Genomic DNA, 72089 nt, shown 5'->3' on the forward strand with positions numbered 1-72089 from the left:
TATCCAACTAATATGGATACTGCACGATTCAACCGACAGGTAAAATGGAGGCCAGCAATGAAGTCCTTGTCAAATTATGTAAGGTGTTAATATAGCTATCTTACACGAGTACACAGCACTGCCACGTCCCTCGTAGTGATCACTCATCTGACGCTAACAACGCCCTTGTACACCCTGCCAGGCCTGGTGACAGTACTAAACACAAGCAATACTAATGCACTTTGGTGGCCTTCTACACGTCATAGATAAATGAACTTTATTCAGTTACCCTGGCACAATATGTTGTTTACGCGTGTTACGTTACATTAACATACGACCATGTCTTCGTAGTGCTTCCCTTTTTCCGTCAGGCAGTGTGTTGCTGAGTTACCAGTTTACTTGCGTTGGATGTTTTTGTCTTCCAACCAATACATGCTTCAGTCGCATCCAGTGGTTTAATAGATCTCTGTAGGCTCGGTTTCCCCTTTTTTGGGGAGTCATATACGGTTGCTTCTTTAAGTTGTTGGTGTGCTTCACTATTACTTTCTCAGACTGTAATCTACCTTTGCACACACATTTGGGTGACTATTCTTTCTCTTCTTTGATCTGAAAATAATTGCTTGAGTCCACACAGTCTTGATATTTTGTTTTCTTTGTTATCTCTCAGCATCGTCAATGGTCAGGATCGACTAATACCCGGTTTGGCTGATGGAACATGGTAAGGATCGTTTATTTTCCCATTTTTCTCCTCTTGTAGAAAAAACCTTGTGGGGTACGTGGATTGTTGTCTGGCTTCTTACCGGGTTACTTCGGTGGTTTTCATATTCATTTCATACTCCTTGTCTGTGGCCTCTCATTTTCACCTTGAACTGTGATCTCACTAGTTTATTTACATACCTTGTTTGCGTTCTTTGCGCCTTGTAAATCTGAGAAACTTGCGGGGGCTTTTTCGAGTTCACTTGGCTCGAGCCGAGAGTGGTATTTGATTTTCGACTCGTATCTGTTATGACGAGATTTTAGTTTGATCTCAGTTGAGTGGTATGTGTGGACAATTGTACCCGAGATGGTCTGTTGTATCGTACGTAGTACATGTACACGACTTGCCTTCCTGTATGATTAGTGTTTTGTGTCACTGTATCACAAGAAAGAGTGGGACATGCTTGCATAATATAACGTATGTAGCTCGAACATCACTGTCACGATGAAATCTCTATCATTTTGACACTATTGTTTCTAATTTAGGGCACTGTACCATAAGCTGTCAGGACTTGCTGAATTCGTTCTTACGAGATTTAGAACAAAGCTTTGTATGTGCTCACTGCACCCAGTTCTATGCACGCATAGGATTTGACCAAATCCACGAATCTGACGACATTATTAGAGAATACATGTTTGAGCATTCTACATTATCTTACGACAACAATCAAAATAGTATTTCACAACGAAATAACCTGTATTTGCTACCTGCTGGTCGTCATCAGACTAAAAACACATGCTGAGAATGGTGACATAATGCTTCCGTACCATTGAGAACATAAGCTGTGTCGACAGAGCAACAAGAATGTTACGTCATCTCTTGCAGCAGGTGCTTTTATTCGGGCGACGACCACTGAGTGTTCGGAACCGGTTACTACACTGTGAAATGCTATTGTGAATATAGGTTTGAGAAAATAAAGAACCTACTTTTTTTGTTGACTATTCGTAAACAAGTTTCGGCGATCGTCAATTTTAGACCCATAGCAGTAGTATAAAATGAAGAATATGACAACACAGCTTGAGCAGAGTAAAAGAGCTCTAACTACAATTTTTTTAAGTCACCAACAGAAAACGATATCTATGATGCCTTTTACTGAATAGGAAATCTGTATGTAACGCATTAATCAGAAATGAACTGACAATATTTGATGAAGGAAGCCACTTTATTGTAGTCTCTAGCAAATGCTCTTAAATTGTGTTTTATAAAAGCAAGTTCTGATGTTCCTACACGTCACCTTGATTATCGGTCATTTTCCTTCACGTGTAGAATTCTAACGCACCTATTTTTACAGCGAACCTATCATGATATACAAATACAATATTCAAATATACAGTGCGCACAGAAAGAATCACTTTTTCAAAATCTAGTAATTGTCTCCCGTTGCGACGCGTATGTTTGAAATTTGGTTCAAAGGCGGCTACAATCTTCCTCCGTAGCGTTAGAGAATAGTGGCGCCCTACGACGTCAACCTTTGGCTCGGCGACGCTTCAAACAGAAAGACAATGTCCCATGCCAGAAAAGGCCACAGCTCAGACAATCATGTGGGGTGCAAGATGGCTTAACCATGTCACATTGGCACCACATTTCACCACATATCATCCCAACGCCGTTTTGGACGTTTATTCGATGGGAAGGCTTTACACTCTCTCTTATCTACATCTCACCCCTTCTTTTGACGTCTCTACGATGAACATCAGAACCCCGGCGACCAGTGTTGAAATTACACGGTTTTCTTGTGGATGGTCGAGGAACACATTTCATACACACCGCCGCTCACAACTGACACAACAGGCCTCAGTAGATGGCATACCAGTGTCGTTATCCAGTGAGATTAGTAAGAAATTACAAGAAAGCTGCCACGAAGTGGGTAAAGAAGATGACTCGACTACTGCAGCGGTGCTATTTCTTTGACAAATGTTGGCGTGAGCTTTGCCAGGAGCTGAGTTGTACTGTTCAGTGTGTGACAGGTGAAAGCAAATGGTATTTTGAAGTAGTTGAAACACGATATTTTTTACATGGTTGATATGGGCAATATGAATGTCCTGACGAAGAGCTATGGATCGTTGTCTAGTTGTATATACACTACTGGCCATTAAAATTGCTACACCACGAAGATGACGTGCTACAGACGCGAAATTTAACCGACAGGAAGAAGATGCTGTGATATGCAAATGATTAGCTTTTCAGAGCATTCACACAAGGTTGGCGCCTGTGGTGGCACCTACAACGCGCTGACATGAGGAAGGTTTCCAACCGATCTCTCAAACACAGACAGCAGTTGACCGGCGTTGCCTGGTGAAACGTTTTTGTGATGCCTCGTGTAAGGCGGAGAAATGCGTACCATCATGTTTCCTACTTTGATAAAGGTCGGATTGCAGCCTATTGCGATTGCGCTTTATCGTATCGCGACATTGCTGCTCACGTTGGTCGATATCCAATGACTGTTAGCAGAATATGGAACCGGTGGGTTCAGGAGGGTAATACGGAACGCCGTGCTGGATCCCACCGGCCTCGTATCACTAGCAGTCGAGATGACAGGCATCTTACCGGCATGGCTGTAACGGATCGTGCAGCCACGTCTCGATCCCTGAGTCAACAGTTGGGGGCCTTTGCTAGACAACAACCGTCTGCACGAACAGTTCGACGACGTTTGCAGCAGCATGGACTATCAGCTCGGAGACCATGGCTGCGTTTACCCTTGACGCAGCATCATAGACAGGAGCGCTTGCGATGGTGTCCACAACGTCGAACATGGGTGCATGAATGGCAAAACGTCTTTTTTCAGATGAATCCAGGTTCTGTTTACAGCATCATGATGGTCGCATCCGTGTTTGGCCACATCGCGGTGAACGCACGTTGGAAGCGTGTATTCGTCATCGCCATACTGGCTATCACCCGGCGTGATGGTATAGGGTGCCACTAGTTACACGTCTCGGTCACCTCTTGTTCCCATTGACGACACTTTGAACAGTGGACGTTACATTTCAGATGTGTTACGACCCTTGGCTCTATCCTTCATTCGATCCCTACGAAACCCTAAATTTCAGCAGGATAATGCACGACCGCATGTTGCAGGTCCTGTACGGGCCTTTCTGGATATAGCAAATGCTTGACTGCTGCCCTGGCCAGCGCACTCTCCAGATCTCTCACCAATTGAAAACGTCTGGTCAATGGTGGCCGAGCAACTGACTCATCTCAATACGCCAGTCACTACCCTTGATGAACTGTGGTATCGTGCTGAAGCTGAATGGGCAGCTGTACCTTTACCGGCCACCCAAGCTCTGTTTCACTCAATGCCCAGTCGTATCAAGGCTGTTATTACGGCCAGAGGTGGTTGTTCTGGGTACTCATTTCTCAGGATCTATGCACCCAAATTGCGTGAAAATGTAATCACATGTCAGTTGTAGTATAAAATATTTGTCCAATGAATACCCGTTTATCATCTGCGTTTCTTCTTAGTGTAGCAATTCTAATGGCCAGTAGTGTAAGTTCTGAAACGAGAGTAGTGATTCAGGTAGTGAATCTAAGACCAGCTGTAGTTTCGATCTGTAGTAATAAGTATGAGCAGCCACTCAGCAAACGTAAATATGTTTTACAGTGTGGGGCAAATGAAAGTGGCCCAGACGAGTGGATAGTATTGGACTTGAACATATGCCAATAACGAGGAGGAAAAATCTTACAGTTCGTTCCAACCAGATGGAGCAGCTACCCATACAACCGGTCGAATCTTGGAGCAATTCTACACAGTCTTTATGCCTGACAGGGTTGTTAGCAGACGTCAGCCCGGTTGCGGCCCTGGCTGGCCATCCGTCACCTGACCAGTTAGTATGGGAGACCTTGCGTGGGGAGGCCTCAAGTCTAAGGTGTACCGCAACAACCCTCACAGTCTTTAGGAACAACAGCAGAATATTTCTGACGAGACTGCGCAATTCCAGAAGTCCAGCTTCTATCTGCCTTCATCAAATTGCTGACCAGGGCCGAAAAGTGCCAAGAGATGAATTTCAGAATCGGAATATGACTCCACATTTAAGAACGTAAAGTAAGGGGAGCGTTAGGATGATGCCATGTTTAAGTGTTTCTCCGATTTCTGTTTGTGTAATTGATAGGAGTTAAGCATGTCATGGTCAGCACCACAGAGAGAAGGTTTTTCAATACGAAGACAAAGCAGGTAATCCCTGAACAAACACATTAAGGCGTAATTCGCATGGTATAGTGCCACCAAGCACCAGGAAGTTGTTTTTGCTGAGCAGGATTCCTAGAAAACAAAACTGTTCTGCTTAACTCAGTCTCTAATGGTCGCTACGATGATAGAAATACGTGGAGCTACTCATCGAGATGTTGTGAATGGTAATGGTGTAAGTGGTTTTCTCGAGAGTATACTTCCGGGAGTATGCGGTCTAGAGAAGCATAGGAGGAATTGCGTCCCAAGGGTAAAGTTCTGAAAGTTATCCCAAAACAAAGAAATCAAAAACCAACTGATAAACAGATGAGATGCTAGACGTAAGACTTTAATAGAGCCAATATGTTAAGGATAATTAATTAAGAATGTAATAGTGTCATTTTAGTTTTTAATGAGGAATGGAGAGATGGAAGTTGTTTGTGCCTGAGCATGGCAAGAGGCTTAGCTGTTAAATGTGTTTCATAGTATTTGAGATAATGAACAGGGTAAGGGACCCTTGACAGATGTAGTGAGGTTAAGCAATACAAGGAGAGGTTACTAGGTGATGATAGCCATAGTAAATGTATGACCAATGTTTTAGTGTAAATAGCAGAGAAAAACGAAATTGTAGAGATTAAGGAAGAAGGGAAGTGACTAGAAATAGTAGTGCAGTAAGTGTATAACATTGAAGAATTCCAATTCTAGTAGCATGCAGTTATTTTATAGATCAGTGGTGGATGTAGTAATGGTGAAGAACCAACCCTGAGCAATACCTGAGGGGCTGGGGCTTCACCAATGCTGATGGGCAGGGGGGGGGGGGGGAGGGGGGGCGCAGGAGGAGGAGGAGGGAGGTAGCGGATCTGTAGTGTCGCTGGCCAGTTTCTGTTGAGATAACTAAGAAATTATAATAAACGAAAAGTATTTCCAGTTGCGTATAAGGACTACCGTCAGATGAATAAAGGAATAATAGCAATGAAAAATTGTGCCGAAGTGGGATTCGAACCCACATTCTGCTCTTATCGCGTTAACACGCGATCTAGTGTGTTCGCTTTCGTTGGTTGTATCTGCTTGGGGCGGACGTCTAAGACACCGGTTTTTTTTTAGTTCGTTGTTGATCGGTGAACTCGGTTTTTTTATTACAGAGGCCAACCAGCTCTCTGACCGGAAACGCTAAGCCACGGTGTCGGTGATTAGGCTATCTGTACATGTTTGGAAGATTTACTAGCAAATCACTGTCAGATGCTTGCAAGATACCAGAAGCGGACAAGCACCCCCTCTGGACCCTCTTTGCGGACGCTTATGGTCCACCCTTGTAGTACCACTGTCTTCTGAAGACTCGACCGCCCGTGTTCCGGTGTACCGACATGTAAGCCTACGCTGCCGAGCGGCTGCCTCGCAGAGGCTGCGTTCTGCCGTTGCCGCCAGTTCTCTCTTCAATGCGTTACTCCGTAACTGCAGAGTTCCTCTGCAGATTTCAGCTGCCTCTGTTTCCGAGAAAGTGTTCGTGGAGCGACTGGCAGAAATTTATAACCTCAAATTCGTTTAGTTGTAGCCTCTCCCTTCCTAATCGGCCCACTGGATTACTAATCGGCCCACTGGATTACGATCTAACTGACCGTGATCGCATATGTCTAATGAAATTTTGCATTGAGTAAGGCTATCGTTAACGAAGGAAAATAACACCGGTTAGTTGGAGGAAAGTGTACAACAGACCTTTCTAAAGGAAGAATCTATTCTAAACTTAAGCTAAATGCTGATGATAATTTTGAAATGAGTGGAATATAGTGCAGTCGCTCACGAGCCACACAGGGGTTAAACGTACCACGTAACATTTACTACAAAAATTACTAATAACACAAAAAACACTGATTAGCTAGAAAGGGATAATTAAACTGTTGCCAACCCGCTGGGGCAATGAATCTCCAGAAACTTAAGCAAGGTAATGGCAAAGAAATCCAGGCAATAATCACTGGGGTGACAAGAGAAGGTCGTCACGCCTTTCCATAGCACAACAGTTCACTAGAAAATAAATGAATCCGAAGACACTGAGTTTGCAGTTATTTATTATGAAATACTAAGTTTTGAATTCAAAGTTAAATAGAGTTATGGGTTAAATAAATTTAACTAAAACATTGTTATGTAAAAAAAATATATTTTCAGCAACCTCAAGGTAACGTAGTGCAAAATTCAGAAAGAAGCAAGCATTTTACTGTAGATTGAATTGAATTTTCTTGAGAAAATAGGCAACTGATTTTACTTTTAATATGACAATAATAAAATACATCCCACGCCATCAGAAATCACTCGCTAAGCTAAATACAGAATAAATGAAATTTCTTGCTCTTAATTTGTAGTATACCTTTAGTTATTAGTCTTGCCAGTCAAATTTTGCATCACTTTAAATGAATGAAGTTAATACTCAAAACTGGAAATTATTTAGGCCTCTGTGCGGACGACTGAGAATATAGCCAACGACAATGCTGAGCTGCCGCTGTTGTTGCTGCTACTATTTGAGAACTCGGTCTCCAGAGCCATTGACAATTACGGGACAGGCAGTACTTAGAACTGCAGCTCCCCCCCACTGTCCGCTCCTATCGTGCTCTCAATACTCGCGGGTTAACGAATCGGGCGCGTCTACACTGGATCGAGCATAGGTGCACACCGCGTCTGCGGGAGCGCCCAACACACACTTCCGCACTCTTTCATCACTCAAGCTGCTCTGCTTCTTCTCTGCTTGCAACACGGCACAGAAGCTCCATACGCAAAGATAAATAACGGCACAGCTACTGCCATTTCGTTTCCTTTCGATACATGTAAATCTCTTGGCTATTACCAAGCAATTTACAATATTTTCATTATAATTACAATCAGTTATTACAGTCAGAAATAAATATACTATTACATTGATTACTTATTAAATCTAGTTTCTGCAGTATAGCTTACAGATTGAGAATAAGAATTACAGTACACGTTATCAACCGATATCAAACGGCAAATTTTTGGCCGGTGTAGATGGTATTTTTATCTGAATTTTTGCTGTTTGCTGTTACAAAATACAATTGGCCGGTATCAAAATATCTGATGAACATAGGCTTACTTGATCATTTCCAGTTTTGGAGGACGTTCTAGACGGTTTCCTGCAGGCAAATGAACTCTGGTCTCTACTTCCACACTGATTAAATCATACGTATACTTCACTCAATAAAAGAAGAGAACTCAGTAGCAGAACACAGACGATCTTTGTTCAGGGCTCTCTACCTGCTTCTACACTATGGACGTAATTATCTCTTTTTTTGGCATCTGGTATTTAGAAAATGTAGTGATCCTTTGCTACATCCAGTATCACTAAATAGATCATTACACAACATAATTGAAGAGTGTGTACAACACATATGCACCGAAGGAAAAAAATCGCAACACCAAGAATAAGTTGTATGAGATAAACGAAAGTTTGTAGGCATGTTTGTACATGTGATAGATGATGTCTGTCCAGATTTCGTGCCAGTTACATAAAAGTGGCGCTAGCAGCACCAGTATGAGGACGCAAAAAATAGTTCAAATGGCTCTGAGCACTATGCGACTTAACTTCTGAGGGCATCAGTCGCCCAGAACTTAGAACTAATTAAACCTAACTAACCTAAGGACATCACACACATCCATGTCCGAGGCAGGATTCGAAACTGCGTCCTTAGCGGTAGCTCGGCTCCAGACTGTAGCGCCTAGAACCGCACGGTCACTCAGGCCGGCTATGAGGACGCAAATCAGGTTCGCTTTAAATACACGCTGTAACGGTCATGAGTGTTACTTACCTTTGAGATTATTTGTGGTGAGTTGATGTTAGTCAAGGATTGCTTTAAGACGACATAGACGCCTTTATCAACACCTCACCGAATTTTAACGAAGTCATGAACTAGAGCCCGCATCTCGTGGTCGTGCGGTAGCGTTCTCGCTTCCCACACCCGGGTTCGATTTCCGGCGGGGTCAGGGACTTTCTCTGCCTCGGCTGGGTGTTGTGTGATGTTCTTAGGTTGGTTAGGTTTAAGTAGTTCTAAGTTCCAGGGGACTGATGACCATAGATGTTAAGTTCCATAGTGCTCAGAACCGTTTGGACCATGAACTAGAGATGGATGTTGCTTCTGCGATACTGCAGGAAGTCTTGGCGGGACTGTAGCCACTGTGCATGGCTACTGGCAGCGGTGGTCACGATTATGTACGGTCGCAACAAGACCGGGCTACGGACGGCCACGTGGTGGCAACGAGAGGGACGTCCACTGTGTTTGTTGGAGCACCAATCTGAGCAGCATTCGCATCCCAGTGAAACTACCTGTTACAAATCGCTTATTTCATGGACAGCTCTGAGCCAGACGTCCTGTAGCGTGCTTTCCACTGACCACAAACTGAGCTATTTACGACTTCAGTGGTGTCAAGCAAGAGCTCATTGGACAGCAGGATGGAGGTCTACTGTGTTTGAAAGCTAATGCGGTCGGTGTCAGATATGGCCCTGTGTTGGTTAGAAGAGGGCCAGTTCAGGTCCTTCAACCTAATTGTCTGCGTACTAGACACACTGGACCTACAGCTGGAGTTTTGGTCTGGGGTGCCAATTTCGTATGATGGCAGGTGCACTATCGTGGTTATGCCACACACCCTGACTGCAAATTTGGACGTCAGTCTGGTGACGCACTTGTTTTGCTGCCATACACGAACAACATTTCAAGGATTGTTTTCCTACAGGACAACGTTCTCCCATAAAACGCAGTTATAACCGAACACTCTATACAAATTGTCGACATGCTTCCTAGGTCCGCTCGTTTACCAAATCTGTCTGCAATCGGGGACATATTGGACATCATCGGACGACAACTCCAGCGTCATCTACACACAGCATTTACTGTCCCTGTGTTGACCAACCAAGTGCAACAGGCACGGGCCTTCATCCCACAAACTGACATCTGGCTCCGGTACAACACAATTCATGCACGTTTGCATGCTTTCACATCTGCTGCGGCTTATCACGTGGTTACTTCAACCTGTGATCTTGCGACTTCTTTATAACATAATAAATAAAAACCAGGCGTTTTTCTTAGAGGCAATCATGAAGTTAATCACCCTACTTCTGCATAGCCTATGGTCTGTACGATGGTAACACCTGATTTCAGACTGGTTTGATGCGGCATGCCACGAATGCCTCTCCTGTGGCGACTTCTTCATTTCAGAGTAGCAATGGCGTCCTCAGTAATTTGCTGGATGTATATCAGTCTCTGTCTTCCTCAACAGTTTTTACCCTCTACAGCTCCCTCATGTACGAGTATTATGGAAGTCATTCCTTGTAGTCTTAACAGATTTCCTTTCATCCTGTCCCTTGTCCTTTTAAGTGTTTTCCACATATTCCTTTCCTCGCCGATTCAGCTCAGAACTTCCACATACATTATCAGTCCACCTAATTTTCAACATTCGTCTGTAGGATCACATCTGAAGAGCTTCGTTTCTCTTCTGTTCCAGTTTTTCTACAGTGCGTGTTTCATTGGCGTACAATGCTAAGCTTTAAACGTACATTCTCAGAAATTTATTTCTCAAATTAAGGCTTCTGTTTGATACCAGTAGGGTTCTCCTGGTCAGGAATGCTCTTTTTGCCATTGCAAGTCTGCTATTCTTGTCCTTGCTCCGTACGTCTTTGACTATTTTGCTGCCTAAGTAATAGTATTCCTTAACTTGACTTACTTCGTGACTATCAATTATGATCTGAAGTTTCTCGGTGTTATCATTCCTGCTACTACTTATCTCTTTCGTCTTTCTTCGATTTACTCTCAATCCATATTCTGAACTCACAAGACTATTCGTTCCGTTCAGGAGATCATTCTTCTCCACTTGCGCTCAGGATAGCAATATCATCAGCGAATGGTATCATCTACATCTACATCCATACTCCGCAAGCCACCTGACGGTGTGTGGCATAGGGTACCTTGAGTACCTCTATCGGTTCTCCCTTCTGTTCCACTCTCATATTGTTCGTGGAAAGAAGGATTGTCGGTATGCTTCTGTGTGGGCTCTAATCTCTCTGATTTTATCCTCATGGTCTCTTCGCGAGATATACGTAGGAGGGAGCAATATACTGCTTGACTCTTCGGTGAAGGTATGTTCTCGAAACTTTAACAAAAGCCCGTACCGAGCTACTGAGCGTCTCTCCTGCAGAGTCTCTCACTGGAGTTTATCTATCATCTCCGTAACTCTTTCGCGATTACTAAATGATCCTGTAACGAATGGCGGTGCTCTCCGTTGGATCTTCTCTATCTCTTCTATCAACACTATCTGGTACGGATCCCACACTGCTGAGCAGTATTCACGCAGTGGGCAAACAAGCGTACTGTAACCTACTTAGGATTCTTCCAATGAATCTCAGTCTGGTATCTGCTTTACCGACGATCAACTTTATAAGATCAGTCCATTTTAAATCACTCCTAATGCGTACTCCCAGATAATTTATGGAATTACCTGCTTCCAGTTGCTGACCTGCTATTTTGTAGCTAAATGATAAGGGATCTATCTTTCTATGTACTCGCAGCACATTACACTTGTCTACATTGAGATTCAATTGCCATTCCGTGCAACATGCGTCAATTCGCTGCAGATCCTCAAGCATTTCAGTACAATTTTCCATTGTTACAACCTCTCGATACACCACAGCATCATCTGCAAAAAGCCTCAGTGAACTTCAGATGTCATTCACAAGGTCATTTATATATATTGTGAATAACAACGGTCCTGTGACTCTCCCCTGCGGCACACCTGAAATCACTCTTACTTCGGAAGAGTTCTCTCCATTGAGAATGACATGCTGCGTTCTGTTATCTAGGAACTCTTCAATCCAATAACACAAATGGTCTGATAGTCCATATGCTCTAACTTTGTTCATTAAACGACTGTGGGGAACTGTATCGAACGCCTTGCGGAAGTCAAGAAACACGGCATCTACCTGTGGAACCCGTGTCTATGGCCCTCTGAGTCTCGTGGACGAATAGAGCGAGCTGGGTTTCACACGACCGTCTTTTTCGAAACCCTTGCTGATTCCTACAGAGTAGATTTCTAGTCTCCAGAAAAGTTATTATACTCGAACATAATACGTGTTCCAAAATTCTACAACTGATCGACGTTGGAGATATAGGTCTATAGTTCTGCACACCTGTTCGACGTCCCTTCTTGAAAACGGGGATGACCTGTGCCCTTTTACAATCCTTTGGAACGCTACGCTCTTCTAGAGACCTACGGTACACCACTGCAAGAAGGGGGGCAAATTCCTTCGCGTACTCTGTGTAAAGTCGAACTGGTATCCCATCAGGTCCAGCGGCCTTTCCTCTTTTGAGCGATTTTAATTGTTATTCTATCCTTCTGTCGTCTATTTTGATATCCACCATTTTGTCATCTGTGCAAAAATCTAGAGAAGGAAGTACAGTGCAGTCTTCTTCTGTGAAACAGCTTTGGAAAAAGACGTTTAGTATTTCGGCCTTTAGTCTGTCATCCATTTTGGTCACAGAGTGTCTGGACATGTTTTTTTATCCAACTACCGCTTTGACATAAGACCAAAATTTCTTACGATATTCTGCCAAGTCAGTACATAGAACTTTACTTTCGAATTCACTGAACGCCACTCGCGTAGCCCTCCTCACACTACATTTCGCTTCTCGTAATTTTTGTTTCTCTGCAAGGCTTTCCCTACGTTTATGTTTGTTGTGAAGTTCCCTTTGCCTCCGCAGCAGTTTTCTAACTCGGTTGTTGTACCACGGTGGCTCTTTTCCATCTCTTACGATCTTGCTTGGCACATACTCATCTAACGCATATTGTACGATGGTTTTGAACTTTGTCCACTGATCCTCAACACTATCTGTACTTGAGACAAAACTTTTGTGTTGAGCCGTCAGGTACTCTGTAATCTGCTTTTTGTCACTTTTGCTAAAAAGAAAAATGTTCCTACCTTTTTTAATATTTCTATTTACGGCTGAAATCATCGATGCAGTAACCGCTTTACGATCGCTGATTCCCTGTTCTGCGTTAACTGTTTATAATAGTTCGGGTTTGTTTGTCACCAGAAGGTCTAATATGTTATCACCATGAGTCGGTTCTCTGTTTAACTGCTCAAGGTAATTTTCAGATAAAGCACTTAAAAAAATTGCACTGGATTCAATGTACCTGCCACCCGTTATGAACGTTTGATTCTCCCAGTCTATATCAGGCAAATTAAAATCTCCACGCAGAACTATAACATGGTGGGGAAATCGACTCGAAATATTTTCCAAATTATCCTTCAGGTGCTCAGCCACAACAGAAGCTGAGCCAGGGGGTCTATAGAGACATCCAATTACCATGTCTGAGCCTGCTTTAAACGTGACCGTCACCCAAATTATTTCACATTTCGGATCTCCGTCAATTTCCTTCGATACTATTGATCTTCTTATCGCTATAAACACGCCTCCCCCTTCACTGTCTAGCCTGCCTCTGCGGTATACATTCCAATCTAAGTTTAGGATTTCATTACTGTTTACATCTGGTTTCAGCCAACTTTCTGTTCCTAGTACTATATGGGCGTTGTGACCGTTCATTAATGAGAGCAGTTCTGGGGCCTTTCTATAGACGCTCTTGCAGTTTACTATTAGCACATTAATATTGATTTCCCTGTTGCATTTTGCCTACTCCTACCTTGCCGCGTCTCAGGAGGCGTCTTGTCGGGTGTAGGGAGGGAATTCTCTAACCTAAAAAACCCACATGTGCACTCCACACGTACTCCGCTACCCTTGTAGCCGCTTCCGGCGTGTAGTGCACTATCTGTACCTGTGTACGCCAGACAATCTAGTATCTGATTTCGGAATATCTGTCTCACCATGAAGTAACTTAACAGAAATCTTCCTGCACTGCCGGGCTTTCCCAAGTATACCTCGTTCTCTTGTGATTCTTCTACAGAGTATTCGCTATTACGAGCTGAAATTTATTGCAGAACGCAGTTAGTCTTTCTCCTCTCTTATTCCTTGTCCCAAGACCATAATTTCCCGTAACCTTTCCTTCTACTTTTCCCCCCACAACTGCGCTCCAATCCCACGTGACTATTAGATTTCCTACTTCCTTTACGTATTCTATTACCCTTTCAATATCATAATACACTTTCTTTATCTCTTCATCTTCAGTTTGCGATGTCGGCAAGTATATCTGAACTATCACTGTCGGTGTTGTTTTGCTGTCGATTCTGATAAGGACAACCCTGTCACTGAAGTATTCGCAGTAACACACTCTCTGCCCTAGCTTCCCAGTCAAAACGAATCCGGCTCCCGTTATGGAAGTTTCTGGTGCTGTTGATATTACTCTATACTTATCTGACCAGAAATCTTTGTGTTCTTTCCATTTCACTTGACTGATCCCTACTATATCTAGATTGATCCCTTGCATTTCCCTCTCCAGATTTTCTAGCTTTCCTGTCACGTTCAAGCTTCTGACATTCCACGCTCCTACTCGTGGTGTTTTTCTCATGGTCACTTCCCTTTGGCTGTCCCCCTCCCTGAGATCCGAATAGATGACTATTCCGGGACCTTTTGCCAGCTGAGTGATCATCATGACACTTTAAATTCCAGGCCACATGTCCTATGGATACACGATATGTGTCTTTAATGTAGTGGCTTTCATTGCCTTCTGCATCCTCATGCGGTTGATAATTGCAGATTCTTCCACTTACAAGAGAGTGCCCTGAACATCTGTCCGCTCCTCCACCCTCCTTGGCAAGGCCATTGGCAGGATAAGGGTGACTTCTTATGGCGGAAGTCTGCTGCCGCCAACGATGATTGTTAACCAAAATTTGAGGGGTGGCAGCTTTCGAACCTGGGATCGAGAACGTTATGATTAATAACCAAGGACCCTACCCATATACTACATGTTAATCACTAAAACTTGCTGTCTAGACAAATGTATTTATGTAATTCCAGTACTCTATAATAACTATTTTGTGGTGTTGCAAAGATTTTTCCATCAGTGTATTGCACTTCATTATCCTATGGCAGTAGAAATATTTTTCGAAATATATTATCTGAAATGCGAATTCATTTAGCATTACTTGTGTTGGGTGTGCTCAAGTCTTCTCGCAAGGCGCCAGGGATAGGTCAATCGAATGGCGTTTCCTGGTTTTGCACTGGGGATTTACCGAATTGAGAAGGCCGTGAGCTGCCGAGAACGCGTATATAGTGGCTCGCAGGTGGATACTCGGAGAGGCGGTTGGCGTGCCGTGGCAGCGACCTTGAACAACCGTTTAAAACAGCTCAGACGGCGGCTGGGCGTTAATTTGCCGATCGTGTTACAGAAAGGACTTTATGGTAAACATCCCAGCGTCTGGTCATAAAGCAGATTTTGATATTTCTGTTGCCGTGGCACTTGTGTTCGCTATGTTCGTTTGGCTGAATGCATTTAGGCTGTTGACCGTAGCTATCAAATTTCCAAAAGCGTACTGAATTTTTATGCAGTGTGATCCGTATTAATGTGTCGGCAGGTCTCGCGTGCTGTAATCTTATCTGATTAGCGTTCGGATTTATATTTTATGGCCGCGCGGGACTAGCCGAGCGGTCTCGGCGCTGCAGTCTTGGACTGTGCGGCTGGTCCCGGCGGAGGTTCGAGTCTTCCCTCGGGCATGGGTGTGTGTGTGTTTGTTCTTAGGATAATTTAGGTTAAGTAGTGTAAGCTTAGGGACTGATGACCTTAGTAGTTAACTACCATAAAATTTCACACACATTTGAACTTTTGATACACAAATTTCCTGTTAACTGGAAAGAGTAGCTAACGCTTAAAGTTGACTTTACTGTGTGAGCTGATTTATGTACATGGTCGTTCACACAGAATTCCTTTTACGTGTGTATACGGTTAACGTTCTGCCTATTTCTGTTGTAGGCAGACTGTGTGCCGGCTATGGTTTTTACGTTATACTGTGTAACGGCGCCTGGGTCGCGCCATTCAAAAATGGTTCAAATGGCTCTGAACACTATGGGACTTAACATCTGAGGTCATCAGTCCCCTAGACTTAAAACTACTCAAACCTAACTAACCTAAGGACATCACACACGTCCATGCCCGAGGCAGGATTCGAACCAGCGACCGTAGCAGCAGCGCAGTTCAAGACTGAAACGCCTAGAGCCGCTCGGCCACAGCGGCCGGCGTCGCGCCAGTGAATTTATCAGCATTATGTCTGGTAGGCAAAGATTTTGGAAGAGATCATGATCAAACAATGTAGCAGGTTAAAGAGTTGTTAAGTTCTTGTACTTGAAACAATGCCTTAGGTGTTTTCAATAGTTCAGTAATTGCTGTATGTTTCAGTTACGGCCATATTATTTTAAATGTGCGAAGGTAGACCACTGCCATGGGGTTGACGCTTTTTAATCTAAGCGGCGTGACTGAGACAGCAGTGTATGACAGAAGCTATTTTTTTTTTTTTTTGTCCACTATTTCAACCTCTGTATCACCAAACTGTTTTCTTGTGTTCTGGGCACAAATATAACAACAGTTGAGCCATGCCTATTGGCATGCACATTTAATATGTTCTGTGGAGCCTTCCACTGGTTAAGCACGTTCCACTGTTAAATAAAAAATTGAGCCGTTAACCCGCCAGTTAGAATATTGTGGCATGTCGTGGTTTTGGGTTCTGAATTATAACCGAAGTAGTCTCCATGAACAGAGAACTGTAAAGTTTCAGTGATTTCAGATCATCTGAATAATTGTCTTGGCTAAGTTACCTGAAAGACCTATTGAGTACAAGCTTATGTTGTTAGGTGTTAGACCTGAAGGAGCTGTTGCGGCTAGAACGTACTTGTATAGTGTCTCCAAATCGTTCGTTAAGACAATATGATTTCGTTGCTTATTCAAGTGGTATATCTTCTGCTGTTGTTTGCTGTGTTACGAATTTCTTCGATTTAGGGAAATCACGGAAAACCCAAATCAGGATGGCAGGACGCGGGATTGAACTGTCGTCCTTCCGAATGCGAATCTAGTGTGCTAACCACTGCGCCACCTCGCTCATATTTTCACTGTTCCTAGTGCGGGAATACAAGTAAAGTTTCGGGCACTAAGGAATAGTTTAGACTTTGATACAGTGATGTAGACAGCGAGACATATGGAAGTTTGGGTCGGTGCAAGGAGCAAGCTCGGATAGTCTATGTGGCAAGGCGACCGCTCGCGATATGCGACAAACCAGGTTCGAGTCCTGTTCCGGCACAACTTTTCATGTCAACGATGGCTACTATGGCTATACCAAGGCAGTTTATTCTAAAACAATTCTCTGTTCATCAAAATATATATTGAAAAACGTATCGGCGGCTGTAGTATCGTCTGGCAAAATAAGTATTCTGGCGAGGTGTGTGGATTCAGTCATGGCATATAGCATTAATAGTAACTTCTCAGCTCATTTAGCTGTGTTGTACTACTTATAAAATATCAACTTTTACGTGAATGAAGTTTCATGTGTTGTCTTTATGCCACTGGTAACAGCACATTCGTACTTGAGCAAGGTATGTGAATCGTGGTAGGCACTAGCTTTGAATTTGTAACGTAATGACGAATTTACAAACACTGAATTTGATGACACTGGGCCTCCACAATATAGAGTAATTCTACCAGAATTAGTTTCCCTTTATTTATATTTTTTTCAAAGTCTTCAAATGTGGTTGTGTTGAAAGATTTAAAAGCCAGAGTTCAGATATTAGGGCACAGCGCGTCGATAACTACACTGGAGGTAAGGTCATTTGAATTTCACAGGTTCGAGCAGTGCAGTTGCCTGCAAGGACTCAGTACTGGCAGCTAGGTAAGTACTGACGTAGTGCCACGCAGCCCTGTAAACTGCTGCCAATCGTAACAGTGAGTTACGTCCGGCCGTACGTCTTGTAGTAGGGTTTGCCACTCCATATTCTCTCAAGGCTATTCCCTCTAAATTTGTTGTGTTTCATACCAATGCAACTATTCGATGAACAGAGTAAATAATCTGACTGCAAGGAACGTTACGTGCTGCCTCTCACCACTTTGGTCTTTTCCGGTTTACTCTCAATCCATATTCCGTAGGCAGTGGACTGTTCCATCCATTGAAAAGATCCTGCAGTTATTCTTCACTTTCACTTTCATCAACGAATCTTGTCATAGATACGCTTTTAGCCTGAATTTTAGTCCAACTTCTGCACCTATCTTTTATTCCCATCATTAATTCTTCGATGTACTGATTGAACAGTAGGGGCGAAAGACTACATACCTGTCTTACATCGTTTTTAATCCGAGCAGTTCAGGTGGCGCAGTGGTTAGCACACTGGACTCGCATTCGGGAGGACGACGGTTCAATCCCGTCTCTGGCCATCCTGATTTAGGTTTTCCGTGATTTCCCTAAATCGCTTCAGGCAAATGCCGGGATGGTTCCTTTGAAAGGGCACGGTCGATTTCCTTCCCAATCCTTCCCGAACCCGAGCTTGCGCTCCGTCTCTAATGACCTCGTTGTCGACGGGACGTTAAACACTAACCACCACCACCACCGAGCAGTTCCCCCTTAATCTCCAGTCTTGTTGTCACCTCTTGGTTCTTGTATTACTTTATATTACCCATCTTTCGCTACAGCTTTCTTCTTTTTTTTTCAGTGATTCAACAACTTGCACAATTTTACACTGTCGAACGGTATTTCCAGGTCCACAAATTCTATGAACTTGTTTTGATATTTCTTCAGTCTTGCTTCCACTTTCAAGCATAACGTCAGAACTGTCTCTCTGATGCCTTTATCTTTAGTAAAGCCAAATTGGTCGGCACATAAAAGACCCTGAGTTTTATTTTCAATTCTTCTGCTCGTTATTTCATTCTCGTCAGGAACTTGGGTGCCTGAGTATTTATGACGACTGTGGAGTGGTTATTGCAGTTGTTGGTTCTTGCTATCTTCGGAATTGTGTGGATGATGTTCTTCCAAAAGTCTGATGGCATGCTGGCAGACTCATAGGTTATAAATACCTACTTCAATGAAACTTCCTGGACGATTAAAACTGTGCCGGACCAAGACATGAACTCGGGACTTTTCCCTTTCTCGGGCAAGAGCTCTACCAACTCAGCTACCCAAGCACTGCTCACAATCCGCCCTCACAGCTTCAGTTCTGCCAGTACCTCGTGTCCCACCTTCCCAACTTCACAGAAGCTCTCCTGCATACCTTGCACTCCTGGACGAAAGGATACTACGGAGACATGCCTTAGCCACAGCTAGGGGCAGCGGAGGGTGCGCTGATATGATTTCATCTGCCAGGAAGTTTCATAACAGCGCACACTCCGCTGCAAAGTGAAAGTCTCATTCTGGAAACATCCCGCAGGCTATGGCTAAGCCATGTCTCCGAAATATCCTTTCATCTAGGAGTGTTAGTTCTGCAAGGTTCGCAGAAGAGCTTCTGTGAAGTTGGGAAGGTAGGAGACGAGGTACTGGCAGAACTGAAGCTGTGAGGGCGGTTTGTGAGTCGTGCTTGGGTAGCTCAGTTTGCCGGCACGGTATCTCTGTGTGCTCGGTCAGATGGTTAGCTACCCTCTGTAATTAAAAAGCTGAGTGAACGGATCCACAAAGAACCTGAAGTGGTGTCTTCGGACGCCCTCCACGAACAAATTCAACGAACAATATAGAACAAAAAGAGACTTGCATCTACATTGATACTGATTTTCAAGCCTCACTGGTCCTATGGAATAGTTTCACAGAAAGGAACGCAGCGTAGACTTATGAATGTTGATCAACTTCTGTAACCAGTGTGAACTGGCTGTCGCCGAGAAAAGACTGCATGGCGAGTAATTTATGAACCTTATACTCACTGTGTTGTTGAAGGCAGTTAATGAGGCCGATTCGCAGTGCTACAGTTCGGCTACTTTGACGGTATTGTTTCGTACTGGGTCGAGTTTATAATGGTTATATGTATGAACTTGATATATGTGCTTCCCCGGATTTGCCGTCTTAATTCTATAGGGTTTAATACTGTGTATTTTAAGGCTGTGTTTCATTGTGTATTTTATTTAACCTTGTTGATATAGGGCATATGACATTCAGTTTCCTCAAACTTGGTATTTCGCCACTGTGGTATTTCTGTTTGCTTCTTGTTTTCAGAAGTGTATTTCTTAACTCTGTATATCGGCCTTTCCCGAAATTCGAGTTATCTGATATGTCAGTGAAATTGTCTTGCATGCATACCATATTTCTTGTAAAATAGTGTTCCTTGCACAGTTGTAATTGAATAACAGTGCCTTTCATTTAAATAAGAACCTTCAGTTGATCGGTCCTTACGTTTCCTTTTAAATATGCTTGCGTGTTTCTCAAATTTCTTTGTTATTAATGATGCACTTTGACCAGAAATTTTACATGTGTATTATTCTTTAAATGAAATGAGTTGCCTTGTGTGCTGTCTTATTAAATTGTGAATGTATATAAATTACAGTGCTTTGTGGTTCCAGATCGCCTTCTACAGACTATGATATAGTGTTTCGAATTTTCTTTGATAATTTTAAAAAGATTTTTCTGATGATCTTTTGATTAAATTTTTTTTGTAACTGTGTTAGAGCGCCTCCACACTTCCCATTATCATTTTGAAAAATTATTCAATAATTTTAGAAAGGTTATCTGCTGATCGTTGTTACGAAATATCTAACTGTGTGTTAAAAAATTATCAATAAATCCTCAAGCGATATTCCTTGCAAATAAATGTATACCTAGCGGTTTCCACTCTGTTTCTCCCACTTCCCCCCTTATCATCGTCTCTTCATGTTTTACTTGCGACGTAGCCATATATACCTGAACTATCGTTGTTGGAATTGATTTTCTATCGATCCTGATGAGAGAAAGCCTATTACTCAACTGTTTTCCTGGCCAACCCTCTGCTCTATCTTGCTATTCGTTACTAATCATACTCCCGTTATACTAGTTTCAGCTGCTGTTGGTGTTACCCTACATTCGTCTGACTAGAAATAGCTATCTTCTTTCTTCTGAACTTCACTAATCTGCACTGTATCTCGACTGAGTCTCAAAATTTAACTTTTCATTTTTTCTAGCGCACATACCAAGTTCAGGGTTCTGTGGTTTCGCTCCGCAACTTGTAGAATGTTACCCTTTCGCTCATTATTGCATTTTTTGCTTAAGGTCATTGTCCACACTAAATGACGTAAACATTAATTTAGTATCAGTGGCACTAGTTCTGATATAGAGGGAGGGGAGGAAATACTTCTCACACGGGGCAGTGAGGCAACCAGAAAGGCCTGACCAGCTGTGTTCAGTAACTGGCTCGCGCGCAGGAAACCAAAACTTCAGACATATCAAAGTCCACTAGGGATCTAACCAGGACCAACAGCAAACACGACCGTAATAGAACTTACTGCAAAAGCACTGCTGGCTTTGGTAACAGTTTATTCCGGAGGAAACAAATCAAATGAAACGCTACCAGTCGCATGGAAAATATAAGGTGTGGGTTACCTATGTTGTACCACCTCCTAATCTGCACTGCTACCATTAAACTCGTACGTCTTGTACTATTCGACATTTTCTGAAGTCAACATGAACTAAGTGATTCTTAGAGCCATATTGGCAGCTATGAGTTCTGTGTGTTGAGGAACAGATTGTCTGAAGACAGTTTGGGTTTTGTTGTATTTTTCGACCAATTTTTGTATGAGGCGAAGACAGTTACGGTTGTGAGATATGTTTCATTTATGGACTGTTATACGTGTGATGACCTTAATTTTTGGACAGTAATGAATGTGTATTCGTTGTGGCTTGTTTGTATTGTACTGGTATAGTTTAAGAAACTTGCTCACATACTGCAACATAATGGTTATGAATGATGAGAAGTTTCTAATGCATTATGTATCCCAAGTTTTAATTAAATAAACGTTCCATATTGCAGTATGGCAACGAAAAGACATTACGGAAAGTTGAGCACAGATGAATTGCTTTTAGCTGTAACAATGTATCTAAGTGGAGACCATAAATTAATTGAAGGTGGATGCATATAAAATGAGCCTAAGCCAACAATTAAGACATATACTGAAACTAATAACAAAAACGTAAATGGAATATAAAAGCTTTTGGCAGCTGTAAAGGGTCTTCCAACGAATTTGAAAAAGAATAGGAAGAACATATTCTTATAGTTAAACAGATGATATTCCGTTTAAGCTCGTTTAAAGTGAGATATGGATTACTCATGATTTTAGTGTAGAAGAATTTATGCAACGCAAAAAATGGGCTGAGGCTGACCAGTCGAGCAGTATCATTGAATCCAAGGACCGTGAAGAGAGCTCAAAGCAGAGCTTCAAGTCTGACCAAGGAGCCGGTGAGCTGACAAAGGGCCTGTGGAAAATAGTTAACCTAACCAAATTTAGAAGAAATCTAGAATTACAGATCCATTTGTGAAAAGAAAGTGTTTTGGAGACTGCGTGTAAACCACCACAGAAACTCGTTCGTGAAACAAGGGAAATGTGGGCCGAGTTATATGAGGAAGGTCTTATGGAAGAAATGATCAGAGGCATGAAAAGCAAAATGTGGATTCAAGTAAAGTCCGAAGGGATTGCAGATATGAGGGAAAAATCTACTTTGCAATGATTGCAAAATCACATAAGAACTTGATGTAAGAACTAAGACTAGGACATATCTTTAAGCTAAGTGCCTAGTTTATAAGGGTGGTACAACTTATGCACGCACTAGTAGAGTTTAGGAAACCAAGTACTCGATTTGTACCACTTTCAGATCTTTAGGAAATTAAATACAGCGCGTTTATATTTCGAAGAACGCCTATTTAAGACAAGTGGCTGGCGCAGTTGCTAGATCAGTTGCAGCTGCTACGATGGCAAGTATCAAGATTTAAGTGTTTTAAAAGATGGTGTTATAGTTGGCGCACAAGCGAGGGACGCGGCATCTTCGCGGTGAGGGTGAAGTGGGGATTTTCCCGTACGACCGTTCACGAGTGTACCGTGATTATCAGGATTCCGGTAAAACATCAGATTTCCGACATCGATGCGGCCGGAAAAAGATCCTGCAAGAACAGAACCAACGACGACTGAAGAGAATCGTTCAGCGTGATAAAAGTGCAACTCCACCATAGATTGCTGCAGATTTCATTCCTGAGCCGTCTCCAAGTGTCAGCGTGCGAACCATTCAACGAAACATCAAAGATGTGGGCTCTCGGAGCCAAAGGCCCACTCTTGTACTCTTGATGACCGCACTACAAAAAGCTTTAAGCCTCACCTGGGCTCGTCGACACCGACGTTGGACTGCTGATGACTTGAAACATGTTGCCTGGACGGACGAGTCTCGTTTCAAATCGTATCGCGGGGATGGATGTATACGGGTGTGGAGACAACCTCATGAATGTATGGACCCTGCATACTGGTGTGGGGCGTGCGCAGCTGGGATGATATGAAACGTCTAGATACAACTCTGACAGGTTACACGTACGTAAGCAACCTGTATGATCGCCTGCATCCATTCATGTCCATTGTGCATTCCGACGGATTGGGCAATCCCAGCAGGACAATGTGACACCCTACACGTCCAGAATTGCTACAGAGTTGCTTCGGGAACATTCTTCTGAAATTAAACATTTCCGCTGGTCACCAAACTCCCCAGACATTAACATTATTGAGCATATCTGGGATGCCTTGCAAAGTGCTGTTCAGAAGAGATCTCCACTCCCTCGGACTTAAGGACAGCCCTGCAAGATTCATGGTGTCGATTCCCTCCAGCACTACTTCAAACATTAGTCGAGTCCATGCCACGTCATGTTACGGTGATTCTGGGTGCTCACTTCGGGCCCTATGTGATATTAGGCAGATGTACCAGTTTCTTTGGCTCTCCAGTGTAATTCTATTTGCATGAAAACTACACGTTACCACGTTTTTGATGTGCTGATCCCAAATCTGAAGTTAGATTTCCGAAATTCGAAATGGATAATCGATTTTTTTTTTTTTTTTTTTTTTTTTTTTTTTTTTTTTTTTTTTGATCATCAGTCTACTGACTGGTTTGATGCGGCCCGCCACGAATTCCTTTCCTGTGCTAACCTCTTCATCTCAGAGTAGCACTTGCAACCTACATCCTCAATTATTTGCTTGACGTATTCCAATCTCAGTCTTCCTCTACAGTTTTTGCCCTCTACAGCTCCCTCTAGTACTATGGAAGTCAGTCCCTCATGTCTTAGCAGATGTCCTACAATCCTGTCCCTTCTCCTTATCAGTGTCTTCCGATTCTGCGTAGAACCTCCTCATTCCCTACCTTATCAGTCCACCTAATTTTCAACATTCGTCTATAGCACCACATCTCAAATGCTTCGATTCTCTTCTGTTCCGGTTTTCCCACAGTCCATGTTTCACTGCCATACAATGCTGTACTCCAGACGTACATCCTCAGAAATTTCTTCCTCAAATTAATCGAATATAGCGTACCAAAAATTACGTTTTGAACTATTTTGACCAAAATTTGAGAAAAAAGTATTTTCGTTAGTTACTGCAATTCCAGTATCGTATATCAACCCTTCCTCTAGCTTGTATTGTTCCTGGATAGCAAATCCCCCGTTCTTCTTGGCGAGAGAAGCCGGTCTGTCTGAGTTGTACATGCTGTCTTCGGCAGCCTACACACACTGTTCCTCATCTTTTCCGGCGAATATGTTTGCGTGCATACTGCAATACATATCTTTTATGAACTTGCGTCAGGGCACAAGTTTTCTGCATGAGCCGGGCGTCTCCGACTGAGAGCGTCCCACGGCGGCTGTGTCACTACTTCGAACAATGAGCTGCTGGCCGGAGTGGCCGTGCGGTTCTAGGCGCTACAGTCTGGAGCCGAGAGACCGCTACGGTCGCAGGTTCGAATCCTTCCTCGGGCATGGATGTGTGTGGTGTCCTTAGGTTTGTGAGGTTTAATTAGTTCTAAGTTCTAGGCGACTGATGACCTTAGAAGTTAAGTCGCATAGTAGTCAGAGCCATTTGAACCATTTGAGCAATGGGTTGTAGAAAGTTTTGTAACGCATGGTTTAAGAAACCATTTCGTCCTTCTTGCTTATTTAAATCTTTATCACATGACCACTGTTATAGCTAATACAGTGTTTCAGCATGACAACCGTTCTTCAAAACTTGACATAAAATAATATGTCACACTGAGCGGTGGCGGCTCATTTCACTATTACTTTACTGGCGTTTCACCAGAGGGCTCGAATTACTCTCCCGTATGGTTATCGCTGCCTCGCCTACTCTTGAAAAACGGCCGCCAGAGTCACGTCGAGAGAGAGAGAAAGAGAGAGAGAGGGAGAGAGAGAGAGAGAGAGAGAGAGAGAGAGAGAGGGAGAGAGGCCTCCGAAGAGGGCAATGCCGGCAGTTGACGGGAGATTTCGCATAGCGTGGAGCTGGGGCAGCAGCAGTGCTTGGATCGACGCACACGGATTGTGGATCGGCACGATATCTTTTCCGGGTCGTCATTTCCGGGTCTTTGTTCGCTCTTGTTCGTCAAGACTGGATCGAAGGCAAGGTCTGGTTCGCGTATGTTGTGCGCAACTGGTTGTGCAGCTTTGTTCACCGATTTCCCGCTCCGACAGCTGTTTGAGCAGATGTTCACGTTTATGTTCACTGGGTCTTCATGCACGCCTTGTTACTTGCCTGTGTGATTTTGTGAATAGTGTATTACGCTGCTTGCTCTGTGCGATTTTTGAAGTAACTCGTCTTGATCTGCTTGCCAGCGTTCTCTCACAAAAACATTTGACATGGTTCAAGTTGTTATGGGTGTGTAATGTGCCCAGCTGTCACGCATAGCTATATCAGGGGCCTACGTGTTATCTAGTTCTTTTTTCTTTTTTTTATATAAATGTGTTTGCTTTAACATTGTTATGCCAGGGAACTAGTTGTTCTAAGTTTTAATGTTCTATTTCTTTCACGATGTTTTAGAAGCTTCTGGGATCTCTGGTGTTGTTACTATCCAGCTCTTTTAGGCATGTTGTGAGCTCCAGATAGTGGCAAGACCCTAGAGACTTGTTTATTATATTTCTTCTTGGAAAAAATTACAATTGCCCTTCTGTAGTTCTTTGTTAGCAAAGGTTCTTTCCAAGGGCGTATCAGCTTATTGTAAGCGCTCTATAAGTGCAATCATGTTTAATCAGTCAGAAGCTTATCTGTCTTGTTTGTTAACAGCATTTACTAATTTACTGGGAGAGTATTCCTGTCAGCGGCTTCTTGCCACTTGGGCCTGGCTTACTTGCGGCCGTATGCACGGCTCTTGTGCATTCCCTAGCGCGACTGGCTATTTTTTTGCACTCACGTGTCGTGGCTGTCTGTAGTTAAGCTGAGTGTCTTATGTCATATGCCAAGAGGCCTTTGATTAATTGTATTCGCACAGGAAGTTTCTCTTTAATGTTTAATACATATTGTATTCTTGTGCTATGTTTTATTGAAATTTTTTGTGCGAACCTTTGGGTAATTTCTGCGTTATCTTTGTTTATATTTATCTTTTGGGGTTCTATCTAATTCTCTTGGAGTTCAACTAACTTGAGACCATTTATCTAGAACTGTTTTAATTGTCATAACTGGTAGGTTTATTTTAAATTATCTAATGTAAATTTTAAGGAGGCCATTACTGTTAATTCTTGAATTTGTTTGAGTTTATTATTATTGTAATTAAACAGCTGCCTTATTCACTATTTCGAACGCCCATAACGGGAAATTAACTTTCGTTTTCTACCTGTTTTTCAAAGAGGACCTGTTACCGAAGAAGATATAAAAAATAAAAGTTGTTGTTGTTCGAGGATAAATTATGTAAGTTACTCTGGCGTACTCCTTCCATGTCATTTTCCTAATTCTGGTAATTTCCGGTTTCACGCATTTGATGCTATAGATGAAACACTCCTGTTTAATTTGCAGTCTCATATTTCAGTATCACTCTGAAATTTATCAGTAGCAAATGGCTTTATTAACTTTATTTGCCACATAAGCAGCTGCAATTAAACTAGTGAACACCTCAGTGTTGCAGTCCAGTGTTGGTCAAATGACTCCTTCTACCTTTCTCCCTCTCTCTTGTCTCCCATTCTCCCTCTCCCCACTCTTCCTCTCTGTCCCTGTCACCCTCATTCTCCCCCTCTCCCTCTCTCTCTCCCTCCCCCTCCTCCATTTTCTCTTTTCTCTATGCCTATCTCTCTCCCCCTTCTTCACCCACCCCCTCTATCCATCACTCACCCCCTCTCTCCCATGCCCCCTCTCTCTATCTACCCCTCTTTCACCCTCTCTCTCACTCACCCCCTCCCCCACTTCCACCTCTTTCTCCTCTCATTCTCTCTCCCCCTCCCACTTCTCTCCCCCTCCCCCTCCATATGTCCTCTCCTCTCTCCCTCCCTGTCTCACAGTCGTCCGCCTCTCCCCCTTTCCTCTCCTCCTCCCTCTCTCTCCCTATCCATCTTTCCCACTCCTAACTCTCCCCTCCTCCTCTCTATCTGTCGCCCGGTTCCCCTCTTACCCTCCCCCCTCTCACTCTCTCTCTCTCTCTCTCTCTCACTGTGCCCCTTGTCCTCTCGCCCTTCTGCTCTCTTCCTCCCACTCCCTCCCACTCTCCCACACCCCTCCCTCATTCCCCTCTTCTCCTCCTCCTCCCCTTTTCCTTCTCCTCTCCCTATTATTGCATTCTGGTCCAAATTGCCAGAATTGTTTGTTAGAGGTGTGCTTGACTATGTGAATGAATAGTGAGTTTCTGTTTCTTTTTCTGATGAGGGCTGTGGCTATAAGATTGTATGAAAATGTCTTTTAATTGTAACTGTCTGCAACTTCATGTGTCTCCTTTACAGCAAGTAGTAATCAAGCTTTACCTATGCTGTGATACTCCAAATTTGAGTTTCCATTTTTTTATTCTTAGAGTTTTGTCATTTAGTCAAATCGCCTGGATGAAGCCATATATTGTAGTTAATGCACAGAAACAGGGTCCAAGGAATGATTATGATATTTTGCAACTTGCAAATAATAGTATATTGATAATACTATATAAAATGTGTGTTAGCTGAGATATACAAAACTAGCAACGTCCTTGGAAGGTAGATATGGATTTGCTACATTGGTTGAAAAAGTAATTTCGAAAGAGTGTTACTTTCAATGAAAATTTAGTTGCTGTTAAACAGACTCAAAGTAGAGTTTGATAAGCCAGTATCAGCAGGTGTGGCTATTTTGGATATTTTTAGGGCCAATCCTATAGATGTCCATTATGGATATATACTAAACAAGTTTTCAGCAAAACATAAAAAAAGTTACACAGATAGCGATAACTTAATCTATGTTAATAAAATCTCAAATATTTATGAAAATATCAGCAAAGGTATACATGCAGGGCTTATTTCTTTTGATTTCCCAATAAGTAACAGATACAACACTCCACTTCTGAATACAAAGGAGGCTGGATTAATGAAAGACGAGTTGAGTGGCGGACCTATTACTAATCTGTCAGTCTACGTGCTGAAATGTATAAATTCGAGACCGAATGAGGATGCATAATGCACAGAGCAAAAGATGTGAAACAATCTTCTGTGAAGGTGTTAACCACGGATGATTAATTACAATGTGTGTTGAGTTCTGAAGTTAAAACAGGTGTACAGCGCGTTGTTCAGTGCGTCACCCAGTTTATACTACTGAACCGCACAAGCTAGGTTTGTTAGCATAAGATGATAAACCTAGGTTTGTTAGTATAATATAATAAACGTTTTATACTTCTAGATAAAGTGAATGTCTTGGTTTGGAATTACAGTCGCCTGAAGAATGATGATGACTGATATTACTCTGTATGCGTGGAAACGTAAAGTATGGCTTTTAACTAATTTTAATGTGTATGTCAAAATGTAAAAGATTATATGTGACTGTAACTGATATATTGTGCGAAAATATAGAAGACATTAAATACGATTTACATGTGGATCACTACCACGTGAAAGATTGCGACTATTTTCATTCTGTTTTAGGTGTGAAAATTTTTAAAAAATTCAATACGATTTGTAGCTGATGTTCGTGTATGTAATATTCAGTACTGAGTGCCGTGCGTAAACATACTTGATTAGCATACGAACGACACAAACTCCTACAACTACAACCAGCAACTGTTTCTAATATGCATTTCGGAGCAGCATAATTATAAAGGTATCTTTGGCTTGGTGCTAAACCTGGTAAGTTTTATGTACTCATACTTGTCACTTCACTTGCTACTGTTGACTGGTTTAAACTGTGCACAATCAATCAAGTGTTCATTTCTATTTTATTTAGACTAGAAATAACATAGACTTGCCTTTATGATGTTTCGAATATAATCATTTTTATGATAAAATTAATATCTTAAATATTTTTATTTGGTTTTTCGATTCCTCTGAATGAGTACAGTACCGCCCGACATTGAAAGTAGGTACAACATTCTTCGTTATTCTTGTCCGAACAACATATTTTTTGTAATAATAACTTAATTTCACTTAATACACCGAAGCCGGATACCAGTGTAGGAAAGGACAATTTATTTATTTAATTGATCACATGTGCGCTCCCACAAAATAAATTCGTATATCCAGTTTGGTCAGATCTGCGAAATGAATGAATGTATGGTCGTCTGCTAACAGCAGATAGTGAATGGGCAATAAATGATCATCTTTGGTCACCTCTGGTGGAACCAAAGAGATGAAATTTACCTGAGTTTTGAGCGCCTGAAATGTGGCTGACCAGTAGGATAATATGGTGCGCCCCCAACTCGATGGAGGTGCGAGCTGACCTGAAGAACGGCCATGTTTCAGCACTTTGGCGCTGGATCTTGTGTTGGTAAGACCTGTCTTAGGTGTGCTCCGTAAAGACAAAAGAGTGGAGAGAATGATATGCATGTGGAATACTTAAGAGTAGTTTGGAATAATAATTTCTCTATTTCAGGAACTTTTGTAGGGAGAATTAAAAGTCAGGCAGGTAATATTAAAGGAATCGTAGTAATCTTTGGAAGTGACCAACAGTCACAATGAAAACACGTTTGGCAATAAGTTGAAATACTTCCGAGTACTAAAGTTAAGCGAAATTACTGGCGTGTGTACTATAAGTTGGAAATATGTAAGAAATGGCGTGTTCAGGACTTGAAATTAGAGACGAGTACTTCCACGTGGTGAGTACTGTGCGAGTCTCAATCTGTGTATAAGACAAAGGGTAAAGAGAAGTACTCGTCCATGGTATCAGTTGAGGACTCGCGTGTGTGACGAATATGTTCTTAATATTACTCTGCGTGTTATGTTTCCGTGTGACGCTGGATTCAAACTCTAATACTCTGAGAGAGAAGCAAGGTGAGTCAGCCGTCTATCCAGCAACGGCCCTTGACATGCATAGCACAGGAAGACGTGCATATATCCTCCAGAGTTCGTAGTAGGAAATAAAAGTTATGAAGTGGGGCAGTGTGGTGTGAAACTGGGATGAATATTAATTGAAGTGGGAAAGCTGAAAGTGATGTGATTATAACGTTGTGACTATTCCTTGTGTTGTATTCCATGTTGCCAGGGTGGTGTATTTCATGTAATTTAAGTATGTGTGGTTTGCATGGGAGAGTAGCAAGATAGGTTCAGAGGCACTAGGTTATGCATGATCCTTTTTGTACCGTTCGGTCTGGAGGAAATTTTTGTGATGACGGGTGTGAGAGTCGAAGTGCAAGATATAGCAAAAAGATCCACAATCCTATCCAGAAAGTGCACTGTAGTGTTAGATAATTACGAGATCATGAGATAGAGAATCACCAATGTAAAGCCATACCCACTGGGCGGAGTTTCTCATGTGTAATTGTTGTAGAAAATGTAATGGTGTGTTTAGGTTATAGAATTTATCGGAATAAAAAACATAGTGAAAAGAAAAATATTGATGGCCTTTTCCTTCGATTAGTATGTTGTCATGATATACAGAATTTATAATGTGTGCGCCATTCGTATGCAGTACGACGGCCACGTGTTGATCAAAGCCGTTGGGTAAGAAAGAAAATGTGATATTGCCAGTGCGTAGTGAATAGTCAGAGTTGTGTAAATTACTAATAGTCAGATTTGCGTTATCCGTTTCCGTTACGTAATATTCAAAGAGGATAATAATTTGTAACTTAATTGTGAGTACTAGAGCTCATGTTACTCGATAAATAAGAATGAATCCACACGCTTGGCAGACCACTCATCTTGCAGGCCTGACTTCTTGATGCCACAGTATGAGCAAGGCATGTGGGTGCCTCTCAGCTCTTTGCAATATATTACGTGAAGGAATATTTTCTCGTTGATGCCTTATACCTAAGAGGTCTTTATGCTCACTTCATTAAAGTCAATATATTACAGAAAGTAATGGAAGAATAAAGCAATTTCTGACCAGCCGGTCAATGTCTAACTCTCACGAAAGAAACGGTAGATACATTGTTCTGATTTCATAAATTATAATAAAATACACACACACACACACACACACACACGCACACACACACACAGAGAGAGAGAGAGAGAGAGAGAGAGAGAGAGAGAGAGAGACATGACATTTATTGTTGAGACATTACTGCATTTGACTTAATGATATTTTTAGTGAAATATAAAACACAGAGATATGACCTTTACTGATGAGACAGTACAATACTCGTATCTGACAAACATTTCTTGGTTGAAGGATAAACAAAGAGGGAAAAAGACAGACAGAGAGGGAGAGAGACAGAGAGAGAAAGATGAAGCACAGATGTAGAATGTTATGTAATGTCTGTGCGTGTATGTGTGTGCGCGTGAATCTGCATGTGTGCATGCGTGCTTTCGTATTTTTGGTAAATAATCTGTTCTTTCGGATACTTCTGAACATGAAGTAAATTGTTTGGATACTTTTCTGAAAATTATGCCAATTTACTCCAAACGCAGGTGAAAAAAAAGCTGAAAACATATTGCCTGGTCGGACGAGTCTTGTTTCAAATTGTATCGATAGAGTGGACGTGTACGTGTGTGGAGACAACCCCATGAAAGTATGGACGCTGCTTGTCAGCAGGGGACTGCTCAAGCTGATGGAGAATTGCTACAGAATGGTTCCAGGACCACTCTCCTGGGTTTAAAGACTTCCGCTGGCCACCAAAGTCCACAGACATGAACACTATTGAGCATATCTGGGATGCCTTGCGACGTGCTGTTCAGAAGAGATCTCCACTGCCTTGTACTCTTACGGATTTATGGAAAGCCCGGCAAGATTCATGGTGTCAGTTCCTTCCAGCACTAGTTCACCCATTAGTGGAGTCCATGCCACGCCGTGTTGCGGCACTTCTGCGTGGTTGCGGGGACCCTACACGATGTAAAGTCGTACTCAAAAGTATCCGAACGACCTGAATTGCATTTCGCCTGATTCGCATACAGCCCTCATAACGCAGCTGTCTAACAGGTCCTCTAATCGCTCTATGATACAGTCGTTTGACTATTGAAAATGGTTCCAACAAGTCACCAGTAGATAACACTACTCTGTATCGCAATAACTCTAGATGTAAAATAATACTACGATACTACAAATATCAGGGAACACCTTATCACGGGTAAGACTGTCCTTAAGGCTTGTAAGCTCACATTTATTACAATAAATGACATACCTGAAATGTTACCACTCTCATTATTACGTCATGATTTCCTCTCCAGAGTAACATACCGTACTTATTATTTAACACAAAATGACATTAAAAATTTAAGTTATTCACGAGCAGCTAGTTGAGAATATGTATGAACTTCAATTGACACGACGAACCGTCTCGTTCTGCATATGGATTCAAACCCAGTTCATGCAGAGTAAGCAAAGATTTCGTGACTGACGGAAACTAACAGTCATTCCTGATTAGGCATACAGAGAGTGATGTACCTCGATTTTAGACAGTATCAATTAGCAAATAACAACTTTAAATTACATAACGCAAACATTTTTAACGGACCCGAATTCCTACCCAGCTCCTATTGTCTCTGTTAACGAACTACGAGAGATGTTCAATAGTGCTTCTTAACAAGTAACTTATTTGAAATGCCGTGAGCTAAAGCTTTGTGTTGGACAGGGATTCGAACCCAGAACCTAATCGGATAGATATCGAAGCACAATCAACTGTGACATATCGCATTTTCTCGGCAGTAGCTAGATGTTTTAACTGAAATGACGAGACGAAACATTAATTTTTTCCTTCTCAGGACTCCAACCCGGCACCTATCGCTGTTATATTCTAGAGAAAACGAACGTTAAATATGGGTTTGTTGCACCAGCAGCGACATGTGAGCATGTTTGAACTAGAAATAATATGACGAAGAGTTCAGTGATGACTGTGAATCGAGCCCCACACATATAGTTGTTGACTACACGCAAAGAGACGTCAGCTACCGAATTTTTCTCCACCAGCAGCTCGGAATAACATCTTGTTGAACTTACAGTGATCTCGCAAATAGTTCTGTGTCTCACTGGGAGTCGAAAACGTCAAATATCGTTAGTGTTGACAACGGATGAAAATACATTAAACATCGAAATTATTATCCACCAGCAGATAGGTGTTCTCATGCTGGATCTTGATAATACATAATGAAATATTTAGTGCCGGGCCAGGATTCGAACCCATTCACACGCAGTATGTGGAGATGTTGAGAAATCTGCAGTTTTGAACAAACAACAAATTGTAGCCGAGCTGTATTGTCACGAAGGGAACAAATTCCGCGTTAAGGGCGGTCTGAGTTGCATTCCCAGTTCAGAACCAATTTACAGACATACAGAAGCTCAGATAAAAGATGGAATAAGTGTCCTGTGAGTCTACATAACGTTTGTTTCGTCACTAGAAATAAATAACTAGTATAAAAAAGGTTACTGGTGATAGAGTTTCTACAGGGTGTTTCAAAAATGACCGTATATTTGAAACGGCAATAAAAAATAAACCAGCAACGATAGAAATACACCGTTTGTTGCAATATGCTTGGGACAACAGTACATTTTCAGGCGGTCAAACTTTCGAAATTACAGTAGTTACAATTTTCAACAACAGATGGCGCTGCAAGTGATGTGAAAGATATAGAAGACAACGCAGTCTGTGGGTGCGCCATTCTGTACGTCGTCTTTCTGCTGTAAGCATGTGCTGTTCACAACGTGCAAGTGTGCTGTGGACAACATGGTTTATTCCTTAGAACAGAGGATTGTTCTGGTATTGGAATTCCACCGCCTAGAACACAGTGTTGTTGCAACAAGACGAAGTTTTCAACGGAGGTTTAATGTAACCAAAGGACCGAAAAGCGATACAATAAAGGATCTGTTTGAAAAATTTCAACGGACTGGGAACGTGACTGTTGTCCCAAGCATATTGCAACAAACGGTGTATTTCTATCTATGCTCGTTTAGTTTGTATTGCCGTTTCAAATATACCGGTCATTTTTGAAACACCCTGTACATGTCGCCACTCCAAACTTTATTGTGGCTCAACCTAACGTCTACTTGGTAGAGAAGGAATATCATTTTTAATGTGAATTTCAGACCACAATGCCATTATATCTTCTTCACATGGTGTAGCCAGAAGAGAATGGAATCTGTCTCTCCCTATCTAAAATCACTGACCGAAGTTGGAATCGAACCCAGACCATTGATGTATGAACCTCTCAACACCCCAACAGACAACCAAACGTTCTTCTGAGTGGCTCATTTTTCTATCATAACACCGGCGTGCCACACTGGCAGAGAATTATGACACACAGGCTCCCTGTATCAATTTGCAGCATGTTCAGTAAATTCATTTACTTGGTATTCCGGTGAGAAAGAGCACTGGCAAACAGTCTTCGCTACATTAGGTTACTTAATCTGGTGTCACTCTGCGCTAGAATTGATGGTCAGCGACTAAGTGTAAGGCCAATGAGTCGGATGCGAGTTTTGCAATTCTGAAATACTTTCCTACATTATAGAAGCGAATATTAAATTTGAACTAATATTGCGAAAATTTTGTACTTGGATACTTAGACTGAAAATCTTTCTGTTTATTGCAATGGAAAAAATTGATTTTCTAAAACATTGTCTGTCATACACAACTTGAAACAGGTCATGCCGACCAAATCATATGGAAGAACTGACAGCGACGCATAAAGAAGGTAGTAAGATCTCTTGCTTTTGGGTTTGGCAGTACTCGATAGCCATTTCTTGGCGCAAATCCTCACATGTGTAAACGACTGTTGATATTCTGCACGTCAATCTGTTTAATGATCTCGAAAAGTTGTCTGGTTATGCTTTCTCGCGAGTCTCTTATTAAATTAACTTGCCTTTTGATAAAAAGTGCAGAGGCTTTATTCGTTATACCAGTTAATCCTAATCCACCATTTTTAGAATCTAAAGTGGCTGTTTTAGCAGATACTTTGAACACTTCACCTCTCCCCAAAAAGGTGGTGATTTCGGACATTATTCTCCTCGCTATCATTCTCGGTATTGGAAACAGCTGGGCAGTATAATAAGCTTTAGCAAGGATGCATGAGGTGACATACTTTGATGTTTAAACTTGGTTCATATATCGAGTTAAGTTCTATATAATGGCTCCTTGCACATTATCTGCTGCAACTTTCCAATTTAAAGCCGTCATTTTCATGGGGAATGTTGTCAGGGTGTTCCCAAGTGTATTACGCTGTCGGAGTAATTTTGCCCACTCGACGTTGTTATTATCAAAACCTCTGAGATATAACATCTTACTTTTTTTTCGTTTTCATTGGCTCCAGATGCTCTAGAGTAAGAATCAACCACTGTTGCTAGCGTGGTTTCCTCGTCATTATGACCCCTATATCTTCAGCATAGACTCTTATAACTGTGTTATGTCCTGATAACATTAAGCGTTTTAATCTAGCATGGATATGTCGGAGGAAAGGTTCCAGCGAAATGGCGATGAGCGACATGGACAGAGGACTTCCTTGAGGAACAACTCGTTGTGTTTGCATTGGCCTATATTGTTGACAGTTCACCGTTATTTTAGCATTTATTCCAGTTGCTATGTTCTTAATCAACTGTATGACCCTATTGTTGAAACCAATTTTCTTCAATGTCTGCAGAAGATATTCATGATTTATTACATCGAACGCTTTATAAAAATCTAAAAAAAGCACACTTTATGTTTGTTACAGGAGTTATTACAATGGTATCCCTGAATTCTGCTAGATTTCGAAAAAGGGTTCACCCTCGCGCGCAGTTCTGATGTTGACTAATAATTTTATCTGTAAGGCATGAAATTCTCTTTTTTACTATTCTAGCTATTAATTTATAATCAGAATTCAGCAGTGAAATTGGACGAAAATTATTTATTTACTATACAAAACAGTCTTGATCACGATTTATTTATCAAGGTGACCGGTTTCGACCACTACTGTGATCATCGTCAGACCATTGAGTAGAAACCTCTTTCTGTGGGAGAATCACAGAGTGAGTAGTGATTCTCCCATAGAAAGAGGTTGCTACTCAATGGTCTGAAGATGACCACAGTACTCGTCGAAACCGGTCACCTTGATAAATAAATCGTGATCAAGACTGTTTTTAATAGTAAATATTTGTAAGACATTGATCACTGCCTTTCCCGTAATGTATTTAAAAAAAAATTATTTAAATCTTTGTTTCCTTTTTTTTTGGCACCAGAACCATTTTATTCTCCTTAAACTCAGCCGGAATCATTTTACTCTGAACAACTTCATTTACAATGTCCGTGATTTTCGCACCTACTATTGGCCAGTAACGGATGTAAAACTCTGTTGTCAGACCATCCGGTCCTGGGGAGTATTTTTGTGGTGAGGAACACAGAGTCTCATACACGTCCTCTTCACCGACAACCTCGAGAAAATTTTCGTTGTCATCTTATGTCAGCTGTGGGGCTAGGATGTCAAGGAATTCTTCCAAGGAAGCATCACTACTTTGATGTGCAGAATATAGCTCACAATAATAGCGATAAATCTCGTCCATAAGAATCGTACCATGCTTTGTTCGAATTTCATGAATAAAAGTCCTTCTCCCGTTTTTCGTATGCTTCACTAAATGATACAGGGAAGTAGTTTCATCTTCTGACACCGAATTTGCCTTCGATTTTATTTTCAACCCTTCCATTTGATTTCTCTTGATACTAAGTAACTTGGCTTTGACTTTTTGGATGTCTGTTATCCGAAGTGAGTAACCTGCTGAGACTTGATCATATAGATCTCTCAAAACGAACAGTAATATTCTATAGTGCATTTTATTTCTCTTGCGCTCTGGGCACTGTATTGAATAAGAACCTTCCTCAACTCTGGCTTTGTCATTTTAACCCACCAGTCGATAGCAGTGGCATATCTACTACGAGCACTCAGGCAATCTGCCCATGTTTCTTTAATCAGGTCTTCTAAATCATGATTTACTAACAAGGAAGTTTTCAAATTCCACTGATTCTTGAATCGGCGAACTGGTGGTCATTGTTAAATTTATGCAAGCTATGGTCTGAAAAGTACGTAGGAATGGTTTCTACTTTTATCACGGGAGTTTCAAGATTTTTAGAAATATATACTCTATCAGTCCTACTACGTTATGTTGCCGTGACATAAGTGAACTCAACGATGGAGGGGTATTTAGATTAGATTATATTAGTTTTTCGTTCCATAGATCCGTGTTGAGGAGATCCTCGTGGATGTGGAACATGTCACCTTTGTTTTTTTTTTAAGCTGAAATAACAACAGTAATAGTATAAATATATACAACACATCATTTGTTTCTATTAAAGAATTCGTCAATGGAGTAGAAGGAGTTGGCCACTAGTAAGTCTTTCAGGCTCCTTTTAAACTGATCTCTATTTGTAACTAAATTTTTTATGTTTGCAGGCAAATTATTGAAGAGGAGTGTTCCTGAGTAGTGGACCCCTTTTTGAACTAAAGTAAGTGCTTTTAAGTCCTTGTGCAGATCATTTTTGTTCCTGGTATTGTATGTATGAACTGAGCTGTTTGTTGGAAAAAGACATATATTATTTAGGACAAATTTCATTAAGGAGTAAATATACTGAGAGGCAGTAGTTAGTATACCCAGTTCTTTGAAGAGGTTTCTACAAGACGTCCGTGAGTTTACTCCACAAATAATACGTATTACACGCTTTTGGACTCCGAAAACTTTTGTTTGACTTGAAGAGTTACCCCAAAATATTATACCATATGACCTTTAATTCTAAACCAATCACTAGTTGTTTTAGTTCTCTTGAGAAATTATAATTAGGTAACTGATCTTTTCGATTTAAAACACAATTAAAATCACCTCCAAGTAATAACTGTCTTGGAGTTTTCCGTAACAAGTCTATCATGTCATCTTTAAGAAACGTGCTCTGTCAGCTCGGTGAGAACTTCCTGAAGGGGCACAGAAGTTGATGATAGTCACTTCATAGATATTTAGTCCTATTTCCCTTCCGGATTCCAGTCGTTCCACTTCGTTTACTGTAATCCCTTCCCTCCCAAAACAGCTGTTCCAACACTTGTTTCGGGAGACACATTTATGTAACTGACAAAACCGGGAATTACTAAATTCGAAATTAGAACTTCTTGTAACAGGGTAATATCAGTCGCGGATTCGTACAATAATTCCTTAAGGGCCGATAGTTTCAAACCGGGCATAATTTTATTTATGTTCATAGTGGTGACAGAATAATACCGCGTCATTGCGCTGTCACTAAGAACTTCTTTTCATGAACTAATTTAGTTTCCTGTGGTTCAGGGTTCAGTTATGGTATAACAGCTTTCTCGGAAGGTTGAACATCGAATAACACTTCAGTCAGTTTATTAGTTACTGTCGGGTTTTTTTTTCTACTTCTGATGTTTTTTCGTGTACGGCAGGCAGACTGATTTCCTGGTATACTTCCTGATTTTTCCTCCAGTGACTCGCGTAGGACCGTTTCGGACCGAACATTCTTTGGGCTTGGGTCGCCTTTACCGGATTTTCCCCTCCCTTGGTCACGAGCTACATTCTCATTTGGTTGTGTTGTAGGTATTTTACTTGGCGGCGTATCTGGAGCAGCATCAGACGCTTTCGCAATTTCTGTTGCCGGCTCCTGCCCTGAGGTGTTGACCGTGATTTCAGTTTGGGCACCACTTCCTCGTTCTTTATTAATATCACTTACTTCCTGATCGAGGGAAACAAAAAATGGAGACTGCAGTTGTGCAACCTCTCCCTGAATTTGTTTATTAACAGATAGCTGCTGATTTTTGCAATCGGCTTCTGCACCAGTTGTTTCTTGCAAATTAATACTGATTATACCTCCTTCATTTTCTGGCACCGTATGTGTATTATCTCTCTGTTCATCAGTTTCCATTCGCATTTTACCTTCCGGTTCCTCTGCCTCCTCATCGCACTGTTTTTGCATGCGAAGTGAGCGAGTTGGTCAGGACAGCTCGTCCTCTGAACAACTATCAGTTGTCTCTAGAGGTCGTTTTTTCGGTTGAATTTCAGTTTCACAAGTAGTGGTAACAGAGTTTCCCTTTGTTGTTAAATGGGCAAATTGATTGTTATCGTGAAAGGAGACATCATCTTGGCCCGTTGCGTTAACATCCTCAACCAGTTGATCGGGGATACTCTTTGGCAACAGGTCATTTAAGGTAAGCTTCTGACGCTGTATCAAATTACTTTTAAGAACAACAGTTCGCCGCGGACATTCCTGTCTGACGTGGCCGGACTTGTAGCTTCGAGACCTGTACAAACAATTTGTGCCTTATACCACAAACAGTTATGTGAGACGGAATATTCGTCTTACGTCCATCTCTACACAGCGGAACCCGTTGAATAACTGCAGTTTAAAGCGAGGCGACCATCTTTCATTTGCAATTGATTTAACGTCTCCGTTGTTTGAAAGAGCTTCCTTAATACTATCGTCTACAATTTGAATGGGAAAATTCAAGACACGAACGATTTGTAATGAATGTCCGCTCTATAGATGGAAACCTTATTTTTATAACCATTTCTATGCACAAAATCTACTTCATAGCCACACTTTCGTAACATTTTATCAACAACTGATTAACTTGACAAAAACACAGTATTTTTCCTGATCCAGTTGCCAGGTACGGACGGTTTCAGAATTGAGACTAATTACCTGTGTAATCCAGTCATCTATTTCCAGGGATGTCGGCTGAACAGGACGGGATTCTCGGTCAAAAGCAAATACCATAGTATTCTTCTTGAGGTTTGTAGCCATAGTTAATCCAGCAACGCAGTTTCGGTTAAACAACCGAAATGCCAATTAGCAGCAGCAAGACCAGAAAGAGCGATCAGATCACAAGGAATATGAACGAACACGGAGATTAACGGACGGACAGCACTCGGTGAATCACGAGTACAGCAATGTATACACGGAAGTGTAGCGCAGCAGTTAGCAGCGGCCACTCGCTAGAGCGGCTGAAACAGAACTACAGTAGAACCCCTCAATCCGTCACTTTGGGGACCGGGACTAAAGTCGTAACGAAAAAATGGTCCGATTATCCGAAAAATCTAATATTTATTGCAAAAACTATAAAAAGACATGTAGCACAAAAAATTAAACATTTAAGAGCTAAAAGACGTCTACAGTAATATAAAAAGATGTTTTTTACACAGTGTTAAACATTACATTAACTAAAAAACGTCTACACACACTATAATATGTATTGGATTTAAAAGGAAAAACAACAAACAAATTACAGTACTGTATTGTACTTGATAACGTATAAACGATATATACTTGGCTCTGATCACTATGGGACTTAACATCTTAGGTCATCAGTCCTCTAGAACTTAGAACTACTTAAACTTAACTAACCTAAGGACATCACACACATCCATTCCCGAGGCAGGAGTCGAACCTGCGACCGTAGCAGTCGCGCGGTTCCTGACTGAAGCGCCTAGAACCGCTCGGCCACCGTGGCCGGCAAACGATATATACTGCAAATTAAAAAAATCTTTATAGCACTGTATATAAAAAAGAAATGTTCTACAAAGAAATAAAGTACTGTATGTATAAACTAAGAAATTATTATACTGTATGCATTGTTTTTACAGTAAAAACGAAAACTAATTACTTGGAAAAAAAGTCAGTGATGCATTTTTCTTTAGCAGATGTTATTCTAGATTTAGCTGCAGTGTCTCTCCTCCTTTTTTATGCACAAAACGTCCATTGGAGATGAAGTTGGATTCTGCTCGATGTATTGAAGGGCGATCTCAAAAGGGTTTTTTCCATCGTTGTGTGAAATCCGGGTTGGGGGGTTCGTCTTCACCGTACGAGTCCTCATTCACAGTTTCCTGGCTAACAGCGGCAACAGTCTGGTCGTCATTGAGCCCTTCAAAAGTGTCACTGTCTTTGTCACATTCGTTGATCCACTCTTCAACTTCATTGGTAACGACGTTCGGGTCCAGAGTTTGTAGATCTTTAACGATTTCCAGTGCGTCGTTGTTTTGTTCATCTTCGGTATGCTCATTTTCAGTCGTAACTTGCGTCCAAAGCTTACGCCACGATTTCCGCAGTGTGTCAGGTTTAAGTTCATCCCATCATCCCATGTTTCAGCGATTGTGTATATAGCACATTTGATGTTCAGGGATTTCATAACTTATTTTTATGACCTCCTTCAGATTTTTCCAAGATTGAGATGATATCCTTTCTGCGATATCGCCTTTTTAGCAATTCGATAACGCCCTGATCAATTCGTTGGATGAGTGAGGTCACATTAGGAGGCAGAAAGAGAGCTTTTATGTCCCCTTTCACCAAATCTTCCTCAGATGGATGTGACGGTGCGTTATCCAACAGCAGTAGATCACGAACAAGCAGATTGTGCCCTTTTTTCTTTCTTTTTTTTTTCAAGACTTTTTCGACCGATGGCACAAACTCGTCGAAAACCAGGATTTAAAAAGGTTGCATTCCGTCCAAGCAGATTTTTGATTGCGGTAAGAAACCGGCAGGGAAGATAAGTTTATATTTCTGAATTCCCTTGGCTTCTTAGATTTGCCAATGTTGAACAAGGGGAGCTTGTGGGTACCATCTGAGTTGCTACAAGGAATGGCTGTTATTCTATCTTTTACACTACTGGCCATTAAAATTACTACACCACGAAGATGATGTGCTACAGACGTGAAATTTAACCAATAGGAAGAAGATGCTTTGATATGCTAATGATTATCTTTTCAGAGCATTAACACAAGATTGGCGCCGGTGCCGACACCTACAAGGTGCTGACATAAGAAAAGTTTCCAACCGATTTTTCATACACAAACAGCAGTTGACCGGCGTTGCCTGGTGAAACGTTGTTGTGATGCCTCGTCTAAGGAGGAGAAATGCGTACCATCACGTTTCCGGCTTTGTTAAAGGTCGGATTGTAGCAAATCGCGACTGCGGTTTATCGTATTGCAACATTGCTGCTTGCGTTGGTCGTGATCCAATGAGTGTTAGCAGAATATGGAATCGGTGGGTTCAGGAGGGTAATACGGAACGCCCTGCTAGATCCCAACGGCCTCGTATCCCTAGCAGTCGAGATTACAGGCATCTTATCCACATGGCTGTAACGGATCGTGCAGCCACGTCTCGATCCCTGAGTCAACAGATGGGGAAGTTTGCAAGACAACAACCATCTACACGAACAGTTCGACGACATTTGCAGCAGCATGGACTGTCAGCTCGGAGACCATGGCTGCCGTTACCCTTGACGCTGCGTCACAGGCAGGAGCGCCAGCGATGGTGTACTCAACGACGAACCTGGGTGCACGAATGCCAAAAGTCATTTTTTTCGGATGAATCCAGGTTCTGTTTACAGCATCATGGCGGTGAAGCACATTGGAAGCGTGTACTCGTCATCGGCCATACTGGCGTATCACCCGGCGTGACGGCATGGGGTGCTATGTTCGCACTGACGGCGCTCTGAATAGTGGACGTTACATTTCAGATGTGTTACGACCCGTGCCACTACCCTTCATTCGATCCCTGCGAAACCCTAGGTTTCAGCAGGATAATGCACAACTGCATGTTGCAGATCCTGTACGGGTCTTTCAGGATACAGAAAATGTTCGACCGCTGCTCTGGCCAGCAGATTCTCCAGATCTCTCACCGGTTGAAAACGTCTGGTAAATGGTGGCCGAGCAACTGGCTCGTCACAATACGCCAGTCACTACTCTTGATGAACTGTGGTATCGTGTTCAAGCTGTATAGGCAGCTGTACCTGTACACGCCATCCAAGCTCTGTTTGACTCAATGCCGAGACGTATCGAGGCCGTTATTACTGCCAGCGGTGGTCGTTCTGGGTAGCGATTTCTCAGGATCTATGCACCCAAATTGCGTGATAAATGTAATCACGTGTTACTTCTAGTATAATATATTTGTCCAATGAATACCCGTTTATCATCTGCATTTCTTCCTGGTGTACCAGTTTTAATGGTCAGTATTGTATAAGTTTCGTTCCTACCACGGATTCATTGGAAGCTGTGAGCGTTTTTGTTGGCAACATTTCAAAGTTCAGCTCTGTGTCATCGATGTTATGCACTTGGCATGGTAACAGTTCATTTTCATCTACAATTTCTTGAAACTTAACAGAAAACTTCTTAGCAGCTGCGGCATCGGCAGACAGTTTTTCACCGGAAATAGCAACAAATCGAACACCATGACGAGTTTTCCAATGATCAATCCAGCCATCACTGCCAGCAAATTTACTTTCGGCTTCCAGCTTTTTTTGCAAAACTATAGCTTATTCTTTAAGAGTTGGCCCAGATATTGGAGTTCCTTTCCTTCTTTCTTGACAAAACCACACCCACAATGCGTTATCAAGCAATTCAAGTTAATACTTTTTTAATTTTTCGCGATTCTCCATAGTGTTTTCATCATCAATCGTAAATGTATAAGATTCAATGTCTTTCTGATTCTTGCCCGAATCCTTAATTGTCGTAACACCTACATTCAGCTCGTTTGCAATTTTTTGGAGCGATGCTCTTTCGTCTTGTCTTTGTAGCACTGCTAATTTTTCATCTAATGAAAGAGTTACGTGTTTACGTTTGATTCCAGACATGATGAAAAACAGACAACTGTACACACAATGAATCTACAGTAGTAAGTGCTGTGGAGAACACGGAATAACGCAAACAACGACGTTTTTTAATCCCAACAGAGGATAAACCTGCACATTAACGTACAGTAAAGCAATATACACAGCGATAGACACAGCAACAATGGCCCTACAGGTGTCCAGTCAGTTACAAGTCGCACAGGCTCGCCAGCCTGAGCATGGCCGGCTTAATCGGAGTGACGGACCATCCAAGGTCGGATTAGAGGGGTTCTACTGTATCTGAACAGAATGGTTAATATGTGCTGACAAATGTATTTACCACACATGTGGTTACAGTGTCGCCAGATTGCCGATTTTTAACGTCCTTTCTGTGCCGGATGTACTCGCCGAACGAAATTTTGTGAGAGACACTTTTTTATCGCTGACACGTGAGGTGATGTGCTGCGAAGCCCGAGTGCACGAATTCCGCTTCACCCTGTATTTTATGGTTGCAGTTAAACCAAGCGTTTGCTGTCATAGAGAAAAAAAGGTTTTTCTAAATTTACTGTTATTTTTGGATTCCAGCTTTTACCTAAGCCGACAATCAGTAAGCAAAATAAGAGTGCAGCTATAAACTAAAGCAAGTATTTTTTTATGACAACGTGGTGAAGAAGGTACTAAAGCATATCGCCACCACACTATCGAGCGGTATTTTTGGTCTGGGGTACACGTGCGATCTCAGTAACTCGGATGCATGACTCAAACCCCAGAGACTGCCTCGCTTGATAACAGCGTGTCCGAATGCTGCGTCGCTTATGGGAAATTATGTTCTCGAAGCGGGGATCATAGGAAATTGGAAAATCTTGACTTTAACAAAGAAAATATTTCAAAATCCATTTAACGGGTGAAACTGAATATTTACAAGGGGAGATAGCATGAAGAGGCATACACTTGACTCTAATGTAGCGAAAGCTAACACAAAAAGATTCAAAAACCAATATTAAGTGAAGAATCTAGAAACATACCCCCAATAACGCTCCCGTTGAGATTGTGAAGATAAGATTAGCCATATTACCGTGTGCACGTAGTTATTTAAGCTTCCATTCTTCAGGGGATACGTGCTTTATGTGAAACGGAAGAGACCTTAACACCTGGTACAGTGGACAGTGCCCTCTGCCATGTACACTCCTGTATATGGAAAAAAGAACACATTGACACCGGTGTGTCAGACCCACCATACTTGCTCCGGACACTGCGAGAGGGCTGTACAAGCAATGATCACACGCACGGCACAGCGGACACACCAGGAACCGCGGTGTTGGCCGTCGAATGGCGCTAGCTGCGCAGCATTTGTGCACCGCCGCCGTCAGTGTCAGCCAGTTTGCCGTGGCATACGGAGCTCCATCGCAGTCTTTAACACTGGTAGCATGCCGCGACAGCGTGGACGTGAACCGTATGTGCAGTTGACGGACTTTGAGCGAGGGCGTATAGTGGGCATGCGGGAGGCCGGGTGGACGTACCGCCGAATTGCTCAACACGTGGGGCGTGAGGTCTCCACAGTACATCGATGTTGTCACCAGTGGTCGGCGGAAGGTGCACGTGCCCGTCGACCAGGGACCGGACCGTAGCGACGCACGGATGCACGCCAAGACCGTAGGATCCTAAGCAGTGCCGTAGGGGACCGCACCGCCACTTCCCAGCAAATTAGGGACACTGTTGCTCCTGGGGTATCGGCGAGGACCATTCGCAACCGTCTCTATGAAGCTGGGCTACGGTCCCGCACACCGTTAGGCCGTCTTCCGCTCACGCCCCAACATCGTGCAGCCCGCCGCAAGTGGTGTCGCGACAGGCGTGAATGGAGGGACGAATGGAGACGTGTCGTCTTCAGCGATGAGAGTCGCTTCTGCCTTGGTGTCAATGATGGTCGTATGCGTGTTTGGCACCGTGCAGGTGAGCGCCACAATCAGGACTGCATACGACCGAGGCTCACAGGGCCAACACCCGGCATCATGGTGTGTGGAGCGATCTCCTACACTGGCCGTACACCTCTGGTGATCGTCGAGGGGACACTGAATAGTGCACGGTACATCCAAACCGTCATCGAACCCATCGTACTACCATTCCTAGACCGGAAAGGGAACTTGCTGTTCCAACAGGACAATGCACGTCAGCATGTATCCCGTGCCACCCAACGTGCTCTAGAAGCTGTAAGTCAACTACCCTGGCCAGCAAGATCTCCGGATCTGTCCCCCATTGAGCATGTTTGGGACTGGATGAAGCGTCATCTCACGCGGTCTGCACGTCCAGCACGAACGCTGGTCCAACTGAGGCGCCAAGTGGAAATGGCATGGCAAGCCGTTCCACAGGACTACATCCAGCATCTCTACGATCGTCTCCATGGGAGAATAGCAGCCTGCATTGCTGCGAAAGGTGGATATACACTGTACTAGTGCCGACTTTGTGCATGCTCTGTTGCCTGTGTCTATGTGCCTGTGGTTCTGTCAGTGTGATCATGTGATGTATCTGACCCCAGGAATGTGTCAATAAAGTTTCCCCTTCCTGGGACAATGAATTCACGGTGTTCTTATTTCAATTTCCAGGAGTGTAGTTCACCGTCGTGTTGCAGACTAACAAATGTAGAAGCTATTGTTACGTCGCGACACTCACTGCTGTGAAAGTAGCCCCTAGCGACCAGAAAGCTCGCCTTTCTCTGACGGCAGATGCGACGTAAAAATAATGATTGTTTTTAATTCGTTTTGTACGTGATTTACAAAATAGTTAGTATATTTTTGAGTCACAAGAGGAGAACAGTGAGAGACATAAATGATCGTGAAATATAAGTAAACAGAGCTCGAACTATTGAATGAAGTGACATAAGCTGCAACATATTCTTGATGAAATACTTAAGAAGTAGCATACAGTCGCACTTATTCCACTGTAAGTAAGAGAATACGCACTGTATATCCCACATATGAAGTATATAGATGCTCAAGAAGCAACACATCACTTTTCATTACGTTCTGCTTGCAGGAAGCCTGCTTCCAAAAATACAATTTCCATCTTATTCTTTGTGCTATCAGGTTATCTCAATAAAAAGCATGACTGTTTTAAAACTTTATTATATCCCATTGATACATTTACCGAAAATAAAATCAAACGATCTCTGTGAGTTTTTTGACAACTTCAAGGAATATGCGCGACAGATGGGTGGCTCCTACTGGTCCTTTGGAGAAATAATATACTAATGGCTGTTTAAAATTTGAGAAGATGCCGCTAATCATTATAACTAATGCAGTATTGGCAACCACAGATGTACGTATGAAACCCATGTTTTCAAATCCAATAACATGATCCCTAGAGCTGTCATATATCAAATTTTCTATTAGTGACATCTCATCCATAGACAAATTAACAATTACATCTGCTTCTGGTAACTGCTGCACTTTCTGCTTTAAAAGATGAAATATGTTATTACTTATCCCACAGTTTAATTGTATATCTTCTACATACCTTTGTAAGGTACGTACTGATGGAAGGCTACAGCAGTGTGATAAAAATACTGTATTCCTGAGTACTACAATACAACAAATTAAGGGCAAATAATTTAGTTTCATCTTTCCATCTCGCACTACGTTTTCCATTCAGTGGTATCATGATTTGGCTTATCAATAGATCGCGAGCATCTTTTTTCAAGTACTTGGAACCAATACTTTTTAAAATGACCTTGTCCTTTTGTACTTGTGTCCTGTGACGTTGTGGTTGCAGTTTATTCTTACGATGGGCACTTTCCTTGTCACGTAGTAATTTTGTACGAAGTCTAATGATTTGCACGTTTTTATATTTCACACGGTTTTCCAACACGCGAATAATTTCATGTAATCTAAGCATTTCATCTTCAAAAGATGTCTGTGTTGCAGATTCCGTTGGTAGTGATTTTATATATGTCTCTCGTGTAGGAACACTTGTGGTAGCAGTTTCTTCTGTGCCAGGAGACAGTTTTATTGTTTTTTGCAGTAACACTTTCACGTTTGTATGGCAAATTTATCTTCATTATCACTAGTTGTGGCTTATGCGGCATCGCAAATAATGTAGAACTGCATTCCTTACCAATCTCTTCTTTTCCGCGCTCATAAACTGGTTTGACTCGAAATGTAACGCACAAAAATTCACGTTATTGTGCAAATAAAGGGCATCTTTTTGCAGCAGGTCCTGACTTCTACTATTTATTAACCATTTTTTGCTCCTAACAAAAAAAAAACAAATTAACTAAGTCAATACAGTTTAGAAAAAAATCGTAAATAAATAGCGCTCTAATGTGATGTTTCATACATCTCAGGGTCCTTAGGAAACCTGAAGAATGACAAATGTGGTGTCTTCTTCCTATTATTACTGCACTTGATTGCGCTACATACGCTGCCTTTCTAAAAACCATGTTAAAAATGAATGTAAACGATACTGCTTACATTTACTGAATACCGTATTCAGCAGCGTAGCTTCTCCACCGCTTGGGGCACTGTTGTAGCGGTGTATAACAAAAATCAGCGAGAGAGTCGCGACTGTATATATTACACTGTGCTGTTACTGATATGCCTAAGGAAGTGCTGCCCTCTACGAGCATCTGCACGCAGTAGACAAGCCTGCCATCTCGCGTCTGGCATTCGAACGAATGCAGCTCAGACGTCTCTTCTCGGTAGAAGTACGTGGTATCCTCTAGACCAAACAGCGGAAAACTATTCATGGACGGCAATCAATTTGTTCATCAGAGATTTTAATCAGATCGTTTAGTGGAATTCTGTTAATATGTTAGACATTTGCTATTTCAGAGTCTTTTCTAGCGCTTTCCTTTGGAAAATAGAATGCTAAATCAGAAGTAACTGACGTCAGCAAAAAATGAGTAGTAATGTGCAGAAAACATTTTCTTTCGAGCAAAATACAGAGGTACAGCACGGCACTAAACTTGTAACTGGTATCGTAACTACGTACTCATGTGTTTAATTGTATCATTAAAAGGGCCCTACAATTTTTTCTGAGCATCATTTAGAGAATTGTGACCGCAAATGAGGGTGTCGGAAGCTTCGTTCTAAGTTACCTGAAAATCAGAATGCGATTCATCTGGCAAGATCTCTGCAACATTATGTACGGGACTTAACTTTTATGCTGAGCAAACTTTTTAGAGTTGAAGAAGTTCGAAGGAACGGGTTGCAGGATTGAGGTGTTCACTAATTTGGGTGAAAATTATACCACGTAATTGTTTGGCGACAACCTTTCTGAAATTTCATTTTTACTTCTTTGTCACTTGATAGAGCGCAGGTACTCTTTTTACGCGGAAATTTTCATAATGACAGTACTTTAGACAGGTACTGCATCACTTTTACAACGTTCTTCCGCTTTCGAGTAGCCTGTCAATCACTATCTCGTTTTAGTAACTGACTGTACAAATATCAATACTTCTCGTTGTATACTAAAATAAAGGTAGCCAAAATTGAAATGCTGCGTACTTTAACTTTTAACGGCCGCTTCATGTTTGTGGGATTGTAATTGCCTGCCGGTGTGAAAAATCCAGCTTCTCAATTAATTTTGTAAGTGAATTTTTTCGTAACAAGAAAAAAAAAATGGCTCTGAGAACTATGGGACTTAACATCTGAGGTCTTGAGTCCCCTAGAACTTAGAACTACTTAAACCTAACTAACCTAAGGACATCACACACATCCATGCCCGAGGCAGGTTTCGAACCTGCGGCCATAGAAGTCACGCGGTTCCGGACTGAAGCGCCTAGAACCGCTCGGCCACCGTGGCCGGCTTTTTCGTACTCAACTTGCACATTGTTTGTTTTAAAATTCTTTAACTTCTATGAAACATCATTGGCTTTCATTTTCACTACATCGCTTAACACCGCAAGTTGCTGATAAATGCTAGGAATTTCACAAAGATTTATGTGCGCGACTGTGAATATCGTGTCTTAAACGTTCTTTCAGAGCAGAGCTAGCTCCTGGATACCGACCACTCGTAACAACTGCACCTTCAATTGCTCTGAGAAATTTGAGAAATTACTTTTTCTGTAGTAGTCACAGTATCCAGAAGGTTCCTGATGACAGATATAAAACCGGTGGCAGAACCGTTATATCTCTCTCGCTCGTGATGAAAGTTCTAAGGGTTAATGAACTGAAAATAAGAAACTTTTAAAAATTGGTCGTAAAGGTCAGAAGATAGTGCGATCATGAAACCGAGAAAACCTCGAAAAATGCACTGATTTGAAGACACATCCTTTGTTTTATCCTCGAAATGTCATCTATAGACCATCACAAAAACTGATGAAGTACACAGATTTTTCCATGTTTGATGACTGTCTTCCACTCATACGCCCACACCTATAACATCTACAAGGACTGTGTTCAATGACATCAGGATACGTGCATGCTGAGGTGATGTGGTATTTGTGATTCATTTGTCACACTCACCGGCTATCAGATGGCGCTCAGGAGGTCTGTCTGTGCACCACGTGTTTTGTCTCTGCTGGCAGTATAACGGAGCTGCGGTGGCTACTGTGAGGGCGCAAGCGCGATCCTACTGGCACCAATTCTCCGCGCGTTCCATCGATTCTGGCCCTCGTCGTATCGTCTTTGCTTGGTGATGTGTTCCTTCTGGGGCTGTGTGGTGGTGAGTGGTGTGTCGGACACGGAGCTGGACGGGTGTGCCAGAGTACTCGGCGTCCTGGCTTTTGCAGCGAGTTGAAACCGTTGACCGTTGGGTCATGAGGGCCAGCGTTTTCCTGTAACGTTGACTGTTACCTCGTTACGAAGTGCATCAGTTAACTGTGGTGTGCTAAATACGCCAAGATGTACTGAACAACTTGTCAGCAGCTACGAGCAGGAGAGCAATTGTATCCGCTGCCTACGTGGAGTCCTGAAGCTATTGGCCTCCTTGGCATTTGTTTGAAGTTATGTTTGAAAACTGTTCAGTAAGTACTGTATATAAAGATTATTAATTCTACCCCGTTGTGAGACGGCCAGGAATCTGGTTTCTTTATGTCTCTCAGTGATCCCTTTTGACCTTGGAGGTTTCTGTAAGCGCCAAGCTAGCTTTTCTCAATGTTATCTGGTACTTGGAATCATTGATTGTTATCATTGAGTATTTGATGCCACTGATTGTAATTCTTGTTTATTGTATACCTTATGACCCTTATGGGGCGAGTTATTGGTCTTGTAAATAAAGTTGTGCGCGCTCAGCCCAAATGTATGCACACGTGGGTCGTGTGTGTGTGTGTGTGTGTGTGTGTGTGTGTGTGTGTGTGTGTATGTGTGTGAGAGAGAGAGAGTGCGTTGAGGAGCGCTTAGGGCTACAGCTACATATTTAAACCAGCCATCTACTATTTGGCGCCTCTCTACGTTACAGTGTCCATTAGCCCCTAATAGGCCCCAGTAAAGGTATATCTTGACTTATTTAATCTTGTTTGAATTATTATGTAATTATTCTTTTAAATGACTTTGTACATTGGTCTTTTTATTGTTAGGAAGGTTAACTTGCAATGTTTACGAGCGAGCCGCTCCTACACTTAAGTCTTAATAGTTGGTTGTCTTGAAAATAATCTTTAATTGACCGTTTAAGTATTGTTGTGCATGTTAATTTCTATCAAACTAGTTAGCTCTATGTTGTTTGGCATATCTTCACAGCCTTGTGTAAACAGCGGTTGACACTGTTGTTCTTCTGGTCCGGGGCAGGGACGCGTTTTCCTTCTGCCTCTGCGGATTTCCCGTCATCGCACAAGGCCTGGTTGTTGGCAGGCCACACCCCCTTCTGCAGATCTCCCGATCCAGCTTCAAGTTGAGTAGTTTATTGCCATTGTTTTGATGTCGTGACTCGGCGAGGCTGTGTCTGGATTACGACTTGGCTCTACTGATTTTGGAGAAGTAATTTACTCGGTGTTTCTGTTGTTGTAAGGTCCTCGTGTGCGTGTGATGAAAGCCTTTGGGCAAACTGAGCACTGAGTTTCTTCATTTCTTTAAAAAATATAGGTTTAATTGTCATGTTAATAGTGTTTTAGGGGCCCGGTAGTTTATTTAAGTACCTGATTTATGAGTAATAACCTTGTAGCCAATCAGCGAAGTACCACTGTTTGTTCCTGTTTTTACATGTGGGTAGCGTTTGGCCAGCTTGGCCGTATCTTGCCTATATGGGAGCAGACACCAAAGTGTATTTACTTGCCTCACGTTTCCTAGTATTGTTAGTAAAGGGAAATTTTGATGTGGCTGTGTACCTCCTAGTAGTGATGTGGCTATTGGACTTTGGAGACCAACATTGTATGTACTTGTGTCTAATTTCTTGCTTTGGAGTAGGCCTGGAGCTTATTGTAGTAGTGGAGATGAATCCATTTTAATGTCCTTTATTTAATGTTTGTCGGACTTATATTCCAGTCCTGTTGTGGGATTAGCGCCCAGTTATAACGCTAGTCGTGAGGACAGGGTGACGTCGCAGGTTTATTTAATCAGTTACTTGTTTGTAATCGGGCCACTATTGTATTTTAGAGTCGACATGTTCTTCGAGTGGTATTTGTAGTTTTATGTGTGATGCAAATATCCTTATGCACTGTGATATTAATTTAAAAACATTATATGTCTGTATCAATTTGACAATAATCTCGGTGTCTGTTAGTTTGCTTAAGATAGAATTGTTTTTAAATAAAAATATTAGTTTGGGAATGATAAATTACACAACAAGTTGGCCCATCCTTCCAGGTGTTTTCCTTAAATTAATCTCGAACTTTGTTCTCGGCCTCAGTAACAATGGTGAGTTTAGATGAGAATCGTGCCTTCACTGTAGGGTACAACCATACCCCACAGTCGAGAACGTACTCCTGTTGTACATCTACAGCCATTCGAACAGGGTCACATTGTGGACCTGCGGGAAACCGGCCGTACCGACGGACTTCCTTACATTTGCGCACAATGTATCTACAGTGTGTGTCTTTGTTTTAACGGTGGACTGGGGAATGTTTTCACACCTGAAGACCAAGTTCTGAACGTCCGCGCACTACAGACGCGCGTCGGGATCGAAGCATTGATCAGGCAGCATTGGCTAATGATCGTCATCCTGGGATGAGATCCGAGAACGTGTTGCACCCGTTGTGTCATCTGGGATCACAGCGAACCGTCTGCTTGACGCAGAATTGAGATAACGTGTGACTTTAGCCAGGCTACCACTGAAATCATGCAAAATATCAACTGGTAAGGAATTAGGGTATTTCCTAATCAGATTCCCTGACGAGAAATCATATTTGCGAAATACAGTACCAGAATTAAGGGGTCGGTGGTCGCCTAGTATTTAGGTTATGCAGGGCTATGTTCAAAAATCGTGGCTCGGCGTAGGGTGGAGCCGGGCACGTCTGTTTTCATTCCTATTAGCTACGAATGCTGAAGTAACAGTTTCAGATTATTACCCTCGGATCATGTAGCTAAAGCACTGGCAAGTTAAGCAAAACTTCAAATAAATACAAGCTGCAGTTAATTCAGTTGCAATAAATGGCAATAAAAGTTTGACAGTTTGTCAGATATCTCACCTTGCTCGCAAGAGCCTTTCCACGAATCCAAATATCTGAGAGCCTCACCGCTCGTGCCAGTCGGAAAAACTCGCACCCCTACCAAACAGAATTATTTATTGAAACACACAAAATGGACCACCATTTGCATGGTAATAAAGTTACAGATTAGATTTGTGGCTTAAACTTCTTACGCTTCTGTTTAGAGCAAACACGAAATTTTATGTATTAAAGCATCACCATAATTAATTAAACATGATCTAGTGCTTACACACTGATAACAAATAATAAAGAATAAGATTTAACACATATGAAATAAAGTTTAACATGCTCAACTGATGTGTCTTTTCATGCTCATCTATTTGCGGCATTAGAACTTACGGATCTTTTACCGTTGATAAGTTACAAAGGTTTTAATACTGGTCAACATAACTTTTAGTTATCATTTAGAAACAGTTAATAATTGAGATAAACATAATATAATAATAATCACGAATGGCTAGACCTGCGACTTGCCACACTACTTTCCTTTGCTTTTTATCTGTGGACTATAGTGTGATCTTACACATTTACATAATGAAAAGATATAAAACGTAATAATTCAGTAAATAAAACATACATCAATATGTGACTTTCAGGGTGGTAGCTAGAGTGCTGCATTATAAAAATCGCCCTAAGCTTTCAGATTTTGTTAATTTTCAGTGATTGTTCTAAGTATGTCTTTTGTGTTCACGTAGTTTCAATAGTTTTATGTGGCGCACTGCAGAAGAGCAGCATTTCCTCCAGGGAAAGGGCCGCACTACGCAAGCTACGAGATGATCCTCACACCTTACTTCCAGCGGATAATGGAAACGCCACCCTGCTGTTGCCACGTTAGATCTATGGCCAGAATACTTATAGCTTGCCGAGTGAAACAACGTACAGGAAGATTGACAAAGAGCACACAGGAACAACAGAAAGAAAAACGTCAGCGTTGTTGAATTCTTCTTTTCTTCTGCAAGAAGATGCGAAAACAGTAAGACCTCACAGCTCTCTTCCATGAAGTTTATATGGTGTTCCAAAGATTCGCAAGGAAGGTGCTCCATTACGTTCTGTTGCGAACAATGCACGCACCCCGCCGAATGACTCAGCTAAACATCTTGCATATTCACTGAGACCTCACGTGGGGAAGTGTTGGCATCGCATTTATAACTCCGGTGACTTTATTGATAGACTCTAGTCACTTCGACTCAGTGAGTCCGACTTATTAGTGAGCTTCGATGTCTTCTCACCCTTCACTTGGGTCCCTTTCACGAATTCATTGCCTCTCACAGCAATAAATTCAAAGCGGATATAATAAGCTACTTTATATTCAACAGTGAATACTTTGAGACAATAGATGGTGTTGGCATGGGTAGTCTTCTCTTCCTTCTGGTAGCAAATTTTTTTTTTACGGAAGGCTCTGAGGGAAGGGCCTTTAACACAGCAGAACGTAAACCAAAGGTCTTCTGGCGATAAGTAGATCATACTTCCGTAGTGTGACCCTACAGCGAAGAAGAACTGTCACGCTTTAAGCACCTGAATTCAGTCTACGAGAATATCGAATTCACGATGCAAATGGAAAAAGGCGGCTGCCTACCGTTTCTCGATGTCTTGGTCAGTGGAGAAGTGAATGGCTTATTCGGGCATTCCGTTTACCATAAGGCCAGACATGCAGACCTGTATTTGCAGGCGTCTAGCTGCCACCACCCAACACGTACTATGGGCGTCCTTCGAATATTGGTGCACTGGACACATAGTGAGTCGGACGGAGACAGGCAGCCTCGTAATCTATGTTCGAAGGTAATGAGGATTCTCCACATCAGAGAAAACGCAGCTTTAAGAAGGAAGTGACGTGACGACACACAAAATCTAGAGGAGAAGGAGCGGTTCAAGCCAGAACCTTTCGGCTAGCCCACTGGACTCTCTTTCGGAAGGACGACGGTTCCAACCCGCGTCCGGTTCAAATGGTTCAAATGGCTCTGAGCACTATGGGACTCAACTGCTGTGGTCATTAGTCCCCTAGAACATAGAACTACTTAAACCTAACTAACCTAAGGACATCACACACATCCATGCCCGAGGCAGGATTCGAACCTGCGACCGTAGCAGTCGCACGGTTCCGGGCTGCGCGCCTAGAACCGCGAGACCACCGCGGCCGGCGCCCGTGTCCGGCCATTGATTTTTAGGTTTTCCGCGATATTCCGAAACCGCTCCAGGCAAATGTCGGAATGGTTCCTTTAAAAGGGCACGGCCGATATTCTTACCCATCTCGAACATAATGCGAGCTTGTGCTTCGTCTCTGATGACCTCGACATCGACGGGACGTAAAACACAATCCTCCTTCCTTCCTTCCTTCTAGAGCGTTCCTCCTATATGCCGGTAATATTTCGTCTAAATTAGGCTGAATCTTAAGGATATATCTTTCGCCCACCAAAAAAGATTTGTACTCTTCCCGATTCAGCAAAGGACGATCTGGGATAGCGGAGTGCCGGAATCTACAGAATCCCTTGCCAGTGTAGCAAAGTCTACATTGGTGAGACAACGTGCACAGTGCGTGAAAGGTGCTTTGAACACGATCGCTCCACTCGCCTTTCGCAACCCAGTAAGCCAGCCATAGCCCAGTGTTGTATCTTCACAGGACATTCCATGGATTATCCTGTCACGGAAATCTTGCCCTAAAGGGATCCTTCTGGGATTAAATTATGAAGGAGTCGTTGGAAAAACCTTTGGCGGGAGATCTGATTAATCGCGATGACGGCTTTCAACTCGATAAGCCGGGGGCCTGGTGGTTTCTTTGATATCTTCAGAAAGAAAACGTTTTGTGGCTAATGACACGTCTAACGACAGTCAACTTTATTAGCTTGACGTCTGTTCGATAGAGAGCGGGCATGCAGCATCAACACTACTCATGCGCCTGCGCGCCACAATTGGGGCGAGATACGAGAAGGGCGTGAAAATCGAGCCATTTTTTGGTCTCAAGTTAGCGATATCAGCTAGCAATGTCCTGTGAAAAACACTCACCTTAGAAGCTAGAATGGTTCCTCAAACTTTATGGTTCAAATGGTTCAAATGGCTCTGAGCTCTATGGGACTTAACGTCTATGGTCATCAGTCCCCTAGAACTTAGAACTACTTAAACCTAACTAACCTAAGGACATCACACAACACCCAGTCATCACGAGGCAGAGAAAATCCCTGACCCCGCCGGGAATCGAACCCGGGAACCTGGGCAAACTTTATGGATAGTTTAAATACGCCTCAGCGCTACGAGCACATTGATATGCTTGTCCTTGTAGTGTGAATCATCGAATGAAGCATTTGAATACGACCATTTTCACTCAATAGCAAAAAAACCCCGTTGTACCGGACACGTGCTGTATATCAAGCTGGAGATTCGCCACTTGCTATTTGCTAATAGGGATCAACTCTATAATATTTTTCACTGCTAGCTGGTCCTTTGAAGACGTACGTGGCTCTCCCGGAAAGCGCATGTAGCCGCACACCACTCTGACAGATTTTAAAAGGCATCTCAGGCCGATGCCATAGCACATGCATCATGTTACAAGAACGACACCTCAAAGCATGACTATTGTCATGTCATGAAAGTGCTGACTGGAGAGCGGAATGGCGTTGTGTTGTCTCCAGTGATGAGAGTAGTTTGCCTCAGTGAGGAAGTGATGGACGTACACGTGTATGACTTAAACTGGTGAGCTGCCTAGTCCATGGTGCATTTGCGAGAGACACACAGGTTTGATGTTTTTGCAGGCTGTTATCCTTTTTCTACCATTTCTTCGACAGAGAGGTGATGGGCTTTTTCAGCAGGACAGTACGCGCCCACGTACGGTTGCTGCGACGCAACGCGGTCTCTGTGGTGTACAACAACTGCCCTGGGCAGCAAGCTCACCAGATTTCTCGACAATTGCATTCGTGTGGGATACAATGAAGTGAGAACTTACTCGTTCTCCGCGCCGTGCAAGGGCCTTTACTCAACTACCATTTTGGCAAAAATAAATAAATAAATAAAATGAAATAAAATAAAATAACAAAACCACTCTAGCTTTGCTGTCTTATGTGATTTCTACGACTCATGTTCCTTTTGCGATAAGTATCTGAGATTGTCAACTCATGCCGGCTGCGGTGGCCGTGTGGTTCGAGGCGCTTCAGTCCGGAACCGCGTGACTGCTATGGTCGCAGGTTCGAATCCTGCCTCGGGCATGGATGTGTGTGATGTCCTTAGGTTAGTTCTAAGTTCTAGGCGACTGATGACCTTAGAAGTTAAGTCGCATAGTGCTCAGAGCCATTTTGTCAACTCATATTGTTCTCCATGTCATTTCACAATAAAGAAAACAATGTACTAGAGGTATAAAATCATAGATCCGATTATATATTATTGCTACTGTTTCCCATTAGGCATATGCTTACTCTATGTATGTATTCAGTTTTTTCTAAAGAATATTATTTCTGATTGGAACCTCTTTAGGATCTTTGCACTTAGCTTATTCTCAACCGACATGGAAGATGAATTAGTTTCCTTATCCAATTCAGGCCGGGTGAGACCGTATGTGATGTTATCTCAGAGATTCCAAAATCGAGACAAATTGACAACTAATTTAGAGCGACGTTGTACCTCCTCCGATCTGGATACACGTAATGATTCGTTTGGGAAGGGTGTCAGAAAGCCGTTTTATCCCTTCCTGACGTAAGCTGGCCCACAGCTTTTGTAACTGGTTCTTGTTATCAGGGATACTGGCATAGGAACGGAGTTAACTTCCGAGCTCGTCGCACACATGTTCTATCGGGGATAGATCTCGCTATCCTGCTGGCCACGCGAGTAACTCTATATCACGCATATTGTTCATAGAGACACGAGCCATATGTTAAAGAGCATTGTCATGTTGAAAAACGACACCACAATACATTGGCGTGAAAGGTGCTACATGAGGAACCAGGACGTCCGTGAGGTTCCATTGTGCCTTCAGACTTCCCTTAGTAGCTGACCGTTGTGGCCGAGTGATTCTAGGCGCTTCAGTTTGGAACCGCGCGACCGCTACGGTCGCAGGTTCAAATCCTGCCTCGGGCATGGATGTGCGTGATGTCCTTAGGTTAGTTAGGTTCAAGTAGTTCTAAGTTTTAGGGGACTGATGATCTCAGATGTTAAGTCCCATAGGACTGAGAGCCATTTGAACCATTTTGGAACTTCCCTTCTACCAGCATTTACCGAATCCACAATCGACAGTTTTTCATTCCATGGCTCCAGGAATAGCACCGCTGTGCCACTCCATAATCACCGACGATGGTAATCCTAGATAGTGTAGTGTCACGATTAATCTCTGAAGATAACCCGAAGCCATTCTTCAATAGTTCATGAATCCCAGTCACGTCCAAAACGCAGCTGTGCGTTTTGTGACGTTAACGGCGGCCTACGGATGGGATGGTAATCGCCTAATCTGGCTGCTGCTACTATCCGACCAATGGTGCCAGGTGTGTACCAGGAGTCCATTACTTGCCCTGGGAAATGGTGGGTGCAGATGAGAATGGAGTTACGATATACTTGGTGCACAATATGCCGATTCTCCTTTGGGTGATCAGTCATGGCAGACTTAATATGCCTGCGCCAACGTTCCCACACAGTCGAACATCGGTACTCTTTTACATCCGGATGCCACATAAATATTGCACAATTCGATCAGTCAGCAAATTGTAGACGCACAGTGTGACGACATTCCAACTCTGTCGGTTGCTAATAACACGTCTCACAAGGTGCACTTCATTTTTGTGTCCTTCATTGCGATAACTAAACATCTGAGGATATTCACGTTCTGTATATACTTTACCAGCGCTGGTAAAAATTAAAAACGAACCACACTAATATCCTCTGGTAGCCGTTCTACCTGACACAGGGAATTGCAACTGCAAATACGGGTAAAATTTACAGATGTGATGGATGATCCAAAATGGAGTGCTGTGGACTGAGGAAATGTTGTTGTTGTTGTGGTCTTCAGTCCTTAGACTGGTTTGAAGCAGCTCTCCATGCTACTGTGCAAGCTTCTTCATCTCCCAGTACCTACGGCAAACTTTTTTTTTTAGTCATCAGTCTACTGACTGGTTTGATGGGGCCCGCAACGAATTCCTTACCTGTGCTAACCTCTTCATCTCAGAGTAGCGCTTGCAACCTACGTCCTCAATTACTTGCTTGACGTATTCCAGTCTCTGTTTTCCTCTACAGTTTTTGCCCTCTACAGTTCCCTCTAGTACCATGGAAGTCATTCCCTCATGTCTTAGCAGATGTCCTATCATCCTGTCCCTTCTCCTTATCAGTGTTTTCCACATATTCCTTTACTCTCCGATTCTGCGTAGAACCTCCTCATTCCTTACCTTATCAGTCCACCTAATTTTCAACATTCGTCTATAGCACCACATCTCAAATGCTTCGATTCTCTTCTGTTTCGGTTTTCCACAGTCCATGTTTCACTACCATACAATGCTGTACTCCAGACGTACATCTTCCTCAAATTAAGGCCGGTATTTGATATTAGTATACTTCTCTTGGCCAGAAATGCCTTTTTTGCCATAGCGAGTCTGCTTTTGATGTCTTCCTTGCTCCGTCCGTCATTGGTTATTTTACTGCCTAGGTAGCAGAATTCCTTAAGTTCATTGACTTCGTGACAATGAATTCTGATGGTAAGTTTCTCGCTTTTCTCATTTCTACTACTTCTCATTACCTTCGTCTTTCTCCGATTTACTCTCAAACCATACTGTGTACTCATTAGACTGTTCATTCCGTTCAGCAGATCATTTAATTCTTCTTCACTTTCACTCAGGATAGAAATGTCATCAGCGAATCGTATCATTGATATCCTTTCACCTTGTATTTTAATTCCACTCCTGAACCTTTCTTTTATTTCAATCATTGCTTCCTCGATGTACAGATTGAAGAGTAGGGGCGAAAAGCTACAGCCTTGTCTTACACCCTTCTTAATACGAGCACATCGTTCTTGATCGTCCACTGTTATTATTCCCTCTTGGTTGTTGTACATATTGTATATGACCCGTCTCTCCCTATAGCTTACCCTTACTTTTTTCAGTATCTCGAACAGCTTGCACCATTTTATATTGTCGAACGCTTTCTCCAGGTCGACAAATCCTATGAACGTGTCTTATTTCTCTTTAGCCTTGCTTCCATTATTAGCCATAACGTCAGAATTGCCTCTCTCGTGCCTTTACTTTTCCTAAAGCCAAACTGATCGTCACCTAGCGCATTCTCAATTTTCTTTTCCATTCTTCTGTATATTATTCTCGTAAGCAGCTTCGATGCATGAGCTGTTAAGCTAATTGTGCGATAATTCTCGCACTTGTCAGCTCTTTCCGTCTTCGGAATTGTGTGGATGATGCTTTTCCGAAAGTCAGATGGTATGTCGCCAGACTCATATATTCTACACACCAACGTGAATAGTCGTTTTGTTGCCACTTCCCGTAATGATTTTAGAAATTCTGATGGAATGTTATCTATCCCTTCTGCCTTATTTGACCGTAAGCCCTCCAAAGCTCTTTTAAATTCCGATTCTAATACTGGATCCCCTATCTCTTCTAAATCGACTCCTGTTTCTTCTTCTATCACATCAGACAAATCTTCACCTTCATAGAGGCTTTCAATGTATTTTTTCCACCTATCTGCTCTCTCCTCTGCATTTAACAGTGGAATTCCCGTTGCACTCTTAATGTTACCACCGTTGCTTTTAATGTCACCAAAGGTTGTTTTGAATTTCCTGTATGCTGAGTCTGTCCTTCCGACAATCATATCTTTTTCGATGTCTTCACATTTTTCCTGCAGCCATTTCGTCTTAGCTTCCCTGCACTTCCTATTTATTTCATTCTTGAGCAACTTGTATTTCTTTATTCCTGATTTTCCCCGAACATGTTTGTACTTCCTCCTTTCATCAGTCAACTGAAGTATTTCTTCTGTTACCCATGGTTTCTTTGTACCTATGTTTTCCTTCCCAACTTCTGTGATGGCCCTTTTTAGAGATGTCCATTCCTCTTCAACTGTACTGCCTACTTCGCTATTCCTTATTGCTCTATCTATAGCGTTAGAGAACTTCAAACGTATCTCGTCATTCCTTAGAACTTCCGTATCCTACTTATTTGCGTATTGATTCTTCCTGACTAATGTCTTGAACTTCAGCCTACTCTTCATCACTACTATATTGTGATCTGAATCTATATCTGCTCCTGGGTACGCCTTACAATCCAGTATTTGATTTCGGAATCTCTGTCTGGCCATGATGTAATCTAATTGAAATCTTGCCGTATCTCCCGGCCTTTTCCAAGTATACCTCCTCCTCTTGTGATTCTTGAACAGGGTATTCGCTATTACTAGCTGAAACTTGTTACAGAACTCAATTAATCTTTCTCCTCTTTCATTCCTTGTAATCTTTTCTTCTACTCCTTCCGCTACAACTGCATTCCAGTCGCCCATGACTATTAGATTTTCGTCCCCTTCTACATACTGCATTACCCTTTCAATATCCTCATACACTTTCTCTATTTGTTCATCTTCAGCTTGCGACGTCGGCATGTATACCTGAACTATCGTTGTCGGTGTTGGTCTGCTGTCGATTCTGATTAGAACAACCCGGTCACTGAACTGTTCACAGTAATACACCCTCTGCCCTACCTCCCTATTCATAACGAATCCTACACCTGTTATAGCATTTTCTGCTGCTGTTGATATTACCCGATACTCATCTGACCAGAAATGCTTGTCTTCCTTCCACTTCACTTCACTGACTCCTACTATATCTAGATTGAGCCTTTGCATTCCACGCCCCGACTCGTAGAACGTTATGCTTTCGTTGATTATTCAATCTTTATCTCATGGTAACCTCCCCCCTGGCAGTTCACTCCCGGAGATCCGAATGGGGTACTATTCCGGAATCTTTTGCCAATGGAGAGATCATCATGACACTTCTTCAACTACACGCCACATGTCCTGTGGATACACGTTACGTGTCTTTAATGCAGTGGTTTCCATTGCCTTCTGCATCCTCAAGTCGTTGATCATTGCTGGTTCTTCCGCCTTTAGGGGCAATTTCCCATCCCTAGGACAAGAGAGTGCCCTGAACCTCTATGCGCTCCTCCGCCCTCTTTGACAAGGCTGACTTCTTATGCCGGAAGTCTTCGGCAGCCAATGCAGATTATTTATCAAAATTTAGGAAGTGGTGGGGATCGAACCCAGGACCTAAGACGTTTTGATTATGGATCAAAGACGCTACCCCTAGACCACGGGTGCATCGAACTACAGCCTTTCTGAATTCATCTCTTGGTCTCGCTCTAGGATTTTTACCCTCCACGCTGCCCTCCAGGACTAAATTGGTGATCCCTTGATGCCTCAGAACATGTCCTACAAACCGATCCCTTCTTCTAGTCAAGTAGTGCCACAAACTCCTCTTCTCACCAATTCTGTTTAATACCTACTCATTATTTATGTAATCTACCCATCTAATCTTCATCAATCATCAACCACATTTCGAAAGCTTCTATGCTCTTCTTGTCTAAACTATTTATCTTCCATGTTTCACTTCCATACAAATACTTTCAGAAACGACTTCCTGACACATAAATCAATACTCTATGTTAACAAGTTTCTCTTCTTCAGAAACACTTTCCTTGCCATTGCCAGTCTACATTTTATATCCTCTCTACTTCAACCATCGTCAGTTATTTTGCTTCCCAAATAGCAAAACTCCTTTACTACTTTAAGTATCTCATTTCCTAATCTAATCACCCATCTTACTTCGACTACATTCCATTATCCTCGTTTTGCTTTTGTTGATGTTCATCTTATACCCTCCTTTCAAGACACTGTCCATTCCCTTCAACTGTTCTTCCAAGACCTTTGCTGTCTCTGACAGAATTACAATGTCATTGGCGAACCTCAAAGTTTTTATTTCTTCTCCATGCATTTTAATACTTACTGCGAACTTTTCTTTTGTTTCCTTTACTGCTTGTTCAATATACAGATGGAATACCAACGGGGATAGGCTACAACCCTGCCTCACTCCTTTCCCAACCACAGCTTCCCTTTCATGTCCCTCGACTCTTATAGCTGCCGTCTCGTTTCTGTACAAATTGTAAATAGCCTATCGCTCCCTGTATTTTACGCCTGCCACCTTCAGAACTTGAAAGAGAGTATTCCAGTCAACATTGTCAAAAGCGTTCTCTAAGTCAACAAATGCTAGAAACGTAGGTTTGTCTTTCCTTAATCTATCTTCTAAGATAAGTCGTAGGGACAGTACTGCGTCATGTGTTCCAACATTTCTACGGAATCCAAACTGATCTTCCCCGAGGTCGGCTTCTACCAGTATTTCCATTCGTCTGTAAAGAATTCCCGTTAGTATTTTGCAGCAGTGACTTATTAAACTGATAGTTCGATAATTTTCACATCTGTCAACACCTGCTTTCTTTGGGATTGGAATTATTATATTTTTCTTGAAGTCTGAGGGTTTTTTGTCTGTCTCATATATCTTGCTCACCAGATGGTAGAGTTTTGTCAGGACTGGCTCTCCCAAGGCCGTCAGTAGTTCTAATGGAATGTTGTCTACTTCCGGAGCATTGTTTCGACTTAGGTCTTTCAGTGCACTGTCAAACTCTTCAAGCTGGATCACATCTCCTATTTCATCTTCATCTACGTCCTCTTCCATTTCCATAAAATTGTCCTCAAGAACATCGCCCCTGTATAGACCCTCTATATACTCCTTCCACCTTTCTGCTTTCCCTTCTTTGCTTAGAGCTGGGTTTCCATCTGAGCTCTTGATATTCATGCAAGTGGTTCTCTTTTCTCCAAAGGTCTCTTTAATTTTCCTGTAGGCAGGATCTATCATACCCTTCGTGAGATAAGCCTCTACATCCTTACATTTGTCCTCTACCCATCCCTGCTTAGAAATTTGGCGCTTCCTGTCGATCTCATTTTTGAGACGTTTTTATTCCTTTTTGCCTGCCTCACTTGCTGCATTTCTGTATTTTCTCCTTCCTTCAATTAAATTCAGTATCTCTTCTGTTATTCAAGGAGTTCTACTAGCCCTAGTCTTCTTACGTACTTGATCCTCTGCTGCCTTCACTATTTTATTCCTCAAAGCTACCCATTCTTCTTCTACTTTTTTCCCTCCATTCCTCTCAATTATTCCCTTATGCTCTCCCTGAAACTCTGCACAACCTCTGGTTGTTTCAGTTTATCCATGTACCATCTCCCTTAATTCCTACCTTTTTGCAGTTTCTTCAGTTTTAATCTGCAGTTCATAACTAATAGATTGTGGTCACAGTCCACATCTGCCTCCGGAAATGTCTTATAATGTAAAACCTGGTTCCTAAATCTCTGTCATGCCATTATATAATCTATCTGAAACTTTCTAGTATCTCCAGGGTTCTTCCATGTATACAACCTTCTTTCATGAATCTTGAATCACGTGTTAGCTACAATTAAGTAATGCTCTGTGCAAAATTCTACCAGGCGGCTTCCTCTTTCAGTTCAAAGCCCCAATCCATATTCACCTGCTACGTTTCCTACTCTTCCGTTTTGCTACTCTCGAATTCCAGTCACCCCTGACTGTTAAATATTCGTCTCCCTTCACTACCTGAATAATTTCTTTTATCTCATCATACATTTCTTCAATTTCTTCATCATCTGCAGAGCTAGTTGGCATATAAACTTGTACTACTGCAGTGGGCGTGGGCTTCGTGTCTATCTTGGCCACAATAATGCGTTCACTATGCTGTTTGTCGTAGCTTACCAGCACTCCTATTTTTTATTCATTATTGAACCTACTCCTGCATTACCCCTATTTGATTCTGTATTTAGAACCCTGTATTCACCTGACCAAAAGTCTTGATCCTCCTGCCACCGAACTTCACTAATTCCATCAAAATTTAACCTACCCATTTCCCTTTTTAAATTTTCTAACCTACCTGCCCGATTAAGGGATCTGACTATCCGCCCTCTGATCCGTAGAACACCAGTTTTCTTTCTCCTGATAACAATGTCCTCTTGAGTAGTCCCCGCCCGAAGATCCGAATGGGGGACTATTTTACCTCCGGAATATTTTACCCAAGAGGACGCCATCATCATTTAATCATACAGTAAAGCTGCATGCCCTCGGGAAAAATTACGACAGTAGTTTCCCCTTGCTTTCAGCCGGTCGCAGTACCAAAACAGCAAGGCCATTTTGGTTACAGGGCCAGATCAGTCAATCATCCAGACTGTAGCCCCTGCAACTACTGAAAAGGCTACGGCCCCTCTTCAGGAACCACACGTTTGTCTGGCCTCTCAACAGATACCCCTCCGTTGTGGCTGCACCTACGGTACGGCTATCTGTGTCGGTAGGGCACGCAAGCCTCCCTACCAACGGCAAGGTCCATGGTTCATGGGGGGGACTGAGGAAATAGAAACACGAAAATTAAATTTTTTATTGACGTGGAACTTTACACCTAATAGAAACAGAATAACTGTTCAACGATATGCCGACAAATCACAATACATGCTTTAAAACAGAGCAAAAATGTGTCCCACAGACTTTCAGATACCTCTTTTAAACTGGAATCAGAAGGACTGCTACGATCCGGTTACGTGGTTTCTTTTAGTTTCCTTTACGATTAGATGCACCAACGACTTTGTCTAACCACACAGGAAAAATAATTTATAGAAAAAGTACCCGGTATCGGGCTGTCTACAGGACAGAACATTTGTCTCAAACCCCGGGATGAGTGTATCTGTTGTTTAGCTGTTAGTTGGCCAGAATCTGGTTCAAAATCACTTAGCACTTTCTGATTATGTAACTGTGGTTCACACTGTTTTCTTCAGTATGTTCAATTGACGAACATTCTACGGAAGTGTATCGATAAACCGTCTCCCGCACAATCCACAATCATAATTTCAGTTTCTGGTGGGCGAAGAATTCTTTGTCCAGAACCTTGGTTAGTACCCTCTGGCTTGAACAACTCTCTCCTAAATTCCTAACTGTCAAGATAAATTTCTCCCAATCGCAATAACGTCTCTTGCGAAACTTTTTTTTTTACTTTAGCTTGGCTTGCCGGGCGAAACATACTGTAACATTGTACATCAATTGAAAGTTCACCAATTCCTGTAAAGAATTGTGCCCCATCTTTGCAATAAGGCAACTGCAAATAGTGGTAAACTATACGATGCACTCCTCACAGACTATTGTGTATTGTATTTGAAAACAGCGCATCCAACTTTGGTCCGTGCGTACAATGATGAACTGAAACACTGTGACCACCTGCTTAATGGGGTGTTGGTCCACCTTTGGAACTCAATGCAGCAGCGATTCTGCATAAAATCTTCGACAGCTCCTTATTTGTGTCGAGATGTATAAGCCATCATATGTGTAGTCCTGTGTTGCACAATTCCCGTAAATTATGGATCTGAGGTTTGTGGGCACGAATTTGTCGTCCGATAGCCTCTTAATTCTTCAACCTGGTTCAAATCAAGCGAATTTTGTGGTCAAGACATCATCTTGGGGGTATCATGCTACCAAACCTCCTAAAACATTGTAGCGCGATTGTTTCGTTCTAGTACAGTTATTTTGCTGCAACATGTCATCGCCGTCGGGTAACTTCGATTACAGCCACAAGTCACACAGAAGCCGAGGCGAATGCCCTTCTCCCCTCCCATCCATATCAATACTGTTCCAGCTGGTCCTTGTCCGTGGGGCGTGCACCCATTCGCCTCGATAACAGCCCATCCGGACACGACAATGGACCGGGTGCAACAAGGAATGTACTTTTCCTGACAGGGCGACACATTCAACACGAGAACAATTAGGGGTCGTCAGATGCGGAGCCACGTGCTCAACAATGTGCGCGCTGATCATTGCGCTCCGAGGTACTTATACCAGCAGCCGTGGTTGACGGCAGATTTGTCACACACATCGCCGCCATGCCTACGTTTCAGAGCGGGCAAGCCTCCGGTTTCGGCGTTCTGTGAAGAGGCACAGACGTCCAGCACCTTGTTTCCCACCTATGGTTTCATCGTCGTTCAATCACTTGCCATGGAGACGACAATAACGCGCTAACAGTCGATCAGCTTTGCTCTTTCAGAGATGCTTTTTCCCAGCCACTGGGTCACAATTATTTGCCCTATTTTAGAGTTGCTTATGTCAGTGGAGTTCCCCATTTTCGAACCGTATCATTGTCAGCATGATTTCCATTCATCTCTGCTCCACTTACACAATATGCTTCCCTTGCCGCATCATATGCCCACAACGTCAAAAGGCGGAATTTACTTGATGGTGGGTTATGATCACAATGCTTTGGGTCATCAGTGTATGTACATTACCAACATGTATTGCTCATTCGAATCTCGTACCAAAGCCGAAAATATTTTTTTCACCCACTGGTTCGTAACCTCACACCATTCAGTTTTGGATCTTCTTCCGCCAGAGGCAGACAGTGGCCGTTGATGTAGGAAATAATATAACTTACAGTACGGTACGGATGTAAATTAGTTTTGAAGTCTGAATTCTACGTCAAATTGCTGAAACGACTGGCAGAGGAAGAGGAACTGCTAACTGATGAAATCGAACAGAAGGAAGGCGAGCGGAGATAGATTGTAGATAACGATGAGTGCTGCAGTGGACAGTACAGGAGAAACTTGTTGGTCTCCTCCTCCGGCTCAGGATGACCGCTTTGCAAACGACACGATTTTGGCATCTTTTGTTGAAACATCACTTCTAAATGAACGCACTGGGTGGTTGTAATTAAACTTACGAGCTACAAGTGCTGCAGTGCGGGCAGCATACAATGAAAGACGCTGAAACATCGTGTGTTCATTAACCAATGTGCTCGTGGAGTATGTTGTCAATAATAATACTTTCACTTTCTGCCACTAGGTGAATATATGGCACTGTTAGCAAATAGAATACAGCATGGCTGCAGGAAAAGAAGAGGAACGATCAAAAACTCGAAACGGTGATTCGGGCAAGCTTGTTAGCATATCGTCGCAAGTTACAACATGTGTTCATTATGGTCTCCTGACTCAGTAATGTGCTGCATTCGTAACACGGCACGGTCAAGAGTTGTTCGCAGCTTACCCGGTTCAATTAAGTGTGATATGTTATCGTATGCTACCCTTCAGATCAGGAAAAGTACGGATGTATCCATGATTGACACAATCTTTCAGATATCCCCACAACCACAGGTCTCTTGGACTTAGGTGGGAGGGATCTGGATCTGGGATCTGGAAGGCCACACATCCTGAAATTACCTACACACGATACAATCATTACCAAAGCTTATTCTAATAAAATCTGGCTCGTGGCAAGCGACATATTGTGCCACCACATCTCACATAGTGGTGTAGACATAGTCGCGTTCTTGCAAAACGTGAATCGCGTGTTACACAAGGAGGTCCTTATAACTTACAGAAGTGACGGTACGCCTAACAGGCCTGCGAGAAGTCATCTCCTGAAAGAACAACGGAACGAGAATCAAAGAGCTTGTGAAACCACCCAACACAGTCACATAAGCTGAGTACAGTGGATGTTCCTGCACAAAGTGTGGTGGAATAGAACCCATATACAGCAGTTCTGTGCTACACGACACCGAGAAGAGTTAAATGTGCCTCGTCCATCCAAAGAATATTCCCCATCCACACATCATCCATTTCCACGCCCGCTAAGAAACGAAGGCAAAAGTAACTAGGTGGTAGCCTATCTGGGGGCTTCATTTCGTGAACATTATGTATCTTGTAGTCATATGATTGTAACATGTGCAGCAAAATCTTTTGAACTGTTGACTAGGTGACATACTGGCTGCAGCATTTGAAGCATGTGCTGCACGGTCGCCTATAGCTACAGCATCTTTATCAGCAACTACCTTGGGAATGGGCTCCCTCTCCCTGGTACACCACCTAAACATCTGTTTCTTCAGATTTCTTGATCAAACTTTTTAGTCCATTTATTGAGACGGCGCCTCTTCACAGCTCTTTCAGACGGCGATGTTCCCACAATGCAGCGCTGCTATTGATGCCGTCCTGATAAAATAAACCTGACAGCAAGGTCCTTCTTCTCAATAGCCATAGCGTTTCGTACGGAAAACAACCTTCTGAACCCTTTGCTCCAACATTTAGTCCACCAAAGAAGTCAACAAGTGCCGATAAGCGACAAATAGCATACTGATATCAAAACAGGAAACATTTCTCATTCTGACTGCTTACAGTGCCGTATTTTCACCTGGTGGCAGGAAGGCAACTACTATTTTTCCAGCTTACTCCGTGAACGCATCGATTAATGAACGCATCTACTATGTTTCAACTCCCTAGCTGTTTGCAACCCATTCTGCAGCATTCGGAACACCGTCAGTAATTACGATCTGGTATGACTCAGTTGACTTCCGTGAAGAATTTATCGCGCGTAGGTGGAGAGAGTACACTTAAGTCCTCTGAGGGGGCAAACTAGTCTGGTGTGACAGAGGAAGAAACAGGGGCCGATGTTGAAGAGGTAGGGGATCCAGTATTGGAGGCAGAGTTTCAAAAAGCTTTGGAAGTGGCAACAAAACGACTATTCACGTTGGTGTGTAGAATGTATGAGTCTGGTGACATATCATCCGATTTCCATCGACAAAGTTCAGAAGAGTGCAAAAGCTGACAAGTTTGATAATTATCACACAGTCAGCTTAATAGCTCACGTACCTGAGTTGCTGACGAGAATAATAAACAGAAGAATGCGAAAGAAAATTGAGGATGTGTTAGACGACGATCATTTTGGATTTAAGAAAGGTGAAAACACAGGAGGGGCATCCTGACGTTGTGGTTGATAATTGGAGCAAGACAAAAGAAAAGTCAAGACATTTTCATTGGATTTGTCGATCTGGAAAAAGCATTCAACAATGTAAAGTGGTGCAAGGTCTTCGAAATTCTGAGTAAAATACGGTAAGCTACAGGGAAAGACGTGTAATATACAACATTTACAAGAGGCAAGAGGGAATAATAGGATTAGAAGGCAAAGAACAAAATGTTTTGGTCAAAAAGAATTTAAGACAGGGATGTAGTTTTTCACCCCTACTCTTCAACCCTTACATCGAAGAAATAATGACGGATTTAAAAGAAAGTTTCCAGAGTGGAACTAAAATTCTAGGCGAAAGGGTTTCAATCATAAGATTTCCTGACGATATTGCTATCTGCAGTGAAAGTGAAGGAGAATTACATGATCTGCTGAATGACGTGAACAGTCTACAGATTGCGCACTGAGAGTAAATCGAAGAAAGATGAAAGTAATGAAAAGTAGCAGAAATGAGAACAGCGAGAATCTTAACATCACAGGAATGAGAACAGCGAGAATCTTAACATCAGGATTGAAGGTCACGAAGTAGATTAAGTTAAGGAATTCTGCTGCTTAGGAAACAAAACATTCCATGACGGTCGGAGCAAGGCGGACATCGACAGCCCACTAGCACTACCAAAAAGGGAATTTCTGCCAGCATGAAACGTAAGCTTCAATTTGAGGAAGATATTGCTGAGAATGTAACTTGGGAGCACAACATTTAATGGTAGTGATACATGGACTTTGGGAAAACCTTAACAGAAGAGAATCGAAGCATTTGATATGTTATGCTATGGATGAATGCTGAAAATCGGATAAATTGCTACGATAAGGATAGGGGAGGTTCTGTGCAGAATCGAGAGAAAAGGGGTACAGGGAAAGCATTGAGAAGAAGAAAGGACAGAATGACAGGAGATCTGTTAAGACATCAGGGAATGAGTTCCATGGTACTAGAGCGAGTTGTAGAGGGTTTCAGATGCTACTCTGAGATGAGATTGGCACATGTGGGGAATTCGTGGCGGGTCTCATCAAACGAATTGGGAGACAGATGGCTTAGAAAAAGAAAACAGTTTCAGTAGCAGTTGAGTTGGTGGGTCAGTTATAAGGAAAATATGGCATGAAGACGATTCTGTAGGTGAAGCACTTCCACAGTGTGTTTCAAAGTCTTAGTGACAAAACATCTACAGTTCATAGATCACATCATGTGGAATAACTGTTGATAGAGTCTAAAAGTTTGCCTGTTTATAACGAACTATAGGTGCCGTTAGTAATCGACGGACCTGAATGTAAAGATTTCACAGAACTGGCACGGTGTATTAAATAGGCGTGCAGCTTATTATCTACCACAGAAAGTTCATAGAGTAATTTTCAACAAGGAAACCATAAGAAGTTAATCAAGAATTCCAATTTCGCTCGGCCGACCACCTGTTACATGGAAATTATTAGTGAAAGGTAGGAAACACACACTGTATAAGAGTGCCACAGAGTGCTTACATACTGCCGCCTCTCAGTGACATAACCAGTATTAAACGATGTCCAATGTTGGCATGAAGTGCCAGCGAAATTTTTGTCTCCAACAGAAGTTGAGTTGTACACCGTGACGTGATCTACCATCCGTAGACATATGTCGTAAACACTTTAAAACACACTTCATAGTGGGAGGAAATGCACTATGAACATACATGTAGACTGAATACTAATTTTAATGTTGAAGGATCTGAAAGCAGTTAAAATAGGGAGTCATATCAGCATCGAGGAGTAACAATATTAAAAATCACGTACAGCTTGCTTGAACTACTCCAAGTAGATGATGAAGTGGATAGCCTAATAGGAATATATTTCTGCTGGGAATT

This window comes from Schistocerca gregaria, chromosome 4 (assembly GCF_023897955.1).
Source record: "Schistocerca gregaria isolate iqSchGreg1 chromosome 4, iqSchGreg1.2, whole genome shotgun sequence".
Lineage (NCBI taxonomy): Eukaryota > Metazoa > Arthropoda > Insecta > Orthoptera > Acrididae > Schistocerca > Schistocerca gregaria.